At 38.7% G+C, this 72,089-nt stretch overlaps 2 protein-coding genes across 4 annotated transcripts; one reads left to right on the forward strand and one right to left on the reverse strand.

The window, feature by feature from the left end:
- Nucleotides 1–315: 315 nt before the first annotated feature.
- nsmce1 (NSE1 component of SMC5/6 complex) lies at nucleotides 316–12,009 on the forward strand. 2 transcript variants are annotated; one of them, XM_088936688.1, is made up of 8 exons: nucleotides 316–436; nucleotides 1,633–1,776; nucleotides 7,268–7,389; nucleotides 7,945–8,022; nucleotides 9,179–9,325; nucleotides 9,571–9,687; nucleotides 11,039–11,165; nucleotides 11,577–12,009. In XM_088936688.1, exons 2-8 carry the CDS (start codon nucleotides 1,659–1,661, stop codon nucleotides 11,684–11,686), a joined length of 819 nt encoding a protein of 272 aa, XP_088792814.1. In that variant the 5' UTR covers nucleotides 316–436; nucleotides 1,633–1,658; the 3' UTR covers nucleotides 11,687–12,009. The 2 variants fall into 2 exon arrangements, with proteins under 2 accessions (XP_088792814.1, XP_088792815.1); XM_088936689.1 differs by having other exon boundaries at nucleotides 9,574–9,687.
- A 257-nt stretch (nucleotides 12,010–12,266) lies between these two features.
- kdm8 (lysine (K)-specific demethylase 8) lies at nucleotides 12,267–20,606 on the reverse strand. 2 transcript variants are annotated; one of them, XM_088936728.1, is made up of 8 exons: nucleotides 20,337–20,606; nucleotides 18,701–19,167; nucleotides 15,780–15,952; nucleotides 15,016–15,148; nucleotides 14,887–14,937; nucleotides 13,928–14,077; nucleotides 13,728–13,820; nucleotides 12,267–12,458 (listed from the first exon to the last, which is right to left on the reverse strand). In XM_088936728.1, exons 1-8 carry the CDS (start codon nucleotides 20,347–20,349, stop codon nucleotides 12,294–12,296), a joined length of 1,245 nt encoding a protein of 414 aa, XP_088792854.1. In that variant the 5' UTR covers nucleotides 20,350–20,606; the 3' UTR covers nucleotides 12,267–12,293. The 2 variants fall into 2 exon arrangements, with proteins under 2 accessions (XP_088792854.1, XP_088792855.1); XM_088936729.1 differs by lacking the exon at nucleotides 14,887–14,937.
- Between the last annotated feature and the right edge of the window lie 51,483 nt (nucleotides 20,607–72,089).

The raw sequence follows: 72,089 nt of genomic DNA on the forward strand, positions 1-72,089 counted from the left end.
ATAGATTTGAACTACATTTGGAGAGGCACATTTTTTTTTGTCAGGAATGATACTTTTTCCTGTCTAGCAGTGCACAGCTCTGTGTCAATTTGCAAGGAGGAGGTGATATAAAAACAGCAATAAGATTGCAAGAAAGCAAAGAATTAATGAAGAACGGCAATTTCATATTACCTGTGGGTCTATTTATCACATTCCACTTAGTTTTGATGATGAACAAATTGTTGTTGTGCTATAAATGTGACTTTAACTGGTCCAGGATTATTTTTTATGAGTCAGGTTTAAGGGGACTTTTATTTTGAAAGGTGCTGCCAAGCCAGAGTTATTGTAGCTAGCTTCACGCTACTGCTCTTTTGAGTTTACTGGTCTCATCCAGTGTATCTACAGAGCGTCTAAACCTGCAGGAACAGGTCACATTGATACGGTTCGGCTCTTCGGAGTATGTAATTTTACTGACTTGTACAAAGTACTATTGAGGAGAGTGATTTGCGTACTGTCTATTGTAGAGGATGGACTGAGACTACTTATTTTGTCGTTTTAAAGTCTGTAGGCAAACGGTGAGACGTGTTATGTAAAGGTTACGTGATGAAACCACTTATTTTTTTAGGAAGCGAAAATCATTTTCGTCTGGTTTCTCATGTGATGTATGTGGGCATTGTCCAATCACGGCTCTCTCTGCTTGATATTTGCTAGTGGAAATAGTAGTTCGGAGGAATGTGGAATGCGCTGCGGTCTGAAAAATGTTTCCAACATGTTTCGTCTTTTAGTTCATATTTGCACACATAACTGAACTATAGTAAAGCTATAATCGTACGTGTAACTTCGACAGTACTTGTATTTTACCGTGGAATATTTTATTGAAAAAATGTGTGAAAAGCACAAGAAAACAATATAAATGGCCAATATAAGGAAATGCAATGCGTAATTCAAATACCAAGGCCCCAGTAACACGCTATAACTGGTTTTGAAATATTAGTGTTTTCCTTTTAATCCAGACTTAGATGTTATTATTTTATCAAATACATTTTATATTACTATTAGCAAGGACTGTAATAATATAAAAAGTGTTTGTAAATGGTTCTAACTGAATATTATTGTTTTAGCTGAATATTATGCCTTGTAACACTGCTGTATTTCATTGTGTAAAGTACAGTATATTAGGTTATCACTTAGCTGCCTAGCTTGTATTTTATGGCTGATTTCCTGTTCAGCAGGGGATATTTCATTCCTAACCAAGAGATCGTAGTCATGAAGTTCATATTCTTAAAATGACAAAAATGTTGAGTTATTCTTCCTGTCTAAAAATTACACTCTATGATTCACGTCAACTTTATTTACTGAATAATAATAATATTCCAAAAAAGCTTTCTCACCAACACTGTTTTAGTTCTCATTGTTTGTGTTTCTTCACAGGTTTTGTGCTAGCCTTAGTCTTTTTATTAATTTATTTTTATGCATTGTTTCTGCACAAATGTTCCCTGTAATTAATATACAGTATATATAATTGAATTTAAGCATAAAGTCAGACTAGATAAGGGCATCTTAACAATATTTTGGGTAGTGTGTAATAAGTTTTCAGTTCATAAGCAGGCTTTTTTCTGCAGTTGATGGCATGCTCTTTCTTGTTTTTGCTAGGGATTTGGGGAAAAAGAACCTAGGCTATGGCCAAGCACATGACGGACAGCCACCGGAGGTTCCTCCAGTCTCTGATGTGCTGTGGGATCATAGAGGGCTCAAAGGCCAGGGCCCTGCACAGGCACTGCTGCGAGGTGCACAGAGGTAAGACAAGAAGATGCCTGTTCCTCTTTGCTTCAGCTGTTACCAAGAAATACATTCACACCTTCACTTTCAGTGTGGTGTTTTGAAATATTTCTTGTCCAATATCAAATCTGTTTATCTTATTCACTGCATTATGTCACTAGAAAGATGCTTGTATTGACATGCTGTTGAAAAATAACAATACTGTTGTAGGTAGCTGCGTCAGCATGTTTAGGCTGCAAAGGAACAAGTAAAGGTTTATTCCATGCTGGAAAGAGAAAAAAAAGCCTCTGTGGAGCCTTCTTTGGGTGTGGATCTTCTTCTTCACACACCACAGCTGAAATGTTGTATTTGTTGTTCCTTTACGTACTATTGTTTTTATGTTTAATATAATTTGCTACCAAAGCCTAATGAAAAGGTGTTCTTTCATTTTTTTAAAGCCACATATGTACGCTTAAATAACCTATAAACCATCAGTCCAATATCTATTCTGATGTTTCTTGGTTGTTCTGTGTTATGAGTTGATTCTCCAAACTCATTTGAGATCAGTAAGGTTTCCTACTTGAACATGGGTTGCAAAAAAAAATACATTTGCTTTTGAATCTCATGCTTTATTGTATCATCATGTGTAAAAGCATGCTACTTGATGATTTCTTTACAATTGTTTCTCTTTTTGTTAAAAACTCATGCTTCATTATTCACACAAGCAATGTATGTTGTTCACAGAATAAATAAACTGCTTAATTAAAAGTAGCAGTGAAAGTTGATCTATTAGATAAATTGACTAATCGCATGTGTGGATAATATTAGAACGTGCAGGCTAAAATATTTAGTAAAACACTATTTTCTGTTTAAACATTAAAATATTAATAAAATATGTCTCATTCTCTTATTCCCTGTCAATTTCTTATTGAACAGCAATAAACACCAGTCCAGGAGCTGGGATAAAAATGTGCAGAATTTCATTAGCAGTACAGTAATCTATATATTATATGGTATTATACTAAACACAATAAGTACAAACACCTGCACATTTTCAGGTTGTCCATACTTCATTGATCTGGTCAACAGCATTTATTAAATGCTTAAGGCTGTGTTGCTCAACCTCTGGTCCCACTGACCACCACCAGTCTCTGGAACAGTGCTGACTGGTCCTTGCTGAGACCTCACAAACTGAGCCATAGAGGCATAGTTATAATGAGTAAATTTAAGACTGTTTCTTCTATAGTTTTGCTTTTATCTTAAGAAGTTGACAAATAAGGAAGACCTTGTGGAGCTGATCTCTGGCGCAAAAAAAGGTTGATAAACACTAGTTTAAGGTACCAGAGATGCAGAATGACTCTCTGACTGTCTGAAATTGACAGTGATGTAGACATTAACTCTTACTTGCTAATACATTAGGAGCACCTACTGAATAATACAGTATATCAGGTTTCCATGGCCGAAAGAATAGTTCAAGCGTGACTGACTTGTCATTTATTTCACAAAGTTTAGAAATATTTGCTACCCAGTCAAATTCCATTGTTCTAGCAGGATCACCAAGTAAGGTGTGTGGCACTGAACTGCATTTTATACTGTTTTTACTGACTTTCCACAGGATTAAGATATAAGGATTGTTCTGGCCAGGAAAGGTAAATGAAGTCTGGGTTATTTTTCTGAAGCCACATTGCCTGCCAGTGAGAAAATTCATTTGACAGGGAGTTCCAAATATTTTTATCCAATGAGAGGATACTTTTTCAAAAGAATGCATGTGTATACCAGCCTTTGTTTCAAGTTGCTGCCTAGCAGCATTCTTATGTGCAGTTTATTGTTGTAAGTGTTGTAACATTGCATGTCGTATACCTTCTGGTGAAACTGAAAGATCCAATCACTAGTGACAGTAGTGACAGTAGTGACAGTGTTAAGCATGGTACTAGAATATTCACTCTACATTCAGAGACTTAAGCACCTGTATTTTAAGGGACTATTGTAGATTTAACAAAACATGATAAAAATTATATGACTCAGAGCATCAATAGATAATCAGATTTCTCAGGAAATCTACATCATCTTAGTGGTTCAGAGCTAGTTTGTAGTGTTTTTTTTAATTTAAAGCCATTATCAGCTACTCCCTCTAGCATGCCTGGAACCCACTCCGCTGCCCCCTGGCTCCCCAAGACAGGCCATATCAGAACTACTAAACACCTGCACTGTGAATAATTAGGCTCTTTTCATTAGTGACCTTATTACAGAAAAAAAAAACTTGATTTTCTGTGCTTAACCGAAACCTGGCACAGACAGAATGATGGTCTCCTGTTCAATCATCTAGTCCAGGGGTGGGGAACCTTTTTTCTGCCAAGGGCCATTTGGATATTTATAACATGATTTGTGGGCCATACAAAATTATCAATTTAAAAATTAGCCTGCTATATTTGGTCAAACACTTAATTAACTCACCCCTAATGTGATGGCTGGAGCTGCTTCTCTTTGGTGAGGCGTGTGATATTAGCTGGTATTGATGATGTTGCTATCCAACGTTCGTATCATCGACTCTTGAGGTCTTTTCTGTGTACTGTAATTTCCTTAATCTTCATCTGAGATTCAGTTTGTGCGAGGATTGTTGATCGTGGACGTGTGGATAAAGGTTGGATTGGAGTTATTGTGTCTGTCCCGTCATGTATGTGACGTCGTATGTGTCCTGTCTATCCCGTAATGGACGTTCCTTGCTTGTCCCTCAAAATTTACGTTATTATTATGATTCACTTAATATAAATTTATGTTGCTATGAAAAAATTTCTTAGATTTATTGAATTTCGAGTCCCGCCTGCGTAGGGCTGGGCGATATGGCCAAAAACATTATCACGATAAAAATGTTCATATCAGTCGATATCGATAATTATCACTATAAATGTCAGATCATTATTTCTTTCAAGTTTAAAGGCAGATTTTTTCTCCTGAGTGAAAGTTAAACAACTTTTTATTTTAAGAACACAACAAACACTTGCCAAACAGCAGAAACATTAAACAAATCTGTTAGCTGCCCGGTCTGCAACACGCACGCGCACTTGCGCAGTATTTTGTGCGCATGTGCATATCATGCGCAAAGCATAAACATAGATATCGAACATTTATCAAACTTTTGTTAAAATTCTGTCAAGGAAAATTATATTGCGATTATTATCGTTATCGAATTATCGCCCAGCTCTACGCCTGCGGTTGCCTTGGCAGGGCCAGACCAAATGAAATGGCCGGACGTTCCCCACCCCTGATCTTGGGGGTATGGGTTGTTTGACCTCCCTAGTTTTTCAGGCAGAGGTAAGATAAGATAAGATCACTTTATTGGCCATATGCAATTTCTTGTATTAGGAATTTATTTTTTTACATACCCCAATTTGCTCTCCATGAGACACACAGATAGGGAGAGAAGCATGGGGTCAGAGCGCAGGGCTTTGCACGATTTATTTTCATTTTTATGCCTCAGATTTAAGAGGATCCTTATTCTTAAGGGACTTTAATGTACATATTGATTCAGGGTCTTAGCTAAGGATTTTTTTCCAGTTTAGCTAAGGATTTTCTAGCTCTGTTCGGATGCTTTGATCTAACCCAGTTTGTTCATAGTACAATGTGGTACACCAACCATTTGCAATCAATAGATGGGGCGAAAAGTTTTTAGATTGTCCAGAGCCTTGGTTGGCTTTTTTGGCACAGGGGTAATGGCAGCAGTTTTGAGGACTGTTGGTACAACATCAGTGCTCAAGGATTCATTTATTATATTGAGGACAATGGGGCAGGGAGAAGTGAAACAGGCCTGAAATAATGTGGTAGGAATGGGGTCTAATTAGGGCTGGGCGATAATTCGATAACGATAATTATCGCGATATAATTTTCCTCGATATAATTTTAACAAAAGTTCGATAAATGTTCGATATATATGTTTATGCTTTGCGCATGCGCACAAAATACTGCGTGAGTGCGCGTGCGTGTTGCAGACCGGGCAGCTAACGTGGTGGTGTTTACCCGCACGGTGGGGCTGAGTGGAGAAATGAGCGACACTGAAGCAAATGTAGTGCTGCCAACGACCAGCTCGAAGGACGATGACATCGTCGACAGAAAAGGTCATTCAACTTCGGTAATTTGGAGATATTTTGGCTTTTTACGATCAGACATAAAACAGAGCACTTTAAACTTTGCAGTCTGTCTGAGCCATCTTCTGTGTGTGTTTTATCACACTGCAGTATTTAATTTTTCTATTAAGATATTTATTTTGTACATTTTACTCATGCATATTTTGACATAAAAAAGACTTGAATACTCTCTACCTCAGATTTGTTTAATGTTTCTGCTGTTTGGCAAGTGTTTGTTGTGTTTTTAAAATAAAGAGTTGTTTAATTTACCAATTAACTGTCTGGTTTCTTCAACTTTCACTCAGGATAAAAAATCTGCCTTTAACTTGAAAGAAATAATGATTTGACATTTATCGTGATAATTATCGACTGATATGAAAATTTTTATCGTGATAATGTTTTTGGCCATATCGCCCAGCCCTAGGTCTAATATAAAGGTGGCATTGCATTGTTATATGTCATTACACAGCCAGGAGTGCAGGAAAGACATGATCAAAACCACAACCCACAGCTGTGCCTGAGCAATGTTTTTTTTTCTGTGGGCTGTGCTCTTCTATTAAAGGTCATGCTTTCAGCCATTTTTTAGTCTGGTAGTTCTTAAATACTTCAAAAAATCCCTATGTTTAGACTACTCATCTTCAGTGTTCATACCTGATCCATATTGTAACTATTTTTAAAAAAACAGCTTTGTGTCATATTTACTGTAATGTACTATGGAAATTCCTAATTTAATCAAAGTCTCTTCAGTGACCCCTGTTACCAGATGAATTTCAGTAATTATTAGTACCATCAGAAAAAGTATCTGTTAAATAGAAATGATTTTTTTTCCTGGAAGAGTGGCTGGGTAATTTAAAATGTAATTTAAACCTAATATGCAAGATTATGTGTTGTGGAAGTTCACTCAAGCTCTGGCACAGCTTGTTACTGTGCAAGTCATCTTGAAATCGCTTTCGCCTTTTAAAAATAAATCAGTGATATTACAGAATGAATTGTCCATAGGTGCCTTATATTGCTTGAACAGGTTCATGACAATGTTTTATTAGGAGAAACGCTTAGTAGTTTATGGGTAGGGGGTATTTAACTTAATATGCTGTCATGTTAAATTCTGTAACTGTAGATGTAAAGGAGAAGTTGTTCATAATCTGTATTTTTAAGTGTTAAGAAATTTACTTGAAAACAGTGTCACTACTTGAAACTATGAAACCCTTAGTATATAACTTGGATATGTTGGATTTTTTATTCAGGGACTCAATATAGTATAATCTTAATACCCAAGGTTAATAATTCCGAAATTATATACCACCTCAAATTATACCACTGCCACAGGAATGAGACAGTAGTAGTGCCATACATTTTCTATGATTTAATAAACAATTGACTTGTTTCTCCTTCTTGTTGTCCAACCACAGTACATTATCCCCATGAAGGTCTAGATGACTTTATTCGTGTGATCAACACTCACCTCCAGCCTATGTTCATGCAGATCCGAAAGGGGATGTCAGAAGAAGATGGTGTGCAATACTACGCTCTGGTGAGCTAAGCTGTAATTTAATTCCCTTTCTTTCATCAAGGTCTCATTTTTTTCCATCATCCCTCAGTCATGACCTGTCTAATTGCTGTAAAATAACCCCATTGAACATATGGGCTATCCTTGGCCAAGCCATGAAGAAGAGTCCCAGTAATTCATCATTCCATTGACACAGGTCTCCTGTGTTAATGTCAAGCTCTATTCTTATTTAAAAAGTGAAGTTACCTGTATGTTTGTGCACTTGTAATGAGCCTGAAATGAAAAACGTAATGTTACACAAACTGGAAGGAAACATATTGGTAGAGTCTGTAGTAAAATCACATTTTATGTGATGATAATTAGAAAAAATTAAAGTCATAACTGCAGTTAATTTTCTCCTGGTTTTGGGGGAAATAAGAAATAAGAATTCTTCTCATATGCCAATGATAAATTAAAATATTAAAGACTACACATTAAGACGGAGCTTTTCTAAATATAAGATATTCCATCCAAGCTCAGTCAATCTTACTGTGAACCTGCTATACAGAAAGCTGTAAACTTGTGAAATTTCCTGGCCAGGTGAATAATACTGAAACAGATGTGACAAGAATGGCCTCTGATTACTCTGACACGGAGTTGGAATTGTTCAGAAAAGCAGTGAGTACATGGTTCTTAGTCTCAGATTTTATGTTATTTTATAGTTATGAGTAACTAATAGATTAAGACTTATAGAGTAAGTTTTATTATGTTTTAAATTCTGTACTGTATTTGGACATAATGCACTTAATGGTCCTAGATTAAATAGTAATCCATATTGTTTATTTTAGCACCAATTTCCTTGTCTGTCAGTTAACATTTGCGAATCAAAACTAGTCTATTTTATTATGTGTTGGATTCATGAGTTTCAATGTTATTTGCAAATACAGTTTTACTTTTAGGAGTAGTTTCACAGACCTTGTTAAAAATAGTTTGAGAATGAGAACACGGTCATCTCAAAGCTGCAGTTATCTTATAATTAATCAACTTGGTTGTGAGCCCAAGTTTATCTGCTGTTGTTTTTCACCTCCTGCAGTTTCAGAACCCTGTCTGAGAAGGAAACCAGTGAAGGAGGAACACTTTATCTGTTTTTTTGTGTCAGATAATGTTATAAAAAAGCAAAGCACAACTATAGGGTAACCAATCCAATGTAAATTCTGTTAAAGTATATCTGCCAAATGAGATTACTGATTTAACACACTACTGTATTACATTCGGGGGTTCCCCTTTGTTTTGGGGGTTCTAGAAACAGTGGTTGGGAGCCATTGCTTTAGAGGACTATGAGTCCACCGCATTCAGTTGTGACAGATAAGGTATTTACAGACCTAGGAATGAATGGTTCTTAGGGTAGCCTTTGATAAGGGGGTCCTCCGATGACCAAGCAATACTTTCACATCAATTTCTGGCCTGCAGATAGCACGATACCTGGGATATGGGAAAATGCTTTTAAATTGTTTGTACCCAGATGAGTATAGCAGGTCATTAACATCATAATTTTTTCAGGCTATTTTCTATCCACTAAATTTGCATATTTTCTGCTTCACTTATAACAAACATGTGTTGATAAATATAGATGTTCTCTAATCAAAATGTTTCTGTATAAACTTGAAGCCCTGAAATAATCTTTCTGTATGAACAAATAGTTCATTTGAGGATTGAGTATTTTAAAGGTTGGTATACTGTAAGAATTTTTTTAAATAAAGTCAAATCCCATTTGAGGGATTTTGTTCCAGAATAACACTGGAGTTTTTCAAAATTTTCTTTTGCTTTGCTTTAGATGGACCTGATTGTGGACTCTGAAACTGGAACAGCCTCATCCACAGAAATCCTGAACCTTGCAGACAGACTGCAGCCAAAGAAAATGAAAAAGAAAGAAACAGAACAAGTCCTTCAGAGACTGGTTCAAGACAAGTGGTTGTACGAGGTTAAGATACTATATTACGCTCCCATGCAGTATTAGGAATTTCAGAACATCTTAATGTTTTAAATCTGAATAGAAAATGTGCTAGATTTGGCTAACTTCTCCTGTGTTGTTCTAATAGTCTGGAGCTTGGTTTGGGTGGTAGTACAGTGATCCTAACCAAGACTCTTAAGATCTTACTGTTTCTTATGGGATATATAGCTTTGTTTTTTTCTGATATTTGGTGAATGTTGTTTTATGTTTGATAGAAGGATGGCGAATATACTCTAAGCACTCGCTGCATTATGGAGATGGAACCCTACATCCAGAATATTTACCGGGACCTGGTAAAGGTTTGCAACATCTGCCGCAACATTGCTATTCAGGTAAAGATGCCTTTATGTAATGTAGCCCATAAAAAGGAATAACAGACCTCTTATGTTTAGATTGCACCACACCATTATAAATTTTATGGATATTTTTTTTTGTGGCCATCTAGCAAGACCCCATTTAAATCAAAAATGAAAATCACTCAGTGTGAGGGTGAAAATGTCTTGAAGCTCCTATGCTCCTTCACAGCAGGTTTCTGTTTTGGTAATGGCTGACATTCACGCAGGGTGGTTTCATTGTGCGGCGTCACACACATTAGGAATAGTGCCAAACCCATTTCACACAGGAACCTATACACTTGTCACAGCAGAGTGGTTTCTATCAACATTATCTTGAAACTCAGTCTGCAGCAATCAGACCTTCTGCCAGCACAGCATTCCTGTGTCCTGGATTTGATTAGTTTAATTAAAAATAAAGCTTAACATTTAAAAAGGTATCAGAGGCATTTTTGAAAGATTTTAAAACGTATTAAATGACTCAGTTAATGTTTATGGCTTTGTTTTTTAATAAGAAAATACAACAGTGGGTGTAATCCTGAATGTGTCATTCTTCTAAAAATACACACCAGACATGCGTGGTCCAGTCTAGAGGTAATTTCAGCAGAGGAGGGAGACTGATTTCTCTCACCCGTTAGACTTCATTTGGATCCACAGAATTGTGTGATTTTAGCAGAATAAGTCAAATGAAGTGTATATGTTTACTTTATGATAACATTAGGATAAATGTCTGACTCAGTTTTCAGATTTATTATAAAATCTTTGTAATTTTTTATTCTCAATGTAAATTCTTCTGAAAACATCAAATTCCAGTAGTATTTTGTCATGCAGTTGCTGGAGGCATTGTGAATGTTACAAACTGGATTGGTTCTCTTCAACATTATGAGGGCCATTTCTATTATTGAAAGTATGGTGTGGGTTGAGAGGAAGATAAGCTCTTTAAAGACTACTGAACATTATATCATAAAAGTTGAAATAGTAAAATAGTAAGTTCATACAATATTTTAAACAATCCTCCATCTCTCACTGTTGTCAGTTTAGTCTTTTTTCACTTGTGAAACTGAACACATTGTTTAAACACGGGGTTTGGTGGTGGGGTTTCAAATGCAGAAAACAAAGCAGATATTGACTTGAGCCACTTAAATGCACCTTTTAAAGGATTCAGAACTTAAAAGTATGATCTTAATAAGGACATACAGTGGATGGTCTTGAAAGTTTCATGTTAAATGGTGCTCTGTAGCCTTTAAAGACCACTTTAGATTGATGGGTAGAATACAGAAACAGCTCAGGAAGATTGTCGTGAGAGACAAATCCAACACTGATTTCTCAAACTGTAAAATTCCTCTTTTAGGGTCAGATGTGTGAAAACCCAGAGTGTGGCATCAAAATGCACATACCATGCGTGGCAATATACTTCAAGGGTCGCACCGATCCTCGCTGTCCTTCTTGCAATGAATTCTGGCCTCATGAGATTCCAGGTATCCATTTTATTCATCTGCTAAATTTCTTGTATGAATTCAGTGTATTGTAAGCAAAAATAGCTACAGGTCTGATGCTTAACACTCTCAGTTTGTCTTTCAAAGTGGATATGTACAGTATACTTTTTACTACATGGTGACTAAAACCATGTAGTTTTAGTAATACTTACTAAAGTACTGTATTAAGAATTCTAATGAATTAATAGTCACTTGTGCAAATAATTCAGTCTTGATCCAATATGAATAAATGAAAAAATACACATTTTACGACATATTGCTATAACTGCTGTAACATTTTATGGTACTTAGGCTTTGAAGTTGGTTTCAACAACCTAAAATGAAGCATTCCTCATCAGCTTTCCTTTTTAAGCACTGTTGAGGCTAAGCTGTTTTCTCTCTCCGTTCTGACAGATATCAGTTGCCCTTCACCACAGGCACCCTCTCCTGGCCAGGCTGTGGCAGCGAAGGAGAACACTACCCCAGACACTGCAACCTCACGCTCCAAGAGATTGAGGAAGTGAAGCTACTGTTATGTCATGTGACACACTTCATAAAGTTAGCTTTTAATTTAATAAATAGCTTTTAATTTAACTATCAATTTTTTTTAGTTTTTTTAGTTTGCTATGATAGTCCTCATTATTCATTTTGTTTGTTCCATGAACTGCATGCATATTTTTTTCTCTACTATTGTTGTTACATGAGAAATAGATTAAACAACAACTAAATATCAACATTACTGTTTGTCATCGGATATGACTAAACCTTTACACTGTATTTGCTGTACTATTCAAGTGTATTTTTAACATAAATAAAATATATTTTGAAAGTGAACATTTGAAACAAATTATACTGCATCAAATGTAATATTATTTCCTTTTACAAAGTGAGCCATGGCATTCACATCATTCACATTAATTCTAACCTCTGCACAGTAAGGAAAATTGGGTAAAAAAGGAAAAGCCCCAACTACAAGCCATACTAAATCATTAATCTGAAGCAGAATAAAATTGTAATAAACCTGGCATTAATTTTTAGCAGAGTGCTTCTGGGGAAAGTCTGCTTCATCACAATCCAGAGAATCCACACTTTCAGAAATGTGAGTTACAAACTTCAGTTTAATTTTTTTAGTTAGGACCACCAAAAACTGACAGAGAAGCTGACATCAAGAGATCTCACATAATGCCAGTACTTTGCTGGGATGAAAAGAACTTCCCCAGGGTGCAGAACACACTCTTGAAAAGGAGCCTTGGCAAAATTGGGGAAGTGTTCCAGGTCTGGATTCTCCACTTCCACCTGAGAAAAAAAAGGATTTTTGTGGTTTCTTATTCACTAGAAATGGTCTCCCCTCTAGAATAATAAACATAAACGGATTAAATTTTGTACAAAATCATTTAAACACCTTGAGTATTGAAATGACAACTTTGTTTTCCCTGTATTGTTGTGCTGGTAGCTTTAGGCTAAGAAGTACATCTCATTTTGAAACCTCTGGTTCCCCAAGACTCACAGGGGACTCACAATTTTGCTTACTCTGTAATATTAAATACTGTATGTCACAACTGTCTAGCGATTTAAAGGAATGGTTTTTTAGTTTGTTTTTAAGTGCAATGGAAATTCAGTAATCCAAAATGCATGTGTTTATGTTTCCTTTTTTTCTGAAGAGCTAGGTGTCTAGTAGTCTTTACAGAGGGTGATAAAACAACTATCATATGAACTATGGCACTGTGGAGTAATGAGTACCACATATAACTGGGGCAATAGAGAATACTGCACGGGCAACAGCAGTGCACACCAGATGGTGCTGCTGCAGCAGCAGCAGGTGTTCTTGCAATTTTAACCCTGTACACATATCGCTTTCTGGTGGATACTGGTGATGTAGCACCTTCTGCCCTGTTGCTGTCCGTGAGAATGTGACCCAGCACAATGGAATCAGAATCATACAGTAGTGCTGCACATTCATATTCGTATAAGTTAAAGGTTTTCTCCTCCTTTGCTACCAAAATGAGACGAGTCTCTACAGCAGACCATGTTTCACAGCACTGACCACAATTCCCTGGACACTACTCCTGCCTGCTCCCTCTCTCTTGATTATGAAATACAGTAGCGCTCGGCCCCAAGATTCCTTTCATCCGGAACACTGAACTGTAATAATACTTGCTGCCTTCTCATGTTTAATTCAGAGACCAACAAGGTCCTGTACTTCACCAGCAATTTTATAATGAACAAAGCTGAGATACTGGATCGATGCTAAGAAGACAAAATCATTTGTAACTTTTTAATTGTACAGCTGCCTGTACTGGTCTGCTCTAATTAAACGCTGTATATTTCTGAGGGTGGTAAAGCTACACTAAGGTAGCAAACATGAGTAGTAGTGTCTTTCACATTATTTCTTAAAACCCACTTAGGTGAATGGGGGGACAGTAAATGTTGATCATGAGTGACTAATTTCTAAGTGTGGACTAGTTTACAGGCATAGGTATTATATCTGAATCATTGTGGCAACAGCCCACAAAGTTCTGCCTCAGCCGCCCAGGAGAATGGAAAAATGCAGTAAAAGGCTTGTACCTGGCTTGTGTTGTGTAACAGCCCAGACTGGTGAGGATACACTTTCTCAGTGTCTTCTGGGGAGTACAAACGAATGTATTTTCTTCCAACCACCTGTTATATAGAAAAATGAAATATAATGAAAAATGAATATATCTGATCTGAGAGCAAATCATAGTGCAGATTTATTCAACGTGTTCTTGGTATTTTGTCACAATAACCTGGGCCAGGAAGTTCTGCAGTGGATCCTGGTGTAATGGAGAGACAGTACCCGCAGGCCCAATCCAGGCATTTATAGTGATGTCATCTTCGTCTCCCTCACCAAGGCAACAGTAGTCAGGGATACTGATGTCCTGCTTAAGTTCAGGGACCTTGAAAATAAATCACACAGGTAGGCACAACATTTTCAATCTGTCAAACAGTTTTAAATTAAAAAAAGAAAGTGTATTTGAAACATCATAAAAATAATTCCATGCACTTGTTTATGCTGCAGAACTCTTATTTTCTTTCAGAATCAAGTGGATATATTTTGTCATTATAGCTGAATCTTACGATTATGTTATGAAAGCCTTCTCTAGACACAAGAAAAATTGAAGCCTTGACTACCTAAAGACATACTGTTATGGCAATTATTATTTCAAGGAAATAAAGCAGCAATGATACTGCATTTCTCAGTCTTAAAATGTCTCTCAATGTTGCATTAAAGAACCCCTTCAACTAATTACAACAATTCCCAGTCCTGGACCTGGAGGGTCAGTTTGTCTGCAGGTTTTCTAGGTATCTGTGTGCTGCATTTTTATATTTATATTGTTGTTATATCTCTGTAAGCCAATAATGAGCTGATTTAGGAACTGAGCGGAAAAACAACAGAATCTCCTCCCACCAGGGCCAAGATGGAACAGGAATTAGTGAATCTGAGTTCATCCTAAGTCCAAGAATCTGCAATATAACTCCTGCAGACAACTTACAAACATAGTATGATGGGTGAGCTAAAAACCTGTGAAAGAGAGATCCAGAGATCCAGATCCAATTTCCTTTCTAATCAAGAGCTACATTTCTCACATTCTCTCTTGAGATTGAAGTTTTTAAATTTATAGACCAGAGTCTGTTACAAGATTGCAGTCAGACTTTTTGTTTAAAATAGAATGACAGTAGCTGTATGGTGCAAGTGTGTTCTCACCTGATCAAAAAGCTGGTGCTGGGCTAGATATCCTATGCCATTCCCCCTTTCCTGTTAAAGACACTGTAGGTTACACCTCATAGTTCTAACCAGCGCTAAAGAGACCCTGATATCAATTTGTAGACCTACCGGTTGGAGAATGTAGTTGTCTATGAATTCATTGACTGTCAGCAGAGTCTGTGACCATTCATCATCGGTGTATCTAGATCCAATTTCAACTGGCACAGTCCGGCACCCAGCTACCTGCCTCAGGTATCCAAGACTGGCAGAAAGTATTAAAGAGCAAAATAACTAACAGACATTCATTGCAAAAGTATTTAAGCACAAGTCATAAAACCTACTCCTTTCTGGTAGCATACCTGGAGATCATTCAGGTTTTATCTGTCTGTCCAGGAATGTCAGTCTGCTGCCAGGGTAAATGTTAAGCATTTTGTGTCTGCTAAAGAGAGGATGCTTACATGTTTACTCCTCAGAAATATAGTCACTGAAACTAAGAATGCTTGTCCCATTTCAGCTCAAGCTATCCTTTCTCCCTTTGTTAATACTGTATCAAAAGGCTACATCTTCATTTCTAGAAGAAAATGTTGCATTTTTTAAATGACTGCAGTACATAAGAGAAAACTAAATAGAACTTAACTAAAAGATAACTAAAGAACTTCCATCCATTTTAAAAGCTTCTTGCAATTCACAGTCACGGGGAGCCAGAGCCTATCCTGGCAAGCAATAGGTGCGAGGCAGGGTACAGCCTGAACAGGACACCAGTCCATCGCAATAACTTAAAAACTTTTAAATCTCAATTTTTTGTGTAGTTCATCAAACAGTTAAGATGAGCTGTAAGATATAAGAAAATAGACTAGTTTTTCATTTGTGAAACAATAAAGTAAAATAGCTACCTCCACTGATGGTCCTTGAATGCAGACCAATGGTTTATAATGCCTTCTAATATAACAGGCTTCTGTGGGATCAGATAATCTGTTCTGAAACGCTCCAACGCTGGACAGTGCAACCTAGGAAGCACCAGTGCTGGATTGATTTCTGGAACAGAAACTAATTCTGTCCTCAATTTCTGTAATAAAACACAATTGTGAAAATATGTATGTTTTGTGAGTCTGCAACACATAGAAGATGCTCCATTGATAAAGTCTATTAAAATAATCAGAAAAGAAAAAAGAGATTAGATGTGACTGAACCATTGGGAAATTAAGTATAACATAATATTATAACAGTGCATGCATCAATCTTAACAATTAGAATATAAAATCAGGTTTCAGACTGTGAGATAGGAACAGATGGATACAGAGTCAACAGGAGAAGAATACTTATAAATAAAAAACAGAATTCTAAAGACTCAAAAATGGTTTAACACAGAATGATTCTTAAGTCTCAGGAGTCACTTACAGATAGGTTAAATGAACTAAGTCACAGCAATCTAGATTAAAGGCAATCAAGAGGAGATTTGATCCCAATATATAAACACCTAAAGAGTAGAGATGGGGTCAACCCAGGGAATGTCTTTAGATACAGTAGTGAAACAATGACATGGTGTCCTAACTGGAAAACAAAAAGGTATTAATTTTGGATGTTGAATAGGAAAGAGCTGTAAGGCATTTGGAACAGGCTTCCCAGACAGCTTATTGAGGCACAAGCTTTGAGCTCCTTTATAGCCTGTCTCCTTCTTTCTAACAGTCTACCATATCTAGATATCCATGATATTAGTGACTTATAGCGTCTACTGTATAGTCGACAGACTCTTTGCTAGGGCAGGGGATGACCCAGTTGTTGTTCTGAAGAGATACACTGTTCTGAAGATATTGGAAAGATGTAGCTATATATATTAAAATTAAATATATATTAAAAATTAATACAGGTTCTGGATCTTGTTAGAGGAATCAAGAGTCTTCAAATCTATGTGGGTCAAACTAATTGAATTGTACATTCCAAAGGTATAGTGTTAGGAGTATGCTATTGTGCTATATATGCTAAAATGCATATTGTGAGAATTTAATACTGTAGAATTAAATTAAGGACTTACAGTGCCTTGCAAAAGTATTCACCCCCCTTGGACATTTTCATATTTTATTATGTTTCAGCATGGAACCATGGAAATACATGATGTATTTAACTGAGAATTTTTGCTCCTCAACAAAAGTACTCTGAAAAAAAAAATCCAGACATTTTACTAAATTAATTAAAAATAAAAAACAGAAAATAATTGAATGCATAAGTACTCCCCCCCCAGAATTAATACTTGGTAAGACCACCTTTGGCAGCAATTACAGCTGTGACACTGGAATCTTGACACTGGAATTTTTGCCCATTCTTCTTGGCAAAATTGCTCAAGCTCCATCAAGTTGGATGGGGACCATTTGTGAACAGCAATTTTTAAGTCATTCCACAGATACTCAATCGGATTGAGGTCTGGGCTTTGACTGGGCCACACTAGGACATTAACCTATTGGTTTTAAGCCACTCCAGTGTGACTTTTGCTGTATGTTTCGGGTCACTGTCCTGTTGAAAGATGAATAGTCTTCCAAGTCCCTGTGCTCTTGCGGACGGCAGCACGTTTTCCTCCAGGATTTTTCTGAACTTAGCTCCATCCATTTTTCCTTTTATCTTTATGAGTTTTCTAGTCCCTGCCACAGAGAAGCATCCCCAAAGCATGATGCTGCCACCACCATGCTTCACTGTGGAGATGGTGTTCTCAGTGTGATGTGCTGTGTTAGGTTTGCGCCAAACAAAGTTCAATTTTGGTCTCATCAGACCATAGAATCTTCCTCCAAATTGCTGAGTCTCTCACATGCCTTTGGGCAAACTCCAGCCGAGATGTGATATGAGTTTTTTTCAACAAAGGTTTTCTTCTTGCCACCCTTCCATATAAGCCGGATTTATGAAGTGTGGATGCTATTGTTGTCTCATGCACAGTTTCTCCCATCTCTGTCATGGAGGAGGTGCTGTAGGCCTCTTGGTGGCCTCCCTTACTCTTCTTGCCCGGACATTCAGTTTTGGAGGATGGCCAGTTCTGGGCAGATTCACAGTTGTTCCATATTTTCTCACCTTTTTAATGATGGACTTCACTGTGCTTCGAGGTATATTCAATGCCTTGGAAATTTTCTTATATCCTTGCCCTGACTGGTATTTTTCTAGAACCTTGTCTCGGATCTGCTTGGAATGTTCCTTGGTCTTCATGGTGTAGTTTTTCCTTGGAAATGCACTAAGTGGGGAAGCTCCCAGACACAGGTGTATTTATTCTGAAATCATGTGGAACACCTCAACTGCACTTGACTCCAGCCAAGTAATTATGTGACTTGGAGAACAGAGGTTACTTCAGAGGTAATTTAGGTGTGTCAAAGCAAGGGAGTGAATACTTATGCATTCAATCATTTTCAGTTTTTTATTTTTAATTAATTTAGTTAAAATGTCTGGATTTTTTTTCCAATTTGAAATTATAGAGTACTTTGTGTTAATGAGTGGCAAAAATGTTCTAATGTTCTTACATGTTCAGCACTGGAAATGTACAAATACTGTTTACTATATGGAACGATCCTGCAGTGAAATGAAGACGTTTTAGAACAATACGAAATGTGTACAAATGTCAACATTTGGCAACTCCGCTGTTGCTCAGAGCATTTTCTCATAGTATCACTTTCACTAAGTAAAATGTTTCTGTGTTACCAGTTTAACTGCCTTAACATGCAATTCAGGGAAAGCAGTTGCGATAAACCTGGAAAAACAATGCCCATTTAAGCCTAAAGCGATTTGTTAGAAGGCAGTTCATCTTGGTGAATAAACTCTTCACTGAGAAACTTTAACATACCTTCAAACAGTGGGTGTCATTAGGGTCAGTATTGTGAAGTCCCCTTTTCTTCACCCTATTCTGCAGGATACCAACAAGCTTTTGAAGCAAATTGTCCATGATGGCTGCTCCCATCAACAGTCCCATGTCACATGTTTTTATAGCTTCCTGCACAGTTTCTTCAGTTGGCTTGCTCTGACATAAGGCAGCTGTTTTGAAGAGGCAGCCATAAGAGTATACACGCCTCCACTCCTTATCAACGTCTTTCCATGTACCTGTGTTTAGTTTCTCCCAGGAGAAGTCCAGGATGATCTGACTGATCTGCAAAAGTTGAGATGCCACTGCTTGTCCATACAGCAGCTCTTTAGCCTGTTGTAGCATGGCGATGATACTGGGGTCAATCTTCTCATTGAACTGTTGTACAAACTCCGCCTTGCTTGGGGGTAATGCAGTCTTTATCTCACTCCACAGGTAAGCCATTTTGTACTCTTCAAAAAATGAAGAGGAAAAACAGTATCAGCAGTCTAGATAATTCTAAACTAAAATGTCATTTTCCTTAGTATCAATGTTAAGAAGAAACAAGAAACTTCAGAAAAAGCAAAATACACAAATGAATCACAAGCTTTAGTCTATCATGTCAAATGAGACTAGTCATTTTTGTTTTGCTGTACATGCCAATAATGAATCACTCAATCACTCCCATTCCCCCATCTTTACAGAACACCAAAAGACATTACAGTTAACCCTCAGTTTAAAGGGCTAATATGGTTGAAGGGGTGTCCATTAAACTACAGATAACATTTCCCGAATTATATACTGTAAGTACATATTATATAAAGACTTAAGAACAAAAAATCATATAAACTGATTGTTTAAACAAAAATTGCAATGAACATAATGAAAATTGTTCCTGTCATTTTTATCACAATATACACTCATTTGTTGTAAATACTGTATAAAATGCACTAAAGGCTTGCATACCAAACACAACTGACACCCATTTCAAGCAACTGATATTCCTGAATTTTAAAACTATTTAGTATTTATTTTTACCTTATTTATTTATTATTTATGCATTTCCCCTTTATCTGAGTGTGTGTTCAGTGTTATTCAGTGTTAAACTGAATGTTTACTGTACTACACATACAAAAGCGAGATCTCAGTTTGGTATTTCAGCTCTAAATGTATTTCTATCATTATATATACATCATTTTAGGTGAAAGTTGTAAGTTTTTTCACACAAGCATTGCTAACCAAATCGAATCCCATTGTATCTCTCAGAAAAAGCACGTGATACAACCCACTACATACGACCTAAGCATTATGAACAAATTTAAATCAACAGAGCTATTGCCTTTATATCACCTTTAAATGTCGCACTACAAACATTTTTACAACAGACTTATAACAACCAAACCTGTACAATGTTTTAAATCTCAAACGTACTTGTTTTAAACTTTAAAAAAACTAATCTTTTGTGTCTACAAAACACAGGACGTCGCATGCAACCAAGGTAAAACAGTCTCTGCGCGCATGTGAACTTAAATTCACTATGGCAAGGCAGCGAAACCTTTACGGGAAAACACCCGTTAAGGTTTGTTTTAAACAAACCTTAACATTAAGGTTAACATTAGAACTCTCCAGTGTGAACACTTACTCGTATGATACATTTCATGCTAAACTGAAGAATATTTCACAAATGTTCTTGGACTCATCGTGTGTTCAAATCAGCGATCACAAACAGAAAAATGTTTAGTTTGAGTGCGCTTGATTAAAATAGACATCGCAAAAACGACATAAGATTTGTTAATCCTGGTAGCGATTAAGAAAAACGTCTAATTATATCCGTAAATTACTGTAGCACTCTCGATATAAAGAACTAATGTATAGTATAATAAATACTGAGTTCAAATTGCATGCTCCTTTTCAGTTTGTGCTACATGAAATACTGCCCGAGTGGAAAACTGAGCTTTCACTCGTCTTGGTTCAAGTTGAAGACACAAACTTCTGTTGCCACAGACACGATTACAATTTGACAACTTGATACTGTATGTAACTGGCAGGAATATTAGAATTCCACTTTAGGATTAAGACATAGACATAAATGATTCACAGGAACTGCATGTTTCTGTACACGTATTAACATTTGTAATGTGCACGGTACACATACAAACGGTACGCATTACACTACAGTATGTAATATCCGACTTCCACCGTAAGAAATGTGAGTTTATGGCTGATTATGCCTGTGTAGACTCCCCAATGAACTTCGCCAGGTTTAAAAATTAAACATGTTTATTAACATTCACTTTGGTTTCGTCAACAAACAAAAAAAAGGGAAGTTTTCCACAATACCAAAAACTATTCCACAAAACTTAAGTAAACTAAACCCGCACCTACACAAGCACATCAGAACCGTTGCGCTCTAATTTCCACCAGTTTTTTAAAACTAAACCTTCTAGAATTTCCCTTAAAGAACATTGGCGATTGGCCGTCTTAAAGGCATATGCACAATTTACGCAAACAAAACAACGTGGTTTTCAAATAGAATATCAACATATTTACAGGATTGTTTTTAAAGGAATATAACCAAATTAAAACATTACATGGCTCCTACATTACCGGCCTCGATTTGTTCTTAACCTACAATGGAACAATTACCTACAACTTAAATAAAAGGAGCTATTTCAAGGACTCATTTATGTCCTTAGGAACTTAAGGAAGTTCTCACAGTTTGATTTAGTCAGTCTTTAAGAGTCGGATTCTTTCACATGGCTGCCTTCTTATTCTGCTTCCTGAAGGAGACACATTTTGGTAATAGGTCCGTCTAAAACATTGATCTTTGTTTTAATCCGTACTTGTCTCACAAGTCCCCTTTTATCTGGAAAGCACTCCACAATCTTCCCCATTAACCAGGAATTCCGCGGAGCAGTCATCCACCATCAGGACCAGGTCCCCAGGAATGAAGTTTCGCTTCAGCTGGGACCATTTTTGGTGTCTTGAAGCAATGTTGGATACTCCTTTGTCCATCAACGCCAGAACAGGTCTGACATGTATTAAACCTGTCTCCATCTTCGTCTTAAATACAGGTCTTCCTTACTGAATAATCCAGAAGGTAGCAATGGCTTGGTCTTCAATGACAACAAGTGGTTTGGTGTTAAGGCCTCCAAATCATTGGGGTCTGTGGATACTTTTGTTATCAGTCTGCTGTTAATTATGGATTACATTTCGCACAATACTGTCTGCAGTGGAATTGAGAATTTTCCTTACAAATCTAATTAATTGCTCCCAAGGTCTACCATGATGCGATCCAGGAGGGGGATTGAATTTCCAAGAGATGTTATGTTGCAGAGGAGTGTCATGGATCTTGGCGTTGTTCCATTCTTGTATGGCTTCTCTTAATTCTCACTCAGCCCCAATGAAATTAGTTCCATTATCTGAGTAGAACTCCCTTTCCTGGCCTCTTCTAGCAATAAATCGACACAGGGCATTCACACAAGTGTCTAAAGATGAAGCCACTTCAATATGCACAGCACAAATTGCCAAGCATGTGAAAGTTACCCCTTATCTCTTTATTGTGCTCCTACCGCGCTTGACCTCAAAGGGCCTGAAGTAGTCCACACCTACTCAGGTGAAAGGAGGGTCATCTGGCAAAACTCTGGCTGAGGGTAGTCTGCCATTTGCTGTTTTCCTGCTGTTCCATGCAACCGCCAACATATGACACACTTGGAGAGAATCCTTCTTATGGCAGCCCTTGCACCCAGTATCTAGTACTTTTCACACAGCTTAGAAAGCATATGGTTAACACCACCATGCCCAACCATTTCATGTACGTGTTGGAGGATCAAAGTAGTAATGTGAAGCTCCTTTGATAGGATAATAGGTTTTTTAGATTCTTCTGGCATAGCAACTCTACTGAGTCTGCCACCAACTCTTAGAACTCCACCCTGAAGGAAGGGATTGAGCTTGTAAATGGTACTTATCCTCTTCATGCACTGTCCCTTAAGTAGGGTGGAGATTTCCTCAGGGAATGTCTCGTTTTGAAAGTGGCGGATGATTTCCAGCTCTGCTCTTGTCAGGTCTTCCACAGAAAGGCGACTTTGTTTGGCCTTTGCTCTTTCTAGTTCCACCTGTCTCTGTAGGTTTTCTCCCTTCAACTGATTAGGGATGGCTGCCGACTTCCTTCTTGACCTACTAAGACTCAGAAGCATGTCCCTTAATCTTAGAATCCATGCCACCACACGTTTCAACTTTGTCCAACATGAATAATAATTTATCAATTTCTTAACTGCATCATTATTTCTAACAGTCACAGTGTTTACCGTTACAGTCCCTTTTACAAGACCTCTGGGTCTTCGGTTTCCATCCTTCAAGTATTATCTGGGATTTCAGGCCAGTTCTGTTCTGAACTTCTGAGAAAGCTTGGTCCTGAGATCCAGACCTCGTTCTGCAAAAACTTATCCATCTTTTGGCCCCTGGATGCATAATCTGCCGGATTTTGGGAGGTATTGACATATCGCCACTGTGCCACATTAGACAGTTCCAGAATGGCTAAGACTTTATTTGCCACGAAAGTGCAGAATCTGGTTTGATTATTTCCAAGGTATTTTAGTATAGCCATACTGTCTGTCCAGAAGACAGAATCCGCCAGTTTCTTGATGAAGTTCTTTCCGTAACAGTCTATCTGAGCGCCCACCACTGCTGCAGTCAGCTCCAGGCGTGGAATAGTTGGTTGCTTTAAGTGGGCTACCCAGGCCCTTCCAATCATAAGGGCACAATGTATTTTTCCTTCCTGGTTCCGCAACAGAAGATAACTCACTGTACCATAAGCGTCTTCGCTTGCATCTGAAAAATGATGCAACTGGCAAAGCTCTGGTCTCCAAACTCCTCTGGCTTGATGCATCTCAGCAACTTGAAGTCTTCAAGCCGACTGAGGTCTGCCAACCACTCCATCAATCTTGCAGCAAGCTGTTCCAGTAAGTGTTGGTCCCAACCGAACTTCATTCTGCTTAACTTAGTTCAAAATCATACTTGAACTGTTGATTCCACAGATTCTCCAGTTGCACAACAGATTTGCGATTTGCAGTGACATGCGACACTTTTGTGAAGTGTGTTTGAGCCGTGTTCAAATCATCCCTCAGAGGCCCATTAATGATCCATCCTAGTTTGGTCTTAACGGCGTAGGGACCATCTTTGACGCTAATAATCTGCCAGGGCTCCATTGCCTCAGTACAATTGCTCCGATTAACAGCCCAACATTTGCTGAGATTTCTGGCAGATATACCTGTTTCAAGTAAGGCAACTTATCTGCCTCTTGCTGCCTTGGTATGTTTTCTCTACTAACAGGAATCTCCTTTTGAGAGAATGCATCAAGAAGGCTTATAAACTCATTATCTACAAGACTGCTGACTTCCAGCCCTGACACCCTGTATGTTCTCACAGATCTTTCCTTGCCCATTGTTCGCAACAATATGGCAGTAGTCTTTTGCCACTGATGTTCAACTCCCTCATCACTGCCTCGGTGCAGAAAGTTGCCGTGCTTCCTGGGTCTAGCAAGGCATAGGTTTGCACAACTTTACAGCCTTTCTTTGTCTTCACTTGAACGGGAACTATAGAGAGAATGCACTCACTCTCACCGGCCTCAGTGTGTCCACAAGATCCTCTGTCTGCACTAACAAGTGCACTTGTAAATGACTGCCTTTCATCATCATCTGTTTTGTCTGTATTGTCCACAGGTTCAGCAGGCCTTTCCTTTCTCTTGATGTGTAACACATGTAAGATAACCAGGGGAAGGGTCATCCAGGACAGGTATTTCAGGAACGATCTGCTCAATTTACTCGACTTAGACCTGAGCAAGATGGCCACCAAGAGAAACCAGCTGACCCGCAGATGGAAAGGGCTTAGTCCGAAAAACAATGAGACACAGGTGTGTCTCATCAGGAAACAAAATATATATGGCCTGGAAACAGTGAACCAGGGTGGAAGACAGTAGGTGAATGCGTTTTGGAGGAGATAGTGGAATAAGGTTGGTGTTGGTACAGATTGAAGAAGAACGGAAGAAATAAAGGATTACGGTTTACGGTTTGTGATTTGGATACGACACGGATTTGTGGTACTTTACGGACTTTGGAACTTGGACTGAATAAGGATTGAGAGAACAGATTGCGGACTGGCTTGGAAGACGAACGAACTGGAGAAACGGAGAAAAACTCCACGAAAATTAAAGAAGAGAAGTGTGGTGTGAGTACTTTTCTCAGTTACTGTACATAAACCTTTCCCCCAGAGGCACCACACACAGTAGGATGGCACTGAGAGCACTTCTGACAGTACAACTTCTCATTACATGTCTTGCTCGTACAGTATGTCCCTGCTTTAAGCAGCTAAAGCAGAGCCCTTTGCTTCTAAGCAATGCAAGCTTTTCCTTATGCGTTTTGTTCTTTAAACATTTACAGACCTCAAGAGCATGCTCTCCCTTACAGAATACACAAGAGTTTGTCAATGCACTTGTGGGAGCCACAGAATCCTTTATGTCCTTATTAAGAGGTACAACTGCAGTAGAGAATTTTTTTTCCACCTTTCTTCTGAGAGGCTGTATTTGTTTCGAAATTTGCACAACCCTTCACAACATTGCTGTCCTTTATATCTCCAAACACTGGCTGCATTGCTATCTTAGTTTGCTTACTGATAAAGCCAACAAGATCTTGAAACCTGGCTCCCAGCTGTTCTTGGACATCGAAAGCTACAGCCCTCCACTTCTCTTTCAACTTGTAGGGTAACTTAGAAATGATAGCTTTCATGTTAGCTACGCTGTCCATTTCACCTAGAGAGTCCACCTCAATCATGGCATTGCAGCAACTACTGAGAAAGAGTGAAAATGAATTCAAAGCCTCTCCATCCTCGGGTTTAACTGGTGACCAGTTTAAAGCCTTGTCCATGTAGGCAGTGGCTATCCTACATTCATTTCTGAAATTCTCCTGCAACAGCTTCTTTGCCTTATAATAGCCCTTCTCTGGGTCCATAAGAAGTCAGCTTATTACTAAGTCCTTGGGTTGTCCACCAGTAAGTTGTTCTAAAAAGTAAAGCCTGTCCCTGAAACTCTCTGTCGTTTCCTCTACTCCCTGTTCAAAGGCTCGAATGAACAACATATAATCCAAAGGATCACCTATGAAAATGGGAATCTCCAACCGTGGCAATGTGGATGACCTATGTTGCTTCACTAAGATCTCTGTTATATAATTTTGTTTCTGCATTACATCACACAATGCACCAACCAGTCCAACTTCCCTCGGAGCAGGACTGTTAAACCATTGCACATCACCATGGCTTTGCTGACATTGCAGACGTGGTTCAAATGGACACTCTTGTCTAAATAGTCACTGTCCTGACTGGGTGATTATGTTGCTCACTACTGCCAGAAGCATCAGTGAACACATATGCCTTCCCTTCCTTGCTTGACACTAGGGATGTAGCTTGACCAAGCTCAAGTTCCTTGAAAATCTTAATTTTAGCGTCTGAAATGGCCAAAGCAGTCTCAAGTTCTAGTGCATCCCTGTGTGCTTTAAACTCGGCTTCTTGTCTCTCAAGAGCTTGTTTTTGCTTTAGAGCAGTTGCTTGAGCAAGTAAAGTTGCCCTTATTATTTCTGCTTTCACACGAGCAGAAGATGAGGAAGACATGTGAGAAGCAGACCCTACACTAGAGCTCTTTCTCTGTCTTCTTACAAAGTTTTGATGACACCACGGATATACTATCAGCAGGACACACTTCTGCATCAGTCTTCCTGGCTAGCTCAGTCCGTTTATGGACTTCATGCATCCACCTTTCAGTTTTTGTGATAAATTCAGCAAAGGTGGCCATTCTGGGCTTATGCCACTGATGTCGTTTATCAATAACATCATCTTCAGATATGCACTGCCACACCAAATCATTGAGCTCATCAAATTCCTTATGCAGCTCTATGAAATCAACGTTTAACCTGGTTTTTACTATGTCAATATTACTGTCATTTTCCATAAGCTGTTCAATCTGATTCATTTTATTAGTTATCTGCCTTAATTTAGCCTTTCTTGATCCCAAGAGCCGAGAAAGCTTATCCTCCTTAGCTCTATCCGTAAGCTATACGTCTCTTTTAGAAGTTGATAATTCTGCTGAGCCACACTCCATGTTTGTTCGTTTGCACAATACAGCACGAAAGTTAAGCAACTGCAATGAATCCACACTTGGTAATTATTCCACAACAATTTCCAAAAATTATTGCAGCACAGAAAACTCTCAATGTTATGCAACAAGCTTTCGGATTTTAACTTCAGAATCGCAGGAAAGTTCATTAACGTTATCGCTACGTAAGGCAGATATGTACGTAATAACGATGTTCTTGCCAGCTTTTCTGAGGTTCCATTAACAAACGTGCGTAACATCTGTTACCTCTAGTAGCGTGAAGCTAGCTACATTAAAGGACGCTGGTTTGGCAGCACCTTTCAAAATAAAAGTCCCCTAAACCTGCCTCATAAATAATCCTGGACCAGTTAAAGTCACATTTATAGCACAACAACAATTTCTACATCTTCAAAACTAGGTGTAATGTAATAGATAGACCCACAGGTAATATGAAATTGCCGTTCTTCATTAATTCTTTGCTTTCTTGCAATCTTATTGCTGTTTTTATATCACCTCCTCCTTGCAAATTGACACAGAGCTGTGCACTGCTAGACAAGAAAAAGTCTCATTGCTGACAAAAGAATAATTGTGCCTCTCCAAATGTAGTTCAAATCTATTCTACAGACCCACAGCTAATAGAAAATCACCATGTTTTTCTCAGATACATCTCTCTGTCAAAACTGCTGGGGTTTATAGAGCACCTCCCATTCCCAGACTGGGACCGTGCAGTGATGGGCAGGGAGCAGTCTCACCCCCCTCCCGACCAAACAAACATTTGTGCCTCTCCAAAAATACCTCAGATCTACTCTACAGACCCTCAGCTAATAGAAAATCACCATGGTTTTGTCAGATAAGTGTCTTTGCTAAAGTTGCTGGGGTTTAAAGGACCGCTTGCTGTTCCCAGACTGGGACCGTGCAGTGATGGACAGGGAGTGGTCTCACTCCCCTCCTGACCAAACCAAACTTTGTGTGTCTTCAAAAATACTCAAATCTGTTCTACAGACCCACAGCTAATAGAAAATCACCATGATTTTGTCAGATAAGTGTCTCTGTCAAAACTGCTGGGGTTTGTAGAGCACCTCTCATTCCCAGACTGGGACCGTGCAGTGATGAGCAAGGAGTGGTCTCACTCCTGTCCCGACCAAACAAAAATTTGTGCCTCTCCAAAAATACCTCAGATCTACTCTACAGACCCTCAGCTAATAGTATATAACCATGGTTTTGTCATTTAAGTGTCTTTGCTAAAGTTGCTGGGGTTTATAGGACCACTTGCTGTTCCCAGACTGGTACTGTGCAGTGATGGACAGGGAGTGGTCTCATTCCCCTCCCAACCAAACAAAAATGTGTGCCTCTCGAAAAGTGACTCATATCTGTTCTACAGACCCCCAGCTAATAGTATATAACCACGGTTTTGCCAGATGAGCGTCCTTTGCCAATGTTGCTGGGGTTTATAGGGGCGTTTTAGCGGCAGATACTAGATTTTTCTCAAAGGACATGTTATCGCAACGTGGGCATTGTTAACACTTCACCAGTGGATCATCCTTTCTGGTTTGAAATAAAGTGTCAATTTCACACTTTTTTATTAGAGTGTATCGAAACAGCCAAAAATATTGAATAGACCTTCAATGGTGATGTGTCTTTCCTGGGAAGGTGGCTCTGCCACAGACGTGGTATGGAGCCTTTTTTATTTGACCGGTAATGTGGAAACGATGGCTCACATGTTGCCCAAGTACCAGTTGATAATTGATTCCTCCCATGCGTTCTGATAGACCGGGAAGTAAACATGCCTTGCAGGTGTTCTGCATCAAAACACTACAGACTTTCTCTTAAATCAGATCAGCTTTTATTATTTTGAGTGTAGAACTACTCAGACAGCATTCAAACGCTGCTTTAGCTGTCTGGCCTATTATCCTTTGGACACATAAATTCTGCACAGCACAGGGGGGAGGAAAAACCTAATTTAACTGCAAGAAAACCTCTGGAAGTCCACGGCTTGGGAGTCCAATTTTGGATGATAGATGTTTCGCGGGAAATTCTCTAATATTAGATTCTATGTCAATTTTACCTGGTTTGGCATCTACGGGTACTTTTGGAAATCTGAACAGCTTTAGATCCCAGAAGGGTCTTGAAAGTCTTGTGCATTATTACAGGTAACGCTGTCTGTTTCTTTGTCACTGATTGCAAGCTATTCAAAGACTCTTTCAGTGCCTCTTTACTATGCAGTAGAACTGATATGTAACTCTTCAGTAGCTCCAGATTTTTTTGAGTTCCATGAGTATTGGCATTCTTAACTGTGAGTACATGGTTTGACCAACATATGTCTCTGTCTGATGTCTCCTTTATTTCTAGAAAACAAACACAACATTAGTTTAGTCTATGGTATGTGTTGGCTGTGTCGTAATGTTTTGCTCATTTGCTTTAATTCTAAATTTCTGTCCAATGCACGAAAGTACTGCCCAATAATGCCCACCTCTGCTTATAGACTTTCCTTCATGACATATTGTTGATTTAATAGTACATTGCACTTTACCAACACCTTCCATTTCCAACTGCAGTACACATTGGAAAGTGCTTTGGGAATCTGAATCACAATAGTTTGTGGACAAGAGCTAAATCATTGCTTCCAGACCACTGTTTGGTTACACTTTGAGCAATTCTATGTGACTGTGTTCTCTAGCAAAGACTTGTGTATGAGGGTCGATAAACTCATGAAAAAATCAGATATCTGTGCAACCAAAAAATGACTGACTTCACGTATTCACGTATTCACGTATTCACAGTTCTAGCAAAAGTCTACATGGGAAGTAATAAAGGTACTGTTTACTTGGCCACAAACAACCCAGGACATAAGGGGAATTATTAAATCGGCTGGGTCAATTTCTCTCTTGAAATCTATTGAAGATATCACTTCACATATCTCATCTAACACTGGCTTTGAAAAGTAGCTGCTAGGATTGTTGATGTCAGGTTTGACCAAATTCAGTAAACAGCCAGGCATAATCTTAAAACCTTTAGAATAGAAATCCATAATTGTTTTGGTCTGTATTACATTCATATTAGCAACACACTACATGACAAAATTAAACCAGCACTTGTTTAGGGCTTTTTTTAACCTGTTTTTAAGACTTTAATGATAGGGGCTTGTTGTGATCATTTGGACCATAAATTTTGCATTTATCATTTAGACTAAAAATGTTTGATTGGCTTTTGGAATGAATGCCTGAGATGTTGTGGAATTTTCTTTTCTTGTTCCATTTCTCCTCTTCCACAAGGGCAGGAGACTTACTAATTCCAGACAAATTCAGTCTTATCAAACAAAATTCCCTTTCATGTGCTTTGTAAAGAGTTCCTAACCTTTCCACATATTCATTTTGAACTTTACTTCAGAAATTGATGTAGTCCATCCATTTTTTGGTATTGCTGAAATCTGCCCATTAGTATGTCTGTTCATATTGGGATTGACGACAAGAAAATTAATTTTTTCTTAAAAAAAAAACCATTCCAAAATAGTCATTGGGCCCTTTGTTCTCCTGTCTGTTTATATCTGCCATTGCCTTAATGTAATTTTTTTTAAATTGTGAAGAAATGGAGAATTCACATTCTCTATGCATCTAAAATCTGAGTCCTCAGCACCTGTAACAGTGGGGACACTGCTAGTGTTCAGTTGTGACACTCGACTTCTGAGATTGGAAGTAGACTGTGTGACAAGTGTGTTACTGTATCTACTACCAATGAAAATGCAGGTGTCATAAATATGAGCAGACAGGTCTTCTAATCCTGTGGAATTAACTATGACACTGAAGATATACATGCCGATTCTGCAAAGTTTCCTGGGTTATTTTTAGCTGGTTTTTGAAAATTACCACTGTGCTCGTGTTTTAATTTCAGGGGTGTTCTCATGAACTTGAACTTGAACTTGAACTTTATTGCCATATGTAACCGGTACTGGTACAATGGAATTCTTACTTACAGAAAGTCTCTCGATTGTAAAACAAGTGTAAAAAACAAGACAAAGTGCAAACAGTGCATCTGGGCCATATTGACCATTCTCTGCAGTGCCCTTCTTTCTCGCGAAGAGGTGTTGCCGTTGGTGAGGACGCTCTCGATGGTGCAGCGGTAGAAGTTCACCAACACATGTATTGGCATCCCCCATCGCTTGAGGCACCTCAAGAAATAAAGGCGCTGCTGAGCCGTCTTCATGATAGAGTCAGTGTTCACAGTCCAGGTTAGATCTTTAGAGATGTGAATTCCCAAAAACCTAAAGCTGGTGACTGTTTCCACTTCCGTTCCATCAATACTGAGTGGGCTGTGAGTGTATGGCCTGTGTCTCCGAAAGTCCACTATTAGCTCTTTCGTTTTCTTTATGTTCAAGTCCAGGTTATTGCTATGACACCACCTAAGCAGCTGTACAACTTCATCCATGTAAGTGGACTCGTCATCATCACTGATCAGTCCAATTATAGTGGTGTCATCGGCAAACTTAATGATGCGGTTGTTGCTGTGTCTTGCTGTGCAGTCGTGAGTAAATAGGGAGTACAACCTTGGACTCAGACAGCAGCCTTGTGGGGTTCCAGTGCTCAGGGTGAGTGGTGTTGATGTTTTATTGCCTATCCGCACCACCTGTGGTCTCTCGATAAGAAAGTCCAGCAGCCAGTTGCAGACAGAGTTGCACAGACCTAATCCCCTGAGCTTTGTCACCAGTTGACTGGGTATGATGGAATTGAATGCTGAACTGTAGTCCACAAACAGCATTCTCACATATGAGTTCTTAGTGTCCAGGTGTTCCAAGGCTGTATGCAGAGCCAGGGAGACAGCATCATCCACTGGTCTGTTGTTCTCGTAGGCGAACTGCAAGGGGTCCAGGGACTCTGTGATGGAGGAGTTGATGTGTGATAACACCAGCTTCTCCAGGCATTTCATCACCACAGATGTTAATGCTACTGGGCGGTAATCATTCAGGCATGTCACTTTTGTCTTTTTGGGGGTTGGAACAATAGTGTTTTTTTTAAAGCAGGTGGGGACCATGGACTGTGACAGGGAGGAGTTAAAGATGTCCGTAAGCACTGTGGTCAGCTGGGCTGCACATGTCCTTAGGACTCGAGGTGGTATCCCATCAGGCCCTGCAGCCTTACGGATTTTCACCCTGCTCAGAGTCTTCTGCACGTCCTGCTCTGAGAGTTTCAGAACAAACTCGCCCTGCACACTTGAGGTCTTCTCAGCATTGCCCATGTTCAGAGCATCAAAGCGGGCATAGAAGTGGTTCAGCTCGTCAGGCAGGGATGCGTTGTTCGTGTCAATCTCCTGGCTGCAGCCCTTGTAGCCTGTGATTGACTGTAATCCCTGCCACAGCCTCCGGGTGTCAGCGCACATAACAGCTACCATCTAGATTCATACCATCGACATCACTTCTGCACATACTGTGCATTTCACTTTTGGAGGGAATGACATGAGGAACAATTTCCTTGGGTTATGGATGCACTACATGCAATACTACTTTCCACTTCTGTGTCACCAATTAGCTCGACCTCCCTATCCTGGGAAACCATCTGTTTATTGTCTGTCTACCCCAAAATGAGATAATCCAGCGCTGTTTGAGCACCAATGCTGACGTGATACATCAATTTTACTTTTTTTTTGGTTACATCTAATTTATTATGCATTACACTGCTGATTGCTTCACATTTGTTAATGAAACTGAACCCAGTTTTTAATGCTGTGGCTTTAACATCACAATTTTCTGAGCAACACAGAAACCATACAGATTCAATATCTACCTATACAAACAAAGATAAACTGCTCATTGTAAGCATCGCACTCCACCTTTTTTTTGGGCTGTTGGGTGATTTACAGATGCATTACGGTTTCTGCCTATTTTGGAAGAGGCACACATTTTGGTTTGGTCGGGAGGGGAATGAGACCACTCCCTGTCCATCATTGCACGGTCCCAGTCTGGGAACAGCAAGTGGTCCTATAAACCCCAGCAACTTTAGCAAAGACACTTATATGACAAAACCATGGTTATGTACTATTAGCTGAGGGTCTGTAGAATAGATTTGAGGTAGTTTTGGAGAGGCATAAATGTTTGTTTGGTCAAGAGGGGGGTAAGACCACTCCCTGCCCCATCACTGCACGGTCCCAGTCTGGGAATGGGAGGCGCTCTATAAACCCCAGTAACTTTAACAAAGACACTTATCTAAGAAAACCATGGTGATTTTCTATTAGCTGAGGGTCTGTAGAGTAGATTTGAGGTATTTTTGGAGAGGCACAAATTTTTGTTTGGTTGGGAGGGGGGTGAGACCGCTCCCTGTCCACTGCTGCACGGTCCCAGTCTGAGAATGGGAGGTGCTCTATAAACCCCAGCAACTTTAGCAAAGACAAACCGAGGTGATTTTCTATTAGCTGAGGGTCTATGCAATAGACTCCATCCACCTTTGGAGAGGCACAAATTTTCCCCATCCAATTCTGCACTGCAGTTTTTCTAGAGGTGATCCACCCAGACCAACAATATTAAAAAAAGACTTAAAACTGAATGAAGAAGGGTGATTTGCTATTGGCTGAATGTCTTAACATTGTGTGTTTCACCACTTTTGATGGTGCAAATAATGTTTTTTCCCTGTTTATAGTTTAAAAAAACTGATTGAATTAAAATATTGTAAAGGATTTGATTTAATTACAAATATCAGATACAGCTCCTTTAAAAGCTTGCATCTTAAAACCTTTTTCAGTGAACAGAAAAAAAACACTTCTATGAAAAAAATATAGCAATGACTATTTCTACATATAAATGGAAGAAAAATTAATACATATTTCTAATAATCTTAGATTTGTCAAACTTGGAGATTAGTGGAGGCGATTTAAAATTAAAAAAGGACCCTCTCAAATTTTGGCAGAATGTTCAAGGAATTACAGTTAACCACTAAGAAATAACAAAGTATGTGTTTCAGCTGCTTGTCACTTCGCTTAATATTGCTACAGTATACTCCTCATACGCTACTGTGGTAGCTGAATAACTTTTATTTTGATTGAAATCGGCTATTTACATACACTTCCGGATCATTCGTGTCGCTTAGTGTAGCTTCCCAGTGGGCAAAAGACGTATAATATACGTCTATTAAACGCATACCTTAGACGTCTAAATGTGGTCTAAAATTCGTCTAGAATGAAATTCTAATATACGTCTAAAGTTATACGTCAATTATACGTCTATGTTTAGACGTTCATTATACATAAATGGTTGGAGTTCTATTATACGGATAAATTTAGAGGACTATTATACATATATGGTTGGAGTTCCGGATAACTTTAGAGGACTATTATACGGATAACTTTAGAGGTCTATTATACGTATATGGTTAGAGGTCTATTATACGGATAACTTTAGAGGTCTATTATACGTATATGGTTAGAGGTCTATTATACGGATGACTTTAGACGTCTATTATACGGATAACTTTAGACGTCTATTATACGTATATGGTTAGAGGTCTATTATACGGATAACTTTAGACGTCTATTATACGTATATGGGTAGAGGTCTATTATACATCAAAGATAGGTTTTATAGGTGTAGAAACAAGTAAACCAAGCCAATGATTTGGTTTAGAAATTTATTCTGAAAATACACATTCACACCTGAAAAATTAAATTATACATTGTATGCAATCAATCAACAATCAACATATGGGCAATAATCATTAAAAAAAACACAACTAGTCTTAAACTTCAACTACAAATTCTGGTAACATCAATATACAGTATAGTAATGACAAACACAAACTAATTACATTAACACACTATCTAACTCAAAACCACATTTTGATTCAAATATAAATTTTAAAATGTACAACTTATATATTTCCAAAAAAAATATTACAATGGAAGTTAAGACGATTTTTGTCCACCATTTGCAAACCCTGTCTAATTGTCCTAACAGGACCAGAAACCTATTATTTTCAGTGTCCAGATCTCCTGGCCCCCTGCCTTGCATATGTATTCTTCAAGTAACGCATTGCGTGCTCCTTTATATCTTTTTCTTTCGATGTAGGGTGAGACTTCAGCACTGCAGCTAGGAGAAAATTATATAATATTACTACTCAAATAAATGATGGTTAATATCTTCTTGAGTATAATCTAAAAAATGAACCATTAAGGTTTACTAAGCTCAAAGCTGAAATAAACAGATAAAATTAGAGAAACGGCAAAACGATTTTGTGTAATCTTCCCCTTCACACTGTAGCGGCGAGGCTTAATAATAAGGCAGAATTAAGTGTTTCTGAGCTTCCCAAATGAGGCCCCATTTCTCTGTTCATCTCTGTGGTGCAGCCACAGAGAGACCATTAGGGTGATTTAAGGTTTCCTAGGACAGCTCCCAAAGGGGGGTGCACTTAGCTAAGCCTGGCTATCATGATCAATGGTCATCCATTGGCGCCTTTATGTCTAGGGAGTGCCGGATGGACATCTGGACTGCATTACTAAGTGTCAGAAGTAAGTGACTCATATCTCACCTTGATCAACCAATCAGGGACTGGTAGGGCTGAGTAACCCACGTGGGACTCTGATGCCCATGGAACTTTCAGCCAATCAACGAGCTGAAGTTCCTCCAGGTAAAAACAGGCAACACAGAGAGCCTGTAAGATTCAGATTGAGATTCAGATTCAACAAGATTCAGATTCAACAAGATTCAGATTCGGGAGATTCAGTAAGATTCTGGAGAGGATTCTGTGGACTGTTCTAAAGGGAATTCAAAGGAGAATTCCAGGGCAGGACGGCCCAGGAGCAGAAGGCTCCCAAGGGCAGGACATTCTCGCAGCGCGCCTCCTGACCATCCCGAGACTCAGCCCGGACAACCACGGAACGGCCAGTGTGTCCGAGTGCCAGAACTTTCCTTTGTTCTAAGAGTCTAGAGTGGAGGTTGCCAGAGAGTAACCAGCAGCAGGCCTCGTGGACAGGTCAGAACTGTGGACAGCTGAATCACTATTCAGAACTAGCTCTTCATCAGGAACGAACCAGTCCTCTTCCTGACTTGCTGGGACTCACAGTCATCTTTTCTCCTGTGCGCAAACTTTGCTAGTTAAAGCCAACACTAACTAGCCGGTCAGTGAGCATCAGCAGCGCACTGTCGCAAGCCGCACAGCACAGCCTGGCACGCAGCCAGAGAGCGCGGATTGGACAGCAACAGCCTGCAACTGTTTCTTTGTGCCCGCTGGAGATCTGAATCCCCAGAGATTGGATGAGTATTCAACTTCAATGCATTACAGCTCGAGAATTCAATTGCTATCCCAACCAGTTGATATCAATTTAATTCCTAAGAGTTATGTACTTGTTTTGAGTATCTAATGTAGAAGTTATAACCAAGTTCATTTATGAAACGGTCTTAACGAATGATATACTGAACGTATGTCCTCTTGATGTGTAACTCTTCGTAACTGATTGAATATATACCTTTTGTATTCTGATAACCCTCTCGATAAGATCTGTTAGTTTTACATGCATATTCTATGTATTAATAAATGTATCCTCGTGTATTAGTACCTGTGTGTGCGCGTTGTTTGAGTTATGTCGCATGGTTGGATTCTAAAGCCATCAAAAGAATCAACTTTGTGATTTACTGCTACAATTAATAATTGTCTCAGTAAATGCCCAAACCCTACAGAACTGGTGCCTTCAGAGAGCCACTATGATTACATATTTGGCGTCCCTGAACGGCTATGAAACACTACATTTATGGCGTCCCTGGACCGGCGTGGCAAGACTGAAATGAATCAACCAAGCGGAATAATTCAATATAAAACGCCGCGGGTTTCATACACGACAATACAGTGTGCTGAAAGCCGAAAGGAAAAAAGTTCCCCTTGCTCTTTAAGCAGTGCTTGATTGTTTTGTGATCTTTTGCAATCTACCGGGTTGATTGCATACTTGATCTTGTGGTTTTCTGTGGTAAAACTGTGACTTCGTACTTAAAAGTAATACTCTTTAAGTTTAACGATGGTTGCTAAAAGGTCTGAATTCGAGTCGCTATTAAGCACTCTCTCTAGCAGCGGCAAGTCTGACCACGATCTCTTCCATATCTCCGTCAGCGGAGAAGCTAGAAGGATAAATCTCCATTCTCTGAGAGAGCTAGCGAAGGACATAGAGAGATTTGACCCCGCAGTGTCAGAGAATAATATCGAGAGTTATATTCAGGACCTCAGGTATACCCTGCAGTACCTGCCAAACGCCACAGAACAGGAGAAAGTGTTTCTGGTCAGGAAAACTACCAGCAGAGCTGTACATGAGTGGATGGCTAGGCAGATGAAAGAAGTCTGTAATGACTTTGAGCAGCTATGTCAAGCACTTATCGAAGAATACAGTGCGTTTATTGACCCGACTGCCGCGATAGCCGCCGCCCTTAACATTAAGCACGAGAGAGCAGAGTCCCCTCGCGAATATTACGAGAGACTTAGACGAACTTATTTTGCAGGGCGAAATTATGAGGGTTGCGAAGAGAACACACATTTCAAGGGTTTATTCATTGCGAATCTCCACCCGTCAGTCAGAAAGATGATCTTAATGCATACAGATGCACAGACCATGAAAATGACTGATATTAAGAGATTCGCGCAGAAAGCCTGGGAGTATGATGTCCAAAGTCGCTCTGAGCAAAAAGCTGCTAAAGCGACTGTGTTCGCCGTCAGAGCCAGCAGGGTTAATTCCCTCCTGCTCGAAGGAGCACAGGCTCCTGAGCTGGCTAAGCCCCGTTCCAAAGCACTCACACAGGACCGCACCCAGCGTCCTAAGTGCCATGAGAACACCGGGGAAGGGAAAGGGCTAGAAAAGGCTGAACAAAAGGATTCAGTAGCCGCCCGCCTGGCCAGGCTTGAACAAGCTTTATTAGGACAGGGACAACCGCTCCCCAAGGCTGCCGGAAGCGTGAATGAGCTGATACTCTCCACTGGAGGAGGCGGAGACCCGCCCCCTCTCCCTCCCTCAGTCTATCTGATTGAGCGGAAGGGTTCCTGCCTGGATGAGGTCAGCCACTCCCAAGCGAGTGCTGACTCCACCCCTGAAGTCACAGAGCAGGCAGTAAAACACAGAGGAAAAGCACGAAGCTTTTACCTCAAGGCTGCCATGGGAGATGTCTTACCCAGTGAGACACTGATTGACACTGAGGTTGAAAGGTGTTTGATGTCACACGGCAAGCTCAAACGGGTTGAAAAAGAAAAGGGCATGCGACTCAGAGTGGAACCTTTGGTGGATCACCAGAAAGGCAAAGTGTGGAAACAGGTCAAGGCTCCTAAGCCTTCTGTACAGAAGGAAAGGGGGGCCAAGAGGCAGACTGTGCTTACACAGTGCCCACCGAACACAGAAGCCTATGCGGAGATTCCTTCTGTTCCCTCTGGACAAGAAATAAAAATATTTTCTTGTTCCCCGGATATACAGGGAAGTCGTGCCCTGGCCAAGGTCCCAACAGCCTCCATGCCACAGGAGCGGTGCTCCGAGCAGCCGCCTGATCCACCAGGTAAAGCACACCCCTTTTACATCCCTAAAGAGGAGCAGATCTCCCCACCTGGCGATGAAAAGGAGCTTTCCCTGTGCACCCTGGCACCCAAGAGGGGTCAGGACCACCACCCTGCAGTGGTGGAAGGGATCCAGATGGCAGGAGAGCAGGTTGGTGATGTAGCCCTCACCCTTAGCCCTGAGAGGTCCTCTATTAGTGAGGATCTGCTTGAGCAGCTGTCACAGGGCCACCGCCAGGTGCCCCTGGTGCAACATTCACAGGTTAGACAGGAGGTCCAGCTGGACGCTGAGACTACTGCGCTGTGGACACACCTGATCCCAGATGCCGATTCCCTCTGCTGTGACCCAGGGAACCTGCAGTCAGGTAACATTATTTCTCACAACTACCAGGTAGTGAGTGAGACTGACCTGATTGTTCCTGCCTCAACGGCAGGGTTGCCAACACACCCAGTCCCCCAGAAGGGACAGGGAATGAAAGCCGAGCCGGTTTTCTTACAGCCACCAGCTCAGTCTGTCAGTCTGAGTCTGACCAACAGTGGTTCAGCCAGACTGGAGCTGGATGGTCAAGTCACCCGCCTGCCAGTGCAGGACATCGCAAAGAGGGGTGTCAGAATCCCCGCCTGCACTGACATGGGCCTGGTGGGTGATAGTAAGTTCAAAGACAATGAACTAGCTATCCCAGTGCTGGGGCAGCTCCCTGAACCCCTAGCGAGGGAAGGGGGGAGCGAGCAGGTGTCCTACACCCACGCCCAGCGAACGATTGTAAACATGCCGATAGAGGGATTCCTCAATCAGGAAGTGTGCAGGGTGGACCTGAACAGTGAGAATGGGGTAACAATCTCAGATCACTCAGGTGCTCCAGATGACCACTCAGCCGAGGGTCAGGCATGCTCCACCGCTGCACCACCCCCTGCAGGGTTCCTAGAGCACAGGCATGAACAAATCAAAAAAGCAGATGCCCTGGAAATGGAGGAGCAGCATCAGCAGCTGTGTCAGATCTCCCCAGATTTCCAGGATGTTGGTGCCCAAGATGCCACATGGCATACTGAGAAAGACACCATGTACACGCTGCGCCAGCTTAGAAAGGCAACAGTCACTCAGAAGGAGATGACTGGGATCAGCCACCCGAAAAGACTTTTGGGAAGACTGATTGCTGCCGCCACTGTTGCACGTTTGCTTTTTCTGGTAGGTTTGTGTGCTACTGGCACTCTCACCCTGACTGCCCCAAGAAGGCAGGTGTCAGAGATACCAGAGGGTAGTGACAGACTGTATCGACCGCAGCAAAAGTTGGAAAGCTTAGGGAAAACCCTACAGGCAATTTCCTATGCAACAGAGTTAAACCTTATTCCCCAACCAGTGGACATGATTGTTGGTGTTATACAGTGGGTTTATGCTTGTGTGCAACAGGCCAGAATGTTGACACAAGACCTGTTAAGGGAGTTTAGTGCCACTGTAGCCAGTCTAGCCATGGCACAAATCCCAACCCACTTGATCCCACTCTTCTCAGTAGAGGAGTATGTGACATTAACCCCATCGCTCATAGCTCACCCAGAAGGCAATCCAAGATTGAATTCGGTTCCAAATCTTGAGATGGGTATGGCTACCAAAGCTATCCATTGGCTGTGTCTAAACGATTCACCAATGAAGGGTGTAAAGCTACTAATGGGCAGAGGGAGGTTAATGAACCCCATGAAGAGCAGGTGGGAAGTAAATGGCTGGTCAGCACACCACGTTTAACTGACACTGTGACTTGTGACAGGCATGATGCAGCTACCTAATAAAACAGTTCCTTTAAGTTCCTGAGGAGGCCATAGTACAGCATGGTAACTTAACACTGTACGGTCTAGAACCAGACAACATAAGACCAAACTTGAGGTCATGGATGCCTTCAGGTGCCACACTAAGGAATTGGATAGAAATCCAAGAAACAGTAAGCCCTGAAGAGGTACAGGTAGTTAGTTTGCTTTAATGGAACAAACCTCCAAACCACCCTAGCAGATACCCAACACAGGTGTTGTGGTTTATCGGGGGGCTGGGAACAGGAACTGGTGTTATTGTAACACTGCTGCCAGGTAGCTGGATCATGACTGACAGTGTACTCTGAATGATGTACTCTCACATCAAGATGTACTCCGGGTAGCATGAATGAGTCAAAGGTAGCATGTCAAAAGAAAGGAAGTGACTTCTCCCCAAATATCTACCACAGAGGTATCAGATATTGACAGTGAACTTCCTGATGTGTAATTCCTAGACTTAGATAATGTCTCCTACCGTGTTTATACATACTCCAGATGTTATTCATCCTGTTTGTATCCAATGCTGGTTCTGGTATGAATTCTCGAGGAGTAATGTGGACATTTAAGATTAATGTTCTAATGGCAAGGGACATCACTTAACTCTGTTTTTGTTTTGAAGGCAACAACGCCTCAGGACCTCGTGACCTTCAAAAAGGGGGGATATGTAGCGGCGAGGCTTAATAATAAGGCAGAATTAAGTGTTTCTGAGCTTCCCAAATGAGGCCCCATTTCTCTGTTCATCTCTGTGGTGCAGCCACAGAGAGACCATTAGGGTGATTTAAGGTTTCCTAGGACAGCTCCCAAAGGGGGGTGCACTTAGCTAAGCCTGGCTATCATGATCAATGGTCATCCATTGGCGCCTTTATGTCTAGGGAGTGCCGGATGGACATCTGGACTGCATTACTAAGTGTCAGAAGTAAGTGACTCATATCTCACCTTGATCAACCAATCAGGGACTGGTAGGGCTGAGTAACCCACGTGGGACTCTGATGCCCATGGAACTTTCAGCCAATCAACGAGCTGAAGTTCCTCCAGGTAAAAACAGGCAACACAGAGAGCCTGTAAGATTCAGATTGAGATTCAGATTCAACAAGATTCAGATTCAACAAGATTCAGATTCGGGAGATTCAGTAAGATTCTGGAGAGGATTCTGTGGACTGTTCTAAAGGGAATTCAAAGGAGAATTCCAGGGCAGGACGGCCCAGGAGCAGAAGGCTCCCAAGGGCAGGACATTCTCGCAGCGCGCCTCCTGACCATCCCGAGACTCAGCCCGGACAACCACGGAACGGCCAGTGTGTCCGAGTGCCAGAACTTTCCTTTGTTCTAAGAGTCTAGAGTGGAGGTTGCCAGAGAGTAACCAGCAGCAGGCCTCGTGGACAGGTCAGAACTGTGGACAGCTGAATCACTATTCAGAACTAGCTCTTCATCAGGAACGAACCAGTCCTCTTCCTGACTTGCTGGGACTCACAGTCATCTTTTCTCCTGTGCGCAAACTTTGCTAGTTAAAGCCAACACTAACTAGCCGGTCAGTGAGCATCAGCAGCGCACTGTCGCAAGCCGCACAGCACAGCCTGGCACGCAGCCAGAGAGCGCGGATTGGACAGCAACAGCCTGCAACTGTTTCTTTGTGCCCGCTGGAGATCTGAATCCCCAGAGATTGGATGAGTATTCAACTTCAATGCATTACAGCTCGAGAATTCAATTGCTATCCCAACCAGTTGATATCAATTTAATTCCTAAGAGTTATGTACTTGTTTTGAGTATCTAATGTAGAAGTTATAACCAAGTTCATTTATGAAACGGTCTTAACGAATGATATACTGAACGTATGTCCTCTTGATGTGTAACTCTTCGTAACTGATTGAATATATACCTTTTGTATTCTGATAACCCTCTCGATAAGATCTGTTAGTTTTACATGCATATTCTATGTATTAATAAATGTATCCTCGTGTATTAGTACCTGTGTGTGCGCGTTGTTTGAGTTATGTCGCATGGTTGGATTCTAAAGCCATCAAAAGAATCAACTTTGTGATTTACTGCTACAATTAATAATTGTCTCAGTAAATGCCCAAACCCTACAGAACTGGTGCCTTCAGAGAGCCACTATGATTACATATTTGGCGTCCCTGAACGGCTATGAAACACTACAACACTATTTTTATGTGCCATTTTTTGCTTATTAACATACTATTTTAATCAAAATAATATTAAGTAAGATCTGTATGTATTCAGATAGTATTATTATTATTATTATTTATACTTACTCGTCAAAAGAGGATTGCTGAGATATTTGCGGATATACTTCTACGTTTGAAAAACGTGTCCAAAATGGCGACCAACAAATACTAGCAATGCATTGTGGTATATAACCGGAAAATATGCTGGGTTAGATATTTTCTCAACGTATGCGTTTATTAATGTTGTCGATATTATGGTTGAAATTTAACATTGATAATACATCGCGGCTATGTGCCCCCTGCTATGTGCTGATGTGCAATTTTAACGCATACAGTTAGTAAGGATCGGTCACTGTTATTATATACAGTATAATGACATTATGGAAAAGGATTGGGAACAGGCCTGGCGTCACGGGGGGAGGAGTGTCGTCCCTTCAGTTTTGGGCAAAAGGATTTACTTAACTTAACTTGTGCCCTAAAAAAATAGTTGTACTTTGTCAATGGTCAGACAACACTAAATGACACTAACAGTCACTCGGACTGTTTGATGGGCAGGAGGGCTATCCGTCCAGGAACTGCACATATCAGTGTCGTTATTGAGTGTCAACATTACGATCCTGTTTGCTCAGTTGGACCGATTCCTTGCAGTAGTTTATCATTATACTTAAAATCGTTATATAACTAGGACTAGTTATAGCAGTCTGTGCTTTCTGTTGGTTTTACAACATTTTTTTCTTAACGATTCAGAACGTCCATGTAGCTGCAAAAATGAACGCTTATGGTACTTTTCGCTCCAGGCAATACAAACCGTGAGAGTGACGAAAAATGTGAAACTGAACTTCATCGCAAATACCAGATTGCTAGTCGTCTTCTATCATGAAGCACTAACCAATGGCATAGCTGCGAGATTTCATTTGGGTAGCTGCACCGTACAGCTCCGTTTCAACCGAAATATCACCCCCCCACCCCTCAGAATTTCAGACGCCCCCCTACAGATTTTTCCCCAGGCACCGCGCACTGATCGGGGGACGGGGTGTCCAGGAAATGGTATCAACTTTTCCCAAGAAAATAAAAATAGAAACTCTATAGGCACTCAAACATTTTACTGTTTTTTTTCAGGCAGGTGGCAAGACCCCCTCCGCAAAACCCATGTATGCCAAGCTGTGGGCATTGATTCGTCGAATATACGTATATATACGTCGCCTCGACGTATAATCAACGTCGAATTGCAACCGTAAAATCGACGACATGAATAAACGCATATATAACGTCGAAAACACATCTAACACAGTGCCTGAGGCTTTTTACTGTACAGTATGTATCGTGTGTGCCGCAACTAGGAGTATACGGCACTCTGCACAGTGTACGAAGTAAATTATTTTCGCAGTAATTAATTTACACGTGTAAAATAAATATAGTAAATATAATAAATTAATTACTGCGAAAATAATTTACTTCGTACACTGTGCACAGTGCCGTATACTCCTAGTTGCGGCACACACGATACATACTGTACAGTAAAAAGCCTCAGGCACTGTGTTAGATGTGTTTTCGACGTTATATATGCGTTTATTCATGTCGTCGATTTTACGGTTGCAATTCGACGTTGATTATACGTCGAGGCGACGTATATATACGTATAGCCGTAATTTCGCCGTAAATATACGTATATTCGACGAATCAATGCCCACTGGGTTGTTTCTCGGATGTGTTATGAACTGTGTAAACTTTGTACATAGTGCCCCTTAAAAAAAACGTCCTGAAGTCCTGGTTCCTTTTCACGTTGGCGAATGTGCTTTGAAAAAAAAAAAGCACATTAAAAAAGCAACAATGGTTCAGAAAGTTGCAAATTCAAGTCTTTTAAAATACGTGGTTCGACAGACAGGTCGAATCTTCACATGTCCCTTGATGCCTATGTTTATTTAAGAAGGAGACAATGCGAAACCTTTTACTTCTTCAGATTTTTAAAAAAGGACACCGCTACGAGGTATTAAGCCTTTTTTGTTAAAGCCTCTTTGTACATACAATTGTTCGCTTTTTAAGGCTTTGCTTGCAACTCTTCTGATTCGGGTATGATATTGGAGACAAATTTAATTTTCCTGTTCACACAAACGCATAGAAGATAATGATATTAAATGCAAAATCCACCGCCGTACCTTCACCAGGGCACACAGAGGAACAAAGTTGCAGAATTGTTACTCTCGCGCCGGTAACAGAGCGATTGAACTCGGCAGACGGGGTCACTGGAGGTCAAAGTCACTGGGCATGGTCACGTGATCATCGGAAACCCAAGACGTAGCACTAATGTATGAGACAGGTCCGGTTCCCCTACGACGTTGTAGGAGGGCTGAGTGACGTCACGACCCCGACAAAACAAGGCGCTATAGCTCGGAAATGAAAGCAGCACAAACGCTACTTTCAACGGCACATTCCGGCTCAAACGTAGCACTAATGAATGAGGTGGGTTTCATCGTTTGTACTGTCTGTAGGGGGGCCAACTTCACGGAGCTCCGAATTCCATCGTAAGAAATCTGAGCTTATGGCTGACTATGCCCCTGTAGATTCCACAATGAACTTCGCCAGGTTTAAAAATTAAACGTGTTTATTTACATTCACTTCAACAAAAAAAGTTTTCCAGAATACCAAAAACTATTCCACAAAACTTAAGTAAACTAAACCCGCACCTACACAAGCGCATCAGAGCATTTGTGCTCAAATTTCCTCCAGTTTTTTTAAAACTAAAACTTCTAGAATTTCCATTAAAGAACATTGGCGATTTGCCGTCTTAAAGGCATATGCACAATTTACGCAAACAAAACAACGTGGTTTTCAAATATAACATCAACATATTTACAGGATTGTTTTTAAAGGAATATAACCAAATTAAAACATCACATGGCTCCTACACAGTAGTGTTCTGTTCAATGTTTATGCCATGCTTAATGCTAAGCATTGCTTAGTTCTAGATCAGTGCTTTATTGCTAATAAATCTCTGAAATGTACAATGATTTAACTTAATTCATATTGTAACGCATAAGGCCACCATTGCAGGTTGTTCGAGCCAGCTTACCAGCGCGGTGACGTCACCGCCCTTCCCTGTGAATAGCGGGGACCGCAGCCATCGGGCTGATGGGAAATTCCCCTTTAGCTCAACTGGCTGGGTCCCTGTTGAGTGATGCCGGAGGTGCCGGTTTGAGTCCCCAGAGTGGGGGGTGCATACCCACGTGAACCTGAGAGCACTACAGTATCAAACATCTGCATCTTTTAGTTAAGAAAAAACGTAGATAAACTGTCCAACAACTATTTCTACAGTATATCCTGATATTTGCTTCTGCCTCAGAAGCTCCCCTGGATTTTAGCATATAAGACTAATGTTGTTTTTTTCTCTGTCACAATCTTCCATAAACTTTATTTACATTTATTGTAGGTAAAAATCAAAACACTGGCTCTCTTACTTGCTGTACGCACAAAGAATGAGGATTCTGTTATTCTCAGATTAACAAAGAAATCTACAGGTATCACCAGGGATCCATAAAAACCCAAGGAATGCATCAAATTCTACTGGATATTTTGATTTCTTCTGTTTGTGGGGCTTTTGTTTTCAGTGTCACTGCATTAAAAATTGATGGAGAAAAAATGAGAAAATCTTTCAACGCAAAAATTGGAAAATGCTACTTTTAATAACATTAAAAATGTTGTATATTTACTATAATAATAATTGCTTACACTTATATAGCACTTTTCTGGACACTCCACTCAAACACCCTGGGATTTTTAATGACCACAGAGAGTCAAGACCTCAGTTTTACATCTCATCTCGCCTTTTTTTACAGTACAGCAACCTGTCACTATAGTGGGGCATTAGGACCCACATAGACTGTAGGGTGAGCACCCCCTGCTGCTCCCACTAACACCTCTTCCAGCAGCAACTTAGTTTTTTCCCCAGGAGGTCTCACATCCAGGTACTGACCAGGCTCAGAGCTGTTTAGCTTTACTAGGTTACTAGTTGTGAGTTGCAGGGTGATATGGCTGCTGGCATAACTATGTTATGAAACTACCTTTTAATGCTATTTTCCCATGCATTGTTAGTAATTTAAAATGTAATTCTTTATACAAATAACTATGGAGTATAATTATTTGTTTTATAAGCAATATGCCCCAGCACTCTAAGTACTGTATATGCATAGCAAGTACTAGTGCAATTTAATTCAGAGTGCTGTCATTAAACTGGGGAAGTATTTTAATTTAGTTAGACATAAGCAGATGTTGATGGCCATATGTTTTTTTGAAGTATATAATGTATGACCTTTCTGGAAACACCAGTTCCTTCTGCTTGGGACAGCAGTTATTTTGTTCTGTCTAAAATAATCTCATAACAATGTTACATCTCCACATTGTTGCCCAGACTCAGCAGTCTTGGAGGCACTGTGACTTTACTAAACCTCCTGAGGGACACAGAGAGACACAGAGTTTTTCATGGAACACCTGGATCAACACAAGGAATATTTTTAAATTAACTAAATTGTTTTAGTCATCACACAACACATTTAATTGTTTACATCATTAGTAGATTGTCTTGATCCTTTGAATCAGCCTTTTGACCTTCATGGTACGTTTGTTTCTTATATGATATAGAAAATATTGTGTAACTAGTTCAACATAACACGTTGAATATATCAGAAATACTGAAGTTAAGTAAGACTAAAAAGCTTTTAAAGGCTTATTGAGGACTATAATTTAAACCTTTAAATAACACTATTTTATTTCCTTGCTAGTATTAATATCCTGTGCAGTTGCTTCTGTATTTTAGACTTTCTGAGTCATGAAATATGGAAATATCCCTAACCTTGGGATTTAAATTACTCCTGGTAGCACTAGCTGTGATCTTCATTGATATTATCAAGCACAGGCTTTTTATTGCCAAGAAACTTTCCATTCCCTAAAAAGGGTGAAAATGCCTTGTGTAGAATCCTGAACTAGGTGAACAAGTTCTTTTCATGTATTGGACATTTATATTATACATGATATGGTTCCTGGTAGCCTTTTATGCATACTGAAAACAGTGATATAATTGAAATCCCTGTATTGATATTATATTTTCTTTACTGGGCATTTAGTAAAATGAAAGTGTGTATTGTCAGAAAATTGTAAGATTTTCTCTTCTTTGGTGCTTCTCACCTTTTTTGCGACACAGATTCACAACTATCATCGTGACTTTCTACTGAAACACATGTCTGTCAAGAATGTCTTGTAGTTCCAAATGCAAATGATCACTCCCTTGGTGCCCTTGAGTTTATCACTACATGTTGCTTTGATTTTCAAAGGCTAAAATATACTTGGTACTGAATTAAACTAAAGTTAATAAGAGAGCTGTTTTAACTACTTTATTGGGAACAAATGTAAGAGTTTTTAATCTTGTTTTTCTTTAATACTCAAGACATACAGTAAGAGAAAGTCACACAAGCATGCGTGTGTTTTAAGAAAGTTGTTTCTTTTCTCCTGTAACACTACTGTATTCTCTTCCCTTTTGATGATGTGTATTTTTCATTGTGTTGTGTTTGAGTGTGCCGTAAAACAAATTTCCCCTAGGGGACAATAAAGCTTGAATTGAATTAAAGAACAACTATGTGTGAACTGCCTCAATTGTAGTTCTAACTAATAAATCAAATCTTCACACATCTGTCAGTCACAATTTCTGACTGTCCTAACACTGACAACTGTCTGATTGCCTTCACCCAATTAAAACTACTATTGAAATTTTCAGTTTGAGTAAATTGAAAGGTGGCTTTAATCTGGCATTCATTTTCAGATATTCTCCAGGGTTTTCATAACAGAGTTCATAGTAAGGATTTTTTATTTTTTCCTGGTAATACTTTCTTGTCTATAACGTGTTACATGAAGTTGGGTAGAAGTTGTATTTTAAATACTTTATAAGGTAGGAGACAGTTTTCCTCAGGAAGCAATTTATTTGCAGTAAGTAGATTAGGTATTTGTATGGTTCTGAGAATCTGGGAAAACCATTCTTTATGGATTCGGACCAAAAAGGTTTTTTTTTTTGTTGATAGTGTAAAATTTAGATCAATTTATTGTCAAGGAATCAATAGATAGAATGGGAGGATACTTATGCGTTGCCGCGAATCCTGCAGAATGCAGAGTAGCACAGGGACAATATCTGAAACACGTAATCCAGAGGCTTAGTTGATAGGAGAAGAAATGAGTCCAGTAACCAGGGAAATCCGTGGAAAACAATCCGAAAAACCATATCCAAGAAGTGTGGTCAAAAAAGGCAGGAGTTAAAATCGGGAACTGGGAAATCAGTCGAGAAGGTTTGAATGCGCACAAGAGAATTCTACGGGAGGCTCCTCAATAGTGAGTCTGGGTTGGTGCATTAGGGAACTTTAAATACTGAAGGGAGAGGGACATGGTTGGATAATTGGTCAGAGATTGAGAATCTGTGGAATCTGGTGCATTTGAGAATGTGATGGGTTCAGTAAGGAATGAGATCGTGAAAAAGTGGGTTTGGGAATGTAACGGCGTTTGCGAGAGAGAGTGTGGGGCGTGACAGGTATGTTACATGAATATTATGAAATTATGTTTGGAACTTCATACAGAATGCTGTTTACAGTTTTAGTTGCCACGTTAAAAAAAATGCTTTGGGGCAGAGGGTAAGGCATGCTGCTCCTCAAGAAAAATGAGCCATATGAGCTTGAGTTGAGTTCATTCCGTTAATCAACGAAGCAAAAAAAAACCAACAACCAAGAAGCACATTGTTTACTGTCAGATGAATTGCCTGAGTGCTTCAAAAGCTTATTAAAATAAACACGACAACACAAAATGGAGTACAAACATGCTGAGTATATTAAAACATAAAAATCAATTTCCTCACTTCTGTTGCTTTTATTTTCAAATTTACTGTGCTGAGTGAGTCAACAGGCATATTTACAAATACAAGGCCACTGGGGTTGTTTTTTTGTGGTCTTATTAAAGTTGTGCCAACATGCAAGCCTTGCAAATCGCTAGACATACCCTAAGTGGTTTGTTTTTAGTGGATGGATTGATTTTTAAAATGACAACATCTGTTTAGATGTACTTCATTTATTGTTAATTCCTCCCATGGTGATTGAACAGGGTGTTTGGTGAATATTAACCAGCTGTTTAAGACAATGAGCACTGAATGCAGGGAGCTGATCTGTGAAGGAGTGTATGAGACGAGGACAGGATTAGAAAAAAAACACACTGCCTTTAATATTTATTGGTACACTGAAAGGTGTTCAAAAGTCAAATGGGCCCTACTTTGGAAATTATTTTTTAAAAAGAATTAAAATGGACTAACATATTATTTTGGTATAGACTAAGTCATTTCATTTTCTATTTTATACTTTCGGTACATACCTTCAGTCAATATAAATATCTTTACAAAAGTTACATCTCCATATGCTTTAGGTGAACCCAATCAGTAGGTTTAAATTGGGTAGTAGGTTGTGTCCAACTTTTCTTCCTCTCATACGACTCCATCAATACTAATGTCCTCATGGAGGATAAATTGCCAAATGCTTTATCTCAAATGCTGCACTCTAATGCAAATCTGAATAAAGAAAAGATTAAAGATCACCCAATGCTGCATGTCTTTCAGAGATTTGTGTTGCCTCTCATTCTGGACAAACTGGTGTTTTCAAAACTCTAGTGTGTGTGTGTGTGCTTTTGTTTGTGTCTGTTCCTGCCCAGCAATGAATTGGCATCTTATCCAGGGAGTATCCTGCCTTGCACCCATGCTGTGTAAAGTTCCATCTCCCCTGTGACCCTGAATTGGATGAAGCACTTAGAAAATAGATGAATGGTTTTGTACATCTTGCAATAACAGCTGACAAATGTCTGACAAATGTCTTTACAAATGAGTTAAGGGCCTTTAAAAAATTAAGTAGTCCCTGATCTTATGCACCACAGATGAAACAGCATAGCTAATATATAACTATATTAAATGTATATTAAGTATATACTGTATATTATACATACTTTGCTTGACCAACCAGGGTTGTTTTAAACTTTTAAACTGTTTTAAGGCTCCACGGCCAAAACGTTGTGTTTTCTCTCTTCTTTTTTTCAGCATGGAATAAACCTATTACTTGTTCCTTTGTTTTAAACTTGCCTGGCAGTGTATGTGTCTTTGCAAAGGATGCATCACTGATGGGATGAGATGAAAGCTTGTTAAATTACTAAGAGAAAATCACTGGCAGATCTGAAATGTTTCACTACTTCACCATTTTAACACATTAAAAGAACATTGGCATAGACCTGTGCTACAGAAGTGGCATGGTTTAGTATTTTCAACAGTGTTCTTGTTTCCATTATTTGAGAAATTATGCAAATCAGAACAGACAGTGTGAGCAAACTGTCTACAGCATCTATCAATGGTTTGTTTATGTGATGCATTATGGGAACAAGACATCAAGAAACAGAATTCAAACTGAAGGTTTTCATTTGTAATTTGTTTTTTTACATTTGTTAACGAGAGCCATAAATATAGCTCAGAACTAGCTCAGAACAATAAAAACACAATTCAAATAGAAAATCTGTGCACCATTTTCTTGTTTTATAAATGTATTTTTTATTGAAATTACAAAATGAGAAATGCATGTAAAAACTACGCATTATTTAGTGTTATGTTTCATTTTAAATATTTGGAAAATTCCAGATTTGTACTTAAACAACTCAACGTTTGTGAATAAAATGTTTTAGACGAAACTTCAAAGTCTTAAAGAAACAACTTCCATGTCAGCATATATACAGCTTTTACATGATAAAATCCATTTTGACTCATTTGTTTAGGCACACTATAAAATAGCTCTGTAAACTCATTGTGAAATTGCTGTACCTTGCCTCTTTAATTGATGGAGAGGTAGCAAATTGCATTGATTAAATATATAAAGAAATTAACTCTTGTGCTAGAATAAAACTTGGCAGTTAAATAATTTACCAGCTTTAGAGAAACACTTAAGTATTCCAGATTGATTCATGCTGTTCTATTTAATTATGAAGTTCTGTTGCACTGACAGTGATGTCTGTGTCTGGACCTTTTATATCATTTTTGTTTTTCAACATTAAAGCGGATATCTACCTTGGCTTTCCGTATCGTTGCCTAACATCATACTCCCTATTCCAGTGGTCACTTTTAATACCAAACATTCTTCTAAAATTACACAAGTTATATAATTTACTCTTATATGTTTTACTTTTTCTGTCTTGTTTTAAAGCAATAAAGAGGAGAAGGGAGACATTCAGCCAGCAACATTTTGACCAATATTCATACTCTTACTGTGCAATTAGGTGGTTCTTTATAAAATCAAATTGATCATTTGACCTGAAAAAAGCTTTTGTGTTGTTCTGTACTTTGAGGAAAAACCTTCAGATTACTGAATCATTTTTATTTTTGAAATTATGTATTCATACTCTTTTTCACTTATTTCAGTTACTCATGCAACCATGACATCCTTTCTTATATTAAAAAATACAGTTTCTTACTTCACTGGTTAATTTTGATGTATTATCCATTATTTCTGAAGAACAGATAATCTAAATGTAATCTTGTACATATCTGCTAGTAAATCTTCTGATAAATTATAATCCAACAGTAACCAAATCATTTTAAATTAATATAACTTTATAATAAATTAGACATTATTTTTGTGCTCAAAGGTTAAGGTAACCATGTTCAGGTACTTTATATTTACTAATATAGATATAAAAACAGAATAAAATCCACTGCAGCAGTAGTGTGACTAAACATTGTATTCAGCAAGTATTCTACTATTATTATATTACATATATTAGTATTACATAATTTTAATCTGTATTCAGATGTTAATTAGAGGTCTATATTTCATCATTTAATTAAGGTTAAATATGAAAACACTGTCCATATTGCTCTTAGGAAAATCTCCAGAAGTTTCCTAATCTGCAGCTACATATTAACAGCTGTAGGCTAAATACACAATCATTTTTGTGGCTAGAAGCTAAGCTAAAAATATATGAATTGTGTTACTAAGAATCATATTTGTAACATAAATACAATTTCTCTTTTCAGTTCAGCCTTTACTGTTACAGTATGATTTCATTAAGTATCCATTGCCTTCCATTGCTAGTATATTTTATATACAATCTTATTTTGCAGTGAAACTTACTCAAACCCTAACCTACATCACATCCTAACACACTATGTTATCTTCTGAAATAAAAATGTTATTTCACTGAGACAAGTGCTTACCTTTGGTAACAATCACCAAGACTCAAGAACACGGTAGTGTAAATGTTCAATTACCAAAGAACAGTAAAAAACATTTTAGTACATATATATAAAAGATATTTGCTTTTACATTTTCATCAAAACAATCCACTTCTCATTTGATAATTTCTGTATGACTACCAGCAAAGATCTTTTCAGTGCCTCTTACAGCTGGAGGTGTTAGAGGGTGTGTTGTCTGAAGTGTCAGATTCCCTAGATGACAAAATAGGCAGAGAGCTATCTATCTGAGCCATAATTGCGTGAGGGTAAATGTGGGGTAAAACTCAATGGTACAGGTTAAGGACAAACATTCAAGAAGCCTGGCACTAGCCAGAGTGCCTGTTACGAATTCCAATTTACAATCGGCTTTTAATTCTGAACTGAAGAACATTTTTCAAATTCTTCTATATAATAGGCTACCCAGCTACAGTATGTTCTTAAAGCTAACACAATACATCAAGACACTCAGTTTCTAATCCATACAAGGATCTCATCCAGATGTATCAAAAAGGCTACATGGGCCGAATGGTTGCCTCTTATTTGTAACTGTTCTTATGTTCTCAAATGGAAATCTAACATCACATAACAAAACTGTTTATTTGAACATTAAAATGCTACATTTTAAATCATGTTTGCAGGTGGTACTAATCAGTAGAACAGCATCTACTACAATAGTTTTTTTTTAATTAAGAACAGGTGGAAAAATGTTTCTTATATTCCCTCTCCCTGCTATATCTAAAATAACACACCATAACCGTTGCTTGAAAGCTTTTGTTTGGAATAAGTTTTCGAGTGCTTGAAGTTTTATTATAAAAAATTTAAGAGAAACAACATTTTTGAAGTCAATGATCAATACTTTCCTTTGAGGGAAAAGATGCTGGATACATTTTAATACCAGTTGACACCACACAACACATACAGAAGTCTAGAGTAATATGACGAGGCATGAAAGAACTCACATATTTTCATGACTGAAGAAAGAATAAACAAAAAATAACGCATAATATGTGATACTGTTAGTGTCCTGTTGTGCTTCACAGTGAGCAGAAATAGTGCAAGACAGACCTTGGCTACAAACAGATAAAATAAAAAATAATCAAGAAAGTACGTAAGTTAAGAAAATACATGAAGCAAGGAAAATGTTATACAGCAGAAGCACAACAACATTTGATCACACATCAAGATGAAGGTTTGAGTGAGGGAGCTGGGCATTTCCAGTGTGTCTTGTTGTGTTGCCTATTTACTTCCTATTTACTTCCTGTTTCTGCTCTGCTCCTCTCTCAGCATTGAGGTTCGGATGTCCTGAGACCTGCCTAGCACCAGGTCACTCCTGTCCGTGGTCTGAGGGTGTAGGTTTCTATATGGCATTTCCTGAACAACTGAGCCTGGGCTAACCCCCATCTTGCCGCTACGCATAGGGTCTTTATCGCTCTCCTGCCACTCCACCGTTCGTCCCCCCAGACATCCGTGACAGTGTGTATGCCTACACATCTTTATATGCAATAAATTGCAATGTCTGGACTTTATTCATTCAGCCCATAGCCTTCTGTGCACATTGCATTTTATTGTAACATGTTACAGTTCACTGGAATCACTATGATCTACTGCTGTGTGTAAAAAAGTATCATTGGTAGCTGCTAAATGCAGTAAATATTTGCAGTAAGATCCTGCAGAACTTAAAACATCCTGATTAGTAACAGAATAGTCCAGGCAGGCTATGTTTGGCTGGGCCGTGAGTCTAATCATGGCCAAATTCTTGTTCATATATTCACTTGCAAGGCAACATTGGGCAGATGAGCCAGCATCAGGGAAAAGACGCCAGGGAGCAATTTGTACAGAATTTTGATGTTGAATAAAATTGGTTTGGGAAAGAGTGATAGTGTGGGATGCAATTAACTCTCAGTTCAAATCAGTACCTGTTGCGCAGTGTAATCTCACTGTTCAATGTGAAGTGGCCAATGATCTTACAGCTTGTCCACCTCCTACTGATGATGGAACCTGACAGTGAAATTTCATGTTTTGTGTTCATCTTCTTAAACAGCAGTAAGTCACATGGTGGCACGGACAATTAGGTTCTTGTGAAAGGTGGTAAGTATGTAGTGTGGCTACCATTAACATGGGCACAGACACACACACACAATGTCATATTGACAAGCACGGAAGATACACACGGTACAAAGAAATGAAATTCCACTCCTCCTGCAAGACCACAGTTGTTCAAATGCACAGAAGGGATACAGCCAGCTAGTGGATGAGATAGATGGCAGATCAATGTGGTGCAACACGCAAACTGTAAACGTACATTCTGGTGTCGTTTGTTTAGAATGTTATCTTCATAAGAATGTCTGCACCACAATCTGAAACTATGGAGATTTCTGATTACAGCCGTGGCATTGGTGAGTCAACCATGTTTCTCATTTTACATTATCTCCTTTGCTGATCCTTGCTTAGGCCTGTTCAAATCTCTTCTCATGTATGTTTCAGAAGATCAATTCATACAAAGATTTTATTTTTTGTTGTTCAACTAAAAAGGTGCTGTATTTCTAAAGCATGTCAGTCTATTTATCACTATTTTTGCTCTCTGTTTCTTTTTATCTTTTAGTGTTGTCAAGCATGTGTTGCTTGGATTAGGAATTGGGAAAGCTAAATTTTCAGCCAAAGCCTGACAACCTTGTATTCAATTAAAATGGATTACAAGCTCCTTTGATGACAGATATTAATCACAGTATTTACGCAAATCCAAAATCCCGCAAGTAATGAAGCCATTTGATTTCAAAAGACCTTTCAACAATAAGGAAAGTTCTTGGCATTTCCTTTACATATTTTCTATTAATAGTACATATTTCTTCCAGCCTATATTGTTAATGGAACTATTTATGAGAAACATCTCAGGGTTAAGTTTGCTCTTCCCTGATTACTTTAATTGAAAAGTTAACCTGAGCTCCAAACTGGATGCTCCTTTATTAAATTGCACAAGGTAATTGTTTCACAAGGTCAGCAAATATTGGCAACAACAAGGCTATTTTGGTCTGCTGATGAAAATATGTACTGTATGTCCACTGGCATCAGGTTTAAATTAAAAATAAAACTTCTCTGTGGATGCAGTGTAAATGACTTTTGTACTTCATCTGCAGGAAATGCAATTCATAATAAAGTATGGCTCACTGCTGTTGATCCCATAGCTTATTGAACCAAACCCTCTGTCAATGCTGGAGCAAAGAATATATTATTAAAATCTTTCCAATATAAAAAGGAAAACTCAAGACCATACACAATGCAGAACCATAGCCTTTGGCTCCTCTTAATGCTGTTCATGGGATATTACACTTGTGAGATATTTATTATCAGACAGCCATTCTTTCCTGGGGAGGGTCACAGGGTCTCATCTTGGAAGAAACAAGTGGGACTACACTGTCACGACCACCAGCCAGCAGAGATCAACACACAAAAGAGTTAACCAGTGCCAGCAGCGGGTTGATAATAACAAGCGCTGCCGCACATGTTAATCCATCAGCTCACGCTCTACCGTGCGGCAGGCAGCGCTATTTAAATCATCCTAACCCGCTTCCCGCTGCTTGGTATATGCTTCTCCTAGAGAGCTCTACCTTGCCTTTGTGTGTACCTCGGTTGCGATACTTCTCCCGGCTTCTGAACTTCCCTTTTGCCCTCGACCTTGCACCTCGCCTGTCATTTTGGATTGTACGCCTGTCTCTGTATCTTCCGGCTTTCGAACTACATTTTGCCTTTCGACCACGAACTCGCCTGATGTTTTGAATTATACGCCTGATTTGATATCTACTCGCTCCTTCGTCTGCATAGGATCCTCATACCTCATCATTGTGGTTCGTTACATACACCTTGGAGAGGAACCCAATTCATCACATGGCACACAAACAGGGACAATTTAGAGACACCAGGTAACCAGACCATCCAAAGACAATACATTACGGACACAAGGAGAACATGCAAAGCTCAGAAAGATGACAACCCAAGAATCAGTCCCATCAGTGTACCTCTGACTCAAATTTCAGGAATGGCAGCTGCAGGGGGAGACTTCACAATGCCTCCATGAGGGGTAGTTCACAACATTGATTAATACTATTACATATACTACAGGCAAATATTTAAAAATCCTGAAAGGAAGGCACTGACAAAGTCTGTCTGAAAGCCTACTTCAGGATCAACAGTGACACATTGAAAAGCACAAATAGAGTCTCAGAGGTAGAGTATTGAGGACTGAAACTGGGAAAAGTCATTACCCAAGAGGTTGTGGGTATCTGGAACAATATCTTGGTTATCTTGTCAAGCCAAGCTGCTCAAGCTGATGTCCCATTCTTCTTTAAGAAATGTCTTGAAGGGCTCTTTTGATCAATAAGCCACTATCAACCAAATAAGTAATAAAAAGGCCGGTCATGATTGCTTTCGGCTAGAATGTGGACATTATGTCCAAAGTGTGGTAGATGTTAGATTAAATTTATTGAAAAGATCTGATGTTAAAACCACAACATCCATTGGGGAAAAAATTAAAGCCAAGTTCCTCTTAGACCTGGAACATAATGGTGATTCATCAAGGGATGCCTATGGAAAATAACTGGTGGGATTGCACTCTGAATTCTACCCATGAATCAGACTTACATCACAATGGATCAGAATCCAATTAAGTTCCATTTTGTTATATGCAAGTTATCTTTTCTGGCATGTTGACACACCAGATTAATTCATTGCTATGGAAGGAGAAAGTCAGCATACCAAAATTATAGATACTGGTATGCACTGTACATCTTTCCTAAATCCTCTGTTAAATTAGTAAGCATGCTGGGGGAATCTAAATGGCAGATACTGTACTTGCTGGTGTGATATTAGTGAGCTCAGGGAAAATGAAGTGTGAGGCATGCTTAACAAATATATAGTAATTTACTTTTTGTTAATCTAAAATAACCTTGATGCTTCTATTAACTACTGTCAAACAACTTGGTGCTGGGTATGAAGCATGTAAGATAAATGACATCAATGTTGTTTACATCAATGCTATGTAAAAGACTGCTATTACACAGGCACAAAATATTTTTATGGATTTGATGCATAAAGACCCTTTTCTTGGATGCATCTTGAGTCTGGGGATTTACTCTATTATCAGGATTCCCCACTTGGAGGAGGAAAAATTAACAGAGGGTCAGTGATTTGAAGTGGGTTACTATATTCTAGAAATTCAAATACGTATCTGTGTAGGCTACAAATAACAGGTAAAGATTTATTCATTGCTCAAAGGAAAAGAAACAAGACACAACATTTGGCTTTTGGAGCCTTCTTTAGGTGTGAGGGACAGAGGGAAACCAGCAGCTAATAAAGTATGGGAGAACAAAAGACAGGGTAGTTAAGAGGAGGTGGGGAGCAGGGGAGAAATATCAACACTGAGAGAACTGGAAGAAATGTTGTGTCTCTTTTCTTTGCCTTTCAGCATGGAATAAACCTTCAACTGTTCCTTTGTATTTTAGAAATGCCATGTAACCCTCTAGGAATAGCCTCCCACCTGTGAGCTTGCTGTCAGTGAGAGATGCATCACTTCCCTGATTGATGCCAACTTGGCCGTTAGCACTGTGGGACTCCCAGCATGAAAAAGAAGCAGATATCTTTGATAGTGCTTATTCCAGAGCAATGCGTGTCAAATACTTTCTTATTGTAAAAGCATTGAGCAACGTTTATGAACAGTTGGAGATTATAAATTAAACTGGGTAAAGAAATAATTGGTCATCCCATTCATACTTACTAGTTGTTTCAGTGTCTTGCAGCTGGTCCCCACTGTGGTCCAGCATGTTTTCTGATTATTATCAGCAGTTGAAGACTGAGAGGAATGATTTTATATTTTATACAGTATAAATAAACCTTTAATATAACAATTTTCCTCTGTTCTTCAGCTGGCTGTTAAGGAGAGGAAATTGTTTTCAAAAGGAATGTTACTGCCCATATGTAATTATCGGTCAGAGACAATGGGGATATTCTGGGTTCGAAGTCTGTGATTTTGAATTGTGGAGCCATTGTCTACATTCATGCCCATGAAGCCAGTGGTCCATTGCAGACTGAATGAAAAACAGCTGTCTGTGTAAAAGATGACTGCAGTGTTTCAGTGCATTACAGAATGTATGCAGGCACAAAGCTATTACAGTTTAAAGCTCCACACTAAAAGTCTGGGGACAATTTTAATGGGATGCCGTGAAATCCCTCAAGATATAACGAATGGGAAGCATAAAGTTAAACGCCCTGTGAAATCAGAATGAGAAACTTACAACTAATAAATATAACAAATTCTGAAGCAGATGACACTTCGTTTGCTTTATGCATGGCAGATTTTTCCGCTCTCATAAAAAGATGTTGTCCCAAACATGTTATGTCTCTGATAAAATTTAAGGCCACAATAACCTTTCTCCTAGCTGCATTTAGTGTGGTTAGAGCAATAAAATCCAAACATGCCATAGACTCTCCACTTCAGTTTGCCTTTCAGCAAAAGCAACCTGTTGTGAAATTGCTCTTAATAATTTGAAAAGGCATATACATTCACATCCCCACTGCAGTCGGGAACGATAATGACACACCGGCTAAGTCCCAGTGCATTACACCCTCAGAGATGCCGTACTATATAACTATAATTAATTCAATTCCATCTTTTTTTTAATTATCCATTTGTATTCAACTTTGCTGGCACAAAACACTGCTGCGATATCAGCATATGAATATAACTGTTGCTGTGAGGTACATTAAAAGGCAATGTAATACTCATTATGTATGAATGTACTGCACAGGATAAATCCTATTTATGGAGCTGTTAATTTTATACAAACCAATTTTACAAAACATTGCTTGTGGTTCAAGCAATAATGTGCATAAGCATGTTAAAAAGACCCACACATGCACCTATTTGCATTTCAATTTTATGATATAAACAGGCAGTCAAATTAGAGGTGCTACAATCGTAGGGATTGTCCTTATTTCTGACATAGAAAGTGCCAGCAGTAAACCTTTGTAAACCTGCATAAACCTCACAATAAAGAAACTGTCTCACTGAACGTGTGACAGTTAAAATGCTGGAATTTAATAATACAAGGTAACAGGTGCACCCACATGTAATCCATTGAGAAATAATATAATTATTTTCTAAAAAAATAAAACATTATGCTTTATTAAATAATTACGTAGAACCTGACAGCAGTGCTCGTGTCTTCAAACATAACATTGTTCTTGAGAACAACGCAAGGCAGGAGGCCATTTTTGTCTGAACTGTCTGAAATTTAAACATTTAATTATCTTTATAGTTTTAGTAGCTTAGACGAAAATCACAGAATAGAGCTTTGAAAGCTAATGATCAATTCATATATTATTGAATTTTTTCTGTCTTGCCTCTTGAATTTTGTTTTTTGTCTGTGTTTCACTGTAAGGGATAAAGTGGAGAAGAAATAGGCTTACCTATGGTACAGAAATCAATTGTTCTAAAAAAAATTGACTCAGGAACGTTCTGTCAAAGATGACTTTTTTTAAACAGCTATGCTCTCCAGCGGCTTTTCTCATTGCAACTACTCCTACCACAATCTGTTCGGCAGAAGAGTACATTCAGTCACAAATATAACTATTGCAAAGACATAAAAAAATACACTAAAACTGGACTCAAGCTGTTCACAAATGTATTTTACTTTTTTGGAAGGGAAAAGTCTAATATCATAATCCAATTTATGCTAGAGTTGTGCTTTGGAAGCTTAATGTATGATAAGAGTCACTGGGCTGCAGCAGGGTTAGTGTATCTCTCTCTTGCATAAACTGAATTTCATTAAGCATGCCAGTGTGTCTGCCTTGAGGTAACATATTTCCACCCTATCAAGCACCTGTTACTTTATGTAATTGAAAGTATTAGAACATACTGGTGTCTTGCGCCTTGGCCTCTTCTCTCTTTCAACCATTCGTACTGTGTCGTAATGTGCAACTCTACTAGAACAACACGTACTGAAAAAGGAAATATCTATAGAATTATTTTTGGAATTCACCAGGGGAATTTGACATTTTACCTTGTTTGTTGCCTTTTTTGATACAGTACTGAATAATACTCCTGACACATCAATCACTGCCTGTGTACTTTTTTAAGGGAAGGGCTGTTTGCTGATTGTATTTTTAGAATACTGTAGCAATGAAATACAATGTTTAAAGATTATTGATAAAGAATTCCAGGTGGCTTCTAAAGAGCAGACATTTAAAGTGTAATGTAATTTACATATGCGTGTTGATTAGAAACATCTGTATTTGAACTTCAGATCTCTTCCTGAAAACAGAAATCAGGATTGTATCTATAAATGAAATATTACACAATACAGTATATGCAGTGTGTTGTGATGCTTTCAACAAATTAATGCAACATGGTTACTGTAATCAAATTACAGCTTTTGGTAACAGTAGTCCACTACAGTTCTTGATGACATTATAACTTGCAATATGATATTGCAGGTACTATATATAATTTAGCAAATGGTTAACAGCAAAGACAATTGAGTAAATTAAGTAAATTGACATAGTCATTTACTTAATCACATTTCACATTGAAGTGTTTAGAGAATAGGCTTCATTGCAAGAAGTTGTTCAGTCAAATCTAACAGGGCAAAAGAAAAATTATAGTATATTTTTATAGAATCACCTCCCAAATTACCTTTAACTGTGTACATGCTGGTGCTAAAATACAGACAGGAAACTCAACTGACCTTCACTATAAAGTGTTCAGTTTAATTACTCCACCAGAATTTTTTTTCACTGAGACACCCAGTTTCATTCTAACTCTTGTGACAATGTGACACAAGAAAAATTTATGTAAGATAAAAACACAAATTAAAATTAAGGTTCCCAAGCAATTGTGAAATATTAAAGGATTTGTATACTTGTCTTATTCTAAGTAATAGGAAAAATTTTAGATTATAATAGATACTGAATTACACATGAAACAATATAATTTTCAATTTAACAAGTAATAGATTTATTCCATGCTGAAAAAAAGAAGAAAGAAAACACAATGTTTCGGCCGTGGAGCCTTCTTCAGGTGTGAGCCTGAATTTTTAATTTGCAGTGTTTTACAAATGAAAACAAAGCCACCATACACTGAACATAAATATCTAGTTTTATTAGGTTTTCCCAGTATTTCTATTTTCACACTGGTGTGAACATCTGTTGAACAGCTTGAAGATTGGGATGTTGTGATGCAGGGTCTATATTCGGATGCTAGCAGGAGCTGTTTTCTCTGCACTAATGAGAATGACACTGTCACTACCTAACAGGCACAGGGAAGATCAACAAGACCCATCTGCAGTGATAAACAAATGTGATGAATGAGGACTTTACAAATAACCATTTTACTACACTGTGGAGATGATCAGAGAAGCTGAATCTCACATTGCACAAACATGAAAGTTTTCTTCTCTTATCCCACCTAGTCAACACAAATAGCCATACTCTTAACAATGCTGAATAATTTCAGACTGACTGCTGTGACTGTGCCACTCAGACCTCAACTGTTGCTTCTCAGTGATGCTTCCCATGTTGTTATTAATCTTCACTGACAACATCTTTGATTTGAGGATCTGAATGCACCCATTAATTAAATTTTATATGGCTCAGGAGAGATTGGTGTAATTAAATAATACTCTTTACATAAACACAAAAAATGTATTTATGGGGAGATTTTATGAACAACTTGATTTTATTTTGCATATGCAAAAACTGTGAGTGTGGTTTGATGTCTTCTCTCTTCTTAAGAACTTCTATAAGACTGCAGTATTACTCTACATTATATTTGGTTTTTCAGATTGTAAAATGGTTTCTCCCCAGCTGCTTAAGTCTGTGGTTAGAAGGTGATGTCCTTAGCTGAGGAGATATCCTGCCCACACTTCTAACAAGGCCTGATATGGGGGAGGGAAGGCAGTGTAAGGCATCATATCTATGTTTGGGGTTACAGACAGTGAGCCACGTGAAGACATTCCCCAGTGGGCAATCTTAAAAGTTATCATTTAAGTTTACTTTGATGTTACCTAATAAGTGGAACAGAAACATCGTGGGCAGTATTTAGCATGAAGGGCAAACTGTTCTGTCAGACTCATTGGCTAAGATGTCAACTCTATGTTTCTCATTTTATTTTAGAACACAAGCAGATCTGCACCTTGCCTGTCTCTTCCAGTAAGAGCAAAAACGTTTGCTCCCAATGTTCATAAAATTATAAAAAACATAAAACATATAATTTTTTTATATGTTAACATTAACCCAGTATGATTTCAGAACTGAAGGAATAAATGCAATGATGAAAACTGTATCCCTTCGATCTGTAGACCACTACAGATTCAGATCAATGGATTCCACCTACACCTTAAATGAATCAACAATACATTTTCCATTATATATATTCATTAATTTATTCATTATAGTCACAATCCATATCAATATACATAGTATGTATACTAAATTCCAAGTTCATAGATGTTGAAAAGTGATGTGTTTTGGAATATGGCAATATTCGTTTTACACTAGTTTGAATTTGCTGTTTAACGTGCTGGAGCTTTAAAAACAGAGCAAGGAAAACACCATATACTTTAACTTCTACTCACATGTCCCATAGCTATTATAGATGCTGCAAGAACTGTTTCTACTTTTAACCTTAGCATAGAGCATTACAACATCTGTGAAAATCTGCAGAAATGAAACAGCCACTATATAAAATAACATTTATTATTATTATTATTAACACGTTAACATTAAAATATACAAAGCCTCTACTGATGTTTAAACCAATCAACTTATGTGCTTTTCATATCACAGAAAATGGAAGAGAAAGGATGGGAAGATGCTAAAGGCCCTTGACTCTCTGAACCTTTCTTTGCAGTTTTCTATAGACCAGCAGTCCTAAACCTTTTCTCTTTCCTTCTCTTTACAGCCTGCTCTTACTGAAAACTGTGAAACAAAAAAGTCTCACCAAAAAAACTGCCTGGATTATGGAAAGAGCTAGAGTCCTGAGATAAAGGCATGAATTTCTACTCCTAAACAAAAGAAATACGAATGTGAGACACTGGCAAAACAGGCTCTATAATCTCTATAAGCTGGCTCTCCATATTTTTGTACAGGTTTTACTGGTTGCTACAGTTTGGAATGATAGCATCTTTTGCTGAAGTCTTGCACACAAAGGCAAAGCTAAGAAACACACCTTCAAACTTCTCTTGCAAAGCCTGATGAAGAACAGTCATAAAAACAAAGGAGATGGCAAATAATTCAGTTCACACAGACCTCTGAATGGGCCGAGCAGCATAATTGAATTAGATAGACAATTACAGGGGAATTGAATTTGCTTTCTGTGTACTAAGACTAAGACCTGAGCAAAGAGGAAATGAAAGCATGTTGGTTGCATGGGGACTGCTGTCACAGTCACGGGATTGAATTGACTGGCAGAAGTGCACCATAAAGGTGAACAGAAAGGAAATTGGCTCATCTGGGCTGTGTGGAAAACATTAAGTAAATTGAAAGCTGCTTTTTATCATTATGTTTAGTGTTTCCAATCACACTGCAATCAGCTCAGTGGTGAGTCACCTCTACTGTGTATAAAGACGTGGTATGTGATTTTAAATGTCAAAAGATATTCTTTCCTTGATTCATTTTCTCTATAAAACAGGCATGAGAAAACGTCTGCAGAGGGCAGTAGTGCAACAGTTATACCAGCACAAACTCCCATCTGAGGGACTGCGAGAAAACAAGTTTAACATCACCTTCTTAATGATAAGAAGCTGAAATTAGTGTCTACTGAGAACAAGTGTCAATGCTTCTGTTTTTATAGTGTTTTCTAAATAGGAGCATGTCATAAGTAAGATAAAATAAATACTTTAACATTAGAATTTCTTCTACGTTTTTTCCTGTTTTCTTCAAAGAGAAATTATTATTCTTTAACTGCACATAAAATATATAAATTAGCTTAATGGGCTAAAGCTGCATAATTAAGCACTGAGACTTTTTTGTTTCACAGTTTTCAGTAAGAGCAGGCTGTAAAGAGAAGGAAAGAGAAAAGGTTTAGGACTGCTGGTCTATAGAAAACTGCAAAGAAAGGTTCAGAGAGTCAAGGGCCTTTAGCATCTTCCCATCCTTTCTCTTCCATTTTCTGTGATATGAAAAGCACATAAGTTGATTGGTTTAAACATCAGTAGAGGCTTTGTATATTTTAATGTATTAAATATACAAAACATTATTCAAGTGTTTATAATAATGATAATAATAAATGTTATTTTATATAGTGCTTTTAAAGGTGGCTGTTTCATTTCTGCAGATTTTCACAGATGTTGTAATGCATTATGTTAAGGTTAAAAGTGGAAACAGTTCTTACAGCATCTATAATAGCTATGGGACATGTGAGTAGAAGTTAAAGTATATGGTGTCTTCCTTGCTCTGTGTTTTTAAGCTCCAGCACATTAAACAGCAAATTCAAACTAGTGTAAAAAGAATATTGCCATATTCCAAAACACATCACTTTTCAACATCTATGAACTCGGAATTTAGTATACATACTATGTATATTGATATGGATTGTGACTATAATGAATAAATTAATGAATATATATAATGGAAAATGTATTGTTGATTCATTAGGTGTAAGTAGCTGTGTCAGTATACGTAGGCTGTTTATTTGGTGACTGTACAGTATGTATCTGGAATCCATTGATCTGAATCTGTAGTGGTCTACAAATTGAAGGGATACAGTTTTCCTCAGTTCTGAAATCATGCTGGGGTACATTATATGTTTTATTTTTTTTATCATTTTCTGAACACTGGGGGCAAACATTTTTGCTCTTGCTGGAAGAGATGGGCAAGGTGGTTCCAAAGTAAAACAAGAAACATAGAGTTGGCATAGCTGCCAATGAGTAAGAGCACTTCCTTTAAAAAGTCTGACAGAACAGCTTCCCCTTCATGCTAAATACTGCCCATGATGTTTCTGTTCCACTTATTAGGTAACATCAAAGTAAACTTAAATGATAACTTTTAAGATTGCCCACTGGGGAATGTCTTCACGTGGCTCACTGTCTGTAACCCCAAACTTAGATATGATGCCTGACACTGCCTGCCCTCCCCCATATCAGGCCTTGTTAGAAGTGTGGGCAGGATATCTCCTCAGCTCACTCTAAGGAAGTCATCTTCCAACCACAGTCTATTTGCAGCTTCATTAAAGGTGGATGCCTTTATTTATTGTTCGTTTACTAGTTCAGTTCAGGTGTCTTCTTGTTTAAATGCAGGAGACTGAAGCTTTTTGTAAAACATGATCCAAAAACAACAAAAAAATTTCCATAATTGTTTTTCTCATCTGGGTTTATACACCCAGGACAGTGAAGGTCGCAATATTACTAGATGCAATCAGATGTCACAATGGGGATGTTAGTCACTAGCATAAGCAAATAAAACAAAAGTTCATTAAAAGTATCTCATACACCACATAACTAAACTGACAAAGGCTCATGTCTCAAGGCAGAATTTAAGTTAAATATTTTCACTTGTCACCTGTGGTTGCCAGAGCTTGCTAATTTCTTTGGCTTCTGTGACCCAGCTTAGTCTTGCCGCCACCAACTGCTGAGAGGTGATTAAGTGTTGGTGAGGATAAACAGTGCCAGGAGAGTGATGCCTTTAATGTGAAACTGTGCAGTGTATTTATATTGTTCAAAGCTGCACAAAATGATTCCAAGTATGTACAGCATTTACAAGGGATTTAAAAAAGCTTAGGAGTTGCCTCACAATTTCTATGCTTTCTTAGTGGGAAATCTTCCTTCAGCTGTGCAGGTCCTTTCTCATTCAGCTCTAGATACCATCTGAAGCCTGGAGCTGGCAGGGTTTGGACTCTGGGCAGATGTCATTCTGCACCTTAAAGCGAAAGCAAGAATTATAATGTGTTTGCCCAGCCCTCAGCGCTGCGTATCTCTCAGCATACTGCTGTGTGCTATATGGGGAGGATGTGCTTGATATTCTTAGTGAGGCACTGGTTCACAGTGGTTTTTGTTTTTTGTTTTGGTTTCTTAACTGGGTTATGTCACCCATTATGTGTTCTTTTCTATTTTGTCCCACATTTTCTATCCTGTGTTACTAGGTTCCTTCTCTACACTTTATTCTGCTTTTACCATGCTCCACCATCCAGGTGGATGCTGCACATTGGTGGTGGTGGAGGGGAGTCCCCATTACCTGTATAAGTGTAAAAGCGCTAAAAAAAGCACTATATAAGTGTAAGCAATTATTAATAATTATTATTATTAAAACTGTACTGGGCTACACAGAAGAGCAAAAACATTCTGCCTGGCTAAATACAATGCTAAATTATGCTATAATTATACTAAATTGTGCAAAAAATGCTATAATTAAATGCCCGACTATTTGGGTTCTATAGTTTCTTAAAAAGTTGCTTTCTCTGGTTCCTGAAAGGCTCATTCTGAGGACAGTTGAGTTCCATTTCATGCTAACTTTGCCCATGGCTGAACACCAACTGGACTGGGAGTGTTAGTTGCTCAGGATTCTCTTATCCATACTGGGTTCATAGTCATGAATAACACTGGATGCCAAATTAGGTGCATCCAAAAAAAAGTTTTCTTTAATTGCAGGAGACAATCTGGAAGATGTTGGGCCATGAATGGATGTGGTTTGAGATTGTTGGTTACTCAATTACTTTTGACCATGGTATAGCAGATTCATTTCTTTCACAAATATATAGACTATACAATATACAGTAGGGAAATGAGCCTAGGAAGGCTCTGTTCTCTGTAGAAGTTTACGGAATTACAAAACCAATATCCCGTCTTGGCTTTCCCAGAGTGTAAACATGACGGGGAGAAAAATCATCACCCATTTCACAGCAGCTTAGAACAACAACAGATCCCCACATCTGAAATGGATCCAATGGGAGTTTGGGCTTTTTTCCAGAGTATGTAGAAAAATAAAGAAAATTATTTACAGTGTATAAATGTTATTAAACACATGTATCAAAGCAGGGTTACATGTCTTTATTCACATTAGAATGATTGCTGACTATAGTGAATTTGTTGAACTCATTGACCATCTGCAAAACCTCTGCAGCTAATAGGAAAGATTCCTATGAATATAGTCAATATACTATATACACTACAATATACCAATAGTATACTTGAATATACTATGAATACAGTCACACCAGTAGTAATAATTATAATGAGTTCAAGTATGTAGCTGTGTCAGCATGCGTATGCTTCGAAGGAACAAGTTAAGGCTTATTCCATGCTGAAAAGATGGAATTCAGCGTGGAATAAATAATTATAATGAGGAAGACAATAATGACTGTTCCTGCTACATAGGTCCGAAAGGAACATGTGACATGTCCAGTCATCATACAAGCAAAAAAAAAAGGCAGTTCTGTGGTGTAGGAGTTTTGTGAATTTACTGAGACAATTTATTAATGGTAGCAGTAACCATGAGGTGATTCTTTTATGGCTATGGTCAGAACAACCAGCAACGCACAGATTCAATACACGAGATACATTTATTAATACATAAATCGTGCATATAAAACATACTGTATAACAGTCTGCCTGGATACAGATGGCAGATCTTACTGTGAGGGCTATCAAAATGCAAGGTATACTGTATAATCACGAAAAGATGCAAAACATAAAGAGATACAAACAAAACATATACTTCGGTATACCATTCAGCTATACTATATCGTTAATCAGTCTCATTAATACAACTTCTATATTAGATACTCAAAGTAAATACATTCTCATATGAATTAAATTGATATTAACTTGTGTTGAGGTAACAATTGAATTCTCGAGACGCAATGTAGAACATTGAGTTTCCTTGTCCAGATATGGATTCGTATTTCCTGGCACAGACACTAAAGACCAGCTGGTTGGTTATGTTGCAAACTCTGTCCAATTGGCACAATGCTGGCTCGGTGCCAGTTCTGATGCTGTTCCAAGTGTCTCTCTCAGGGACCTACTAGTAGTTCGACTGACTAGTAGAGAGTCTCTATGCACAGAGGGTGATGATTGGTCGAAAGTTTAGTGGGCATTTGAGACCCACGTGGGGTTACCACACCCTGCAGGTTCCTGATTGGTTGGTCAAGGTGAGAGAGGAGTAACAATGACCTCTGTCATCTAGGACTGCAATCCAGATGTTCCCAAGAATCTTATGGACAGATAGGTGCCAGGAATGGCCATTGATCATGATAGCCAAGCATGGCTGGGCACAACCCCATTTGGGAGCTGCTCCTTATCGGAGAGAAAACACTTTAAATCAGAAACTGCATGAATAGCTTCTCTTTGGCTGCACCACAGAGATGAGGTAGAGAGATGGAGCCTCATTTAGGAAAGCACAGCAACACTTAATTCTGTCTTATTAATAAGCATTGCTGCTACAGTGGTAAAGCAAGAACACACAGTGTTTAATTGACATCTTCCTGGTTATTTATTCAATAGTAAATAGGTTTATTTATATAGTTTATTGCCAAATGCCAAATGTCTGTTAAATCACAAAGATGTTTTTTTCAGCCCCAAAACACTACAATATTAGAAGCATTTATATATGCTTTCTGGATTTTTACTTTTTAAACAATTTAAATCAATGCAATCAGAAAAAAACGGTTCCTGTCGTTTTTTATCACAAATACATAAACTCTTTATTTCACATGTCGTAATAGTGTCAGGCTTGCTCCTGTGACAATTCCGTTTCTGGGGATGATTGTGTTGAATGCTGAACTGAAGTCAATGAACAGCATTCTTACATAAATGTCCCTCTTATCCAGATAGGACAGGGCATGGTGAAGGGCGAGGGATAGAGCATCATCGGTAAACCAGTTGGGAAGATATGCAAACTGGAGGGAGTCCAGAAAGATGGGGAGTCTGGACTTAATGTGGCCCGTGACTAGCCTTTCGAAGCACTTCATGACAATTGGTGGGAGAGCCACGGGGCGATAATTATTGAGACAGCACACAGTAGACTTCTTTGGCACTGGTATAATCATGGTGGTTTTGAAACATACAGGGATAACCACCTGGCACAGAGAGATATTACAAATGTCTGTGAAAACATCAGCTAACTGTGCTGCATATTCCTTGAGCATGTGACCAGGTAAATTATCAGGTCCAGTAGCCTTACGTGGGTTAACTTTTGCTAGTGTCAACTTTTGCTCACATCAACTGCAGACAGGCAAAGCACCTGATCAACGAGAGGAGGTATGGCGCTTTTCCTCCCTGATGGCATGAGACAAGTTGGCCCTCGCAGTCCTCAGGACTTCCTTGTCACCTGATCTAAATGCTGCATTGCGAGTTCTTAGCGGACCCCTGCAGTTAGCCATGGCTTTTGGTTGGCCCATGTGATAATAGATTTAGAGACAGTGACACCATCTATGCACTTGCTGATGTAGCTAGACACAAATGCTGCATGCTCCTCTAGATTGATATAGTTCTCATAGGTAGCAGCCTCCCTGAACATATTCCAGTCTGTGTGTTCAAAGTAGTCCTGTAATGCTGAAGTGGCTCCCTCTGGCCATACCCTGATCTGTTTCAAAACCGGTTTTGGACGTTTGAGCATCACAGAAATGTGTGTAACAAAAAAGAACATAAGAAAGATTACAATCAAGAGGAAATCATTCAGCCTATCTAGGTTGTTAGCTTCTAATTGATCCAAGGATCACATCCAGGTGTTTCTTAAAAGAAGCCAGAGTAACAGATTCAACAGCATGTCTTTTTACCATGTTCCTGGCTTCTACAACCCTTTGGATGCAGAAGTGCTTCCTGTTCTTGTTTTATAACACACTACATGTACATGTAAATGGTTCATACATTTTACTTGTGTCCTCTGGCTTGTATTTCACTGTAAATTCTGAAGAAATCCACTGGGTTGACTTTGTCAATGCCTTTAAATATTTAGAATACTTGCATCAGATCCCTTCCAAGTGTTCTCTGTTCAAGACTAGAAAGGTTCATTTCATTTCACCCGTCATTGTAGAACATGCTTGTATGTCTGGGAATGTACCTGGTTGCTCTTCTCTGGACTGATTCCTACAGCAGGAATAACTTATTTGTAACATAATAGACAAAATTGTACATAAAATTCTACATATGGTCTCTTAAAAGGACATTAACAAAAGCTTTCTGGATATATAACTGTATCGTCATATTCTTTTGAAGTATCAGGTGATTGTTCAAATCATTTTTATAAGTTAGTTAAACAAAGCCTTTATTTTGTAAATGCATGTTGGCTGTCTCAGAAAATATTGATTAAGTTCCTCCTCGTGTCTGTGGCATGTTTTTTATTTCTTCTTAGTGAATTCCTGAATGAAATATTCATTTAGCTCACAACCTATTTTCTTCAACTGCTTCAGAGTTCTTTTATTGTTATATTATTGAAAAAAATATTTGCATAATTTTTAGCATCTGTTTAGCAGCAGAATTGTATTTTCTCTTTTTCAAATTCTGATACATTGTCCAGTTGCGTCTATTTTGGTGTACTCTTATTCTATTTTAAAATCATAGACCTTTTTTATACTGTCTGAAAAGTATTCTCTAGCTTCTTTTTTTTTCCTTAGGCCCTTCATTAAGGAAATGTTCATATACACATTCATTTTATATATAACTTGTATTATAATATCTAATAATGTATTACATATTTAAGAAACAGTATATATAAAATAATACAAGGCTTGTAGTGGCAATTGCAGTTTATTAACAGCTCGCTCTTACAAATTTAAAACATGTTGTTGTGAGGCATACAGTATGTGTAGGTTCTTAAAGAGGGACAGCCTTTCATGAACATGGATACAGCAATGGGCAACATATGAATGCATAATTTCATGATTTCTACTTGTATATGGTAATAATTGTACTGGTGCACAGGAAGCACTAGAGTGAATTGCTGTTCCTTAGAAATTGTGGTTGCCTTTCTGTTGCGTTTGCAGCAGGGTATATAAAAATTAGGAGACTAGGGGGAAATAGTCTATATATGTTCTAAATAAATAGAAAATTAGGTAACAACTTAAATAAAATATGAAAATAAAACTGCTCTGGCAACCATGGAAACCAATTTTTTGTCTAGTTGAATGCCTCTATGAAATTAACGACTCTTGCCTGCTCAAGATCACGTGTTGTTTGTGAGCAATTCAGTAAGTTCTGCCTATTGGGAAGAGAAAGGGGAAAAAGGAAGACAGTGAAACCAGTCTGCATGCTGCAATTGAAACACAATAACTCATAAACTTTCCCTCACGCAGAGATAAATTATTACTCATGGGTCGAACAAATTTCGAGAGCAGTGCTGATTCTCCATATGAGTATTCCTGGCTGTAGGGTTTATGTGACAAATTTAGTGGTCTCCACCTTAGGATGTGAGGCAATAAGGCCTCAAACTGCTTATGTGGTAACCAAGGAAACTACAATTGTGATGAATACTAGTATTAAACTTGTCTTCAAAATTATTGAACGTCTTAAGTTCTCAAATCATAAAA

The sequence above is a fragment of the Atractosteus spatula genome, chromosome 18, assembly GCF_055471065.1.
Source record: "Atractosteus spatula isolate fAtrSpa1 chromosome 18, fAtrSpa1.hap1, whole genome shotgun sequence".
Lineage (NCBI taxonomy): Eukaryota > Metazoa > Chordata > Actinopteri > Semionotiformes > Lepisosteidae > Atractosteus > Atractosteus spatula.

Bases quoted from the DNA above. Each gene is read 5' to 3' on its own strand.
- nsmce1 (XM_088936688.1), top strand. From the start codon at position 1,659: ATGGCCAAGCACATGACGGACAGCCACCGGAGGTTCCTCCAGTCTCTG. The intron at 1,777-7,267 runs GTAAGACAAGAA...GTCCAACCACAG, and splicing joins CTGCTGCGAGGTGCACAGAG to TACATTATCCCCATGAAGGT. The intron at 8,023-9,178 runs GTGAGTACATGG...GCTTTGCTTTAG, and splicing joins TGGAATTGTTCAGAAAAGCA to ATGGACCTGATTGTGGACTC.
- kdm8 (XM_088936728.1), bottom strand. The intron at 15,149-15,779 runs GTAGCTATTTTA...ACTTTCTGCCAG, and splicing joins TTCAAGGACCATCAGTGGAG to TCTTGGATACCTGAGGCAGG. The intron at 14,938-15,015 runs GTAGGTCTACAA...TGTCTTTAACAG, and splicing joins ACAACTACATTCTCCAACCG to GAAAGGGGGAATGGCATAGG.